Below are 72,089 nucleotides of genomic sequence, written 5' to 3' on the forward strand. Positions count from 1 at the left end.
AAAATAAGGCATGATTTGCGTTTGCATGGATTATCATGATCTTAATCATGCATGTCCTAAATACAACTATCCTACTCCCTTCATTAATCAAATCATTGATGAATGTGTCGAGATCAAGATATTTTCCTTTATGGACGGTTTTTCTGGTTATAACCAGATTAACATCACACCGGCCAATCAAGAAAAGATAGCCTTTATCTACCCATGGGGTACATTGGTGTACAAGAAGCTCCCTTTCAGCCTTAAAAATGTTGTAGCCACATTTCAATGGGAAATGTCCTATGCATTTCATGATATTTGCAACATTTTCCAACCTTACTTGGATGACCTTCCTGCCCATTATCATAAGTTCCAAGACCACCCAGACCATCTTCTGTAGATTTTTCTACATTGCAAACACTATAATATTCGGTTAAATCCACACAAATGTGTTTTCTACGTGGAATCAGGACAACTCCTCAGCTTCATCGTTTCCAAGGATGGTATTCGCCTTGATCCACTAAAAATCAAGGCCATTGTAAATTTACCCCCTCCATCTTCACTACACCAACTCCAGAGCCTGTAAGGAAAGGCCAACTTTCTCCATCATTTTATACCCAACTATGTTGGGCTAGCCATAGGATTTACCCAGTTACTCAAAAAAGGAATGCCCTTTGCATGGGATGAGGCGGCCCAAAATATTTTGATGATATTAAGGTAAATCTCATAAATTCTCCTCTGTTGCATCCACTGGACTATTATCGAGATTACTTCCTTTACCTAGCCACGGCCCTTAGCACCATTGATATGGTTTTGGTCCAAGACGAAGATGAAGGCAATGAACATGTAATCTACTACCTTAGTCGGAATCCTCGACACTGAAACGCGTTATGCACATGTCGAGAAGTTGGCTTTGGCTGCCATTTAGGTTGTTCAATGCTTTTGGAACTATATCCTTTTACATATGACTATAGTGATTGTTGAGTGCAACCCTATGACCTATATCCTGACTCGTTGGTTGCTAGGGGGCAAGTATTCTAAATGGATCATTATCCTGCAAGAATTCAATTTGGTCTTCACTACTATCAAATCTAAGAAGTCACTTGTTTTTGCTAAATTGATTTGTTCCCTTCCCTCAAAATCTCTCCCAGCTGGTGCAGATGAACAGCTTCCAGATGAGACCTTTTTCCTAATTAATACCTTTGATCCATGGTATGGTGATATCATCGTGTATCTCCAAACGTCCACGTTCCGGTCTGTGTTGACTAAGGATGATCATCGAAGGATTCGGCATCATTCCCAACCCTACCATATTATTGGCAATACTCTATACCATGTCGGCGTCAATTCAGTTCTTTGTTGATGCCTCACGATCGAGGAAGCTAAAAGAGCTCTCAATGATTGCCACTCTGAGGCATGTGGGGGTCATATGTTTGGTTACACTACAGCTCAAAAAATCCTGCACACTGGTTATTTCTAGCTGTCTATCTTCAAGGATTGCATTCTTGTTGTCCGTAAGTGCCACAAATGCCAAATTTACCAACGCAAGATGTGTGCCCCACCCGCTCACCTACACCCCATCATTACTATTAGTCCCTTTGCCAAATGGGGCATTGATTATATGACATGTAACCCTCATTTAGTCGGGGGGCATGGCTATATTATCGTCGATGTGGATTATTTCACCAAATGGGTCGAAACGATGCCTACATATTCTACAGATGGTAAGACAGTGGCTCAATTCCTTTTTAACCATGTTATTTCTAGGTTTGGAGTACCCCAAGCCATTGTCATAGACCATGGCTCCCATTTCAGAGATTACATGATGGGAGAGCTGACATCTGCATTGGGCTTGCACCAGAATGGCTCAACCCCATATTACCCTCAGGCCAACGGCCAAGTTGAAGCTGTGAATAAGGTTTTGGTCGCCATGCTTCAACATACTATTGGGATGCATAAGTCAAATTGGCATCTCATGCTCTTTTCAGCTCTGTGGGCCTACCGAACTTCAACCAAAGACACAACTAGTTTCACACTATTCCAACTGGTCTATGGTTTGGAAGAAACATTGCCGATCGAATGCGAGATTCCTTCACTCAATTTAGTTGTTGAACTCCTCCCCGAAACATCACCCAATAGGAATGCCTCTTATATTTAGAATGACTGGACGAGACTCGTCGTCTCGTTGCCTTGGTCATGAAGCACAAAAGAAATGGGTCAAATCCCATTTCAATCTATCGATCTCCCCTCGTGCATTATCTGAGGGTGATTTGGTCCTATTATACAACCAATCTAACGATAATATGGGGGCAAGAAAGTTTGAACCTATGTGGCATGGGCCCTATATCGTAAAATGCGTTTTGCAGAAAGGAGCCTATGAGCTTATTAGTTATGAAGGAAATCCTCTCAATAAGCCCCAAAATGGGCTTTACCTCAAAAAGTACTATTCTTAGGTCATCTTGCATGGTTACTTATGTACATTAGTGTGTGATTCATTTTTGTACAACGTGGTTTAGTGTGATAGTTTTCAAACATCTTTCCTGTTTACTATGCTTTTCTTGCTTTGCAAATGTCTGTGACTCCTCACGTTGGTTTCACTGATGGTGCTTGTTGTAGTAGTCGGAGCCTATTATCCGTGACATGGTCTATCTATGACCCTAACAGTGAGTTGATTGACCTTCAAGGTATCTACCTAGGTTATACAACCAACAACATTGTTGAATACAGTGCGGTCATTGAACTGTTGTCAGAAGCCATCGCTTTGGGCATCATAGAATTGGTTGTCAACCTGGATTCACTGCTTTTCATCCTTCAACTCAATGGGAAATATTCCATTAGGAACCCTCAAATATTATGAATGTATCTCCATATATGTCTATTGGAAAGGCGTTTTGATTATATTACATATCATCATATTCCTAGATGCATGAATACATTGAAAGATGCATTAGCTAATTACGTGTTGGATAGACATTTACGAAACATGTAAAAGATAAGAAAAACCATTTGTACCATAATAGACAGGAAAATACAACATATATATATATATATATATATATATATATATATATATATATATATATATAGATATATATATATATATATATATATATATATATATATATATTGAGAATGTTTGATACATCAGAACCCCAAAAAATAATATGTGTGTCTAAAATAACATCAGTGGCTCGCAGGCCTCATACATCCGTGGCACGTAGGCCTCAAAAATATGTAAATGTTGGACCTAGGAACTAATCAACATGGTGGTCATGGTAGCACAAGATAGCTCATGCAACATGACTCAGCAGTCGGTGGATCCAATCTGAGACTCCCACCATGTGCCTCTGGTACCGACGGCGCATGTCTCCTATCCGAGCATACTCCGGGATACCGTGAGTTAACCCCTCAAGGTTCCTTGCAATCTCCTCCTTGTTTTCACTCCCTTCCTAATAAGGGGAAATAGAATCAATAGGGCAAGGGACATGCCTAGATATCGAGGACATCCCAGCTGGCCGCTCCGGTCCAACATCTGCATAAACAAGAGAAATGTTATAAGCACATATATACCAAAAACAATTAAAAAATCTCAAAATTAAAAATTTGATTTTTTACCTTCATCATCGAAGTCCTCTCCATCTGGTAAGGGAATATCTAGATCTCCATGGAAATCAATGTCGATGTATGGCCAGTCCTCCACGATGATCTTCTATCGTCGTAACCATGAAAAGAATGCAGGTTGATATGACATATGCTGACCCCCAGTGATCCTAGACATCAAATGACTCCAGCGAGCCATCCATGGATCGCGTGGCACAGGAGGATCTACCTCAGTCAACTGATACTAGAAAATTGGCACTTGTTCCAGGAAGAAGGTCACAAGTACAGATCCGAAGCCAAATTGCTTCAGATTCCCTGCCTTGGCCTTGGACAATTGTCGCTTGATGTTCATCTTCATGGCCTCTACCTAGTTGAAGATCGTAGGAGTTGTGTAGTCAATAGCATAAAGGAACTTCAACTTGTTAGTCTCGTGTTCCACCTGGGACCCCACCACTCTATTGATGGTCAACATAAGCACCCTCAGTGTCAAATCCTGCACACTGGAAATCTCTATCTTCCCACTCTTGGATTTCAGGGCCTCAGGGCAATGTTCGGCAAGTAGGGAAGATATGCTTGCCCCAATCAGACGTGACCCATACAAGTTCATTGGCTCACCTCTGTGAGACATTCCAGTGATGAAGTAGATATCTTAAGTTGTCAACTCCAACTCCTGGTCGCCAATGACAAAAATCTGCTGATTAATCAGGTACCGAAGCAACTCGGGCTCGGCCCACATCCCTAGTGTAAGGAATAATTTGAGGAGCCCGCAAGCCCTCAAAGCCTCCAAGAAATTTGAGTCATTCATTGCCTGGGTGTCAACATCTTCATGTTCCCATTCCTTCCAATCCACCATTTTTTGGTGATTCTCTCTTGCAATAGTCATTAATATTAGCCAATAATCATCCTTAGCACATAAAATTCAAGATTAAACGGTCAATTTTTGAGAACATAGGATTTTTCCTTATCCACGACATCAACACGCCTATTTTAAAAATAGTTGTGTTGATTGGTGAATATGGATTTTATAATCACCCTTGGCCAACGTAATTCCATGCCCGAAAATCATGCCAACTGAGGGTGAAAAAGATTTTCAAAAACCTCCCTAAAAATCCAAAAAAATGACTAAAAGCATAAATAAATAGCATGAAAATGGAGCTCAGGATTTCAGCAGTTACTTGGAACTGGTGCCTCGTCGATTGACCTCTCAGATCTCTCGCAATCTGCTCCAGAACAATTAAGGCAAAAGTGGGTAAAAAGTCTTCACAACAAAGGTAAAATGGTAAATGGTAAAAATATATTTACTTTTCCCCTTTTTATTCATTTTTTCATGAAAATATCAGGTTTTGTAAATATTTTGACCTATTTTTCCTCAAGGACTCAATAATACACTTTACCTTACTTGTGCAGTGACAGGTGATATATGTTCGACAATGACGATGAGTCACGTTTCAGATCTTTTCTTGACTTGTTAAACTTATATGAAAAGATTGCCGAGTATTTTTCCCTTTTTGACTTGTTAAATAGAATAAAAACGGAGGGTCCGCTTTCAAATCTTTTTCGACCCTTTCAAAGCGAAAAGATGGTCAAGCCCTTGTCATTTTTAACTCATTAATGGATGTAAAATGTCATGCGCCTAGTATAATTTTACCCCTTTTTCGAGCTGGGATGCACTATTTACGAAAATGGTACTCCTTAACTGAAATGGTCAAGCGGTTCTCTCAAGTATTGTTTTCTACCTTTTAAGGCTTGAGAGACACAAATCTACAAAAAGGGAACATGTGGAGTTTTCTTTTATGTGTCTTTTTCAAACTCTCTAAACATGAAAAAGATAACGAGTTATACCTTTGTCGGACTCGTTAAACTATTAAACGACATTGGATTCGTCACCATGACAAACATGAGCTTCTCCTTCCTAGGGCTCGTTAAACTTACTAGGTTGGATTCGTCTGAAGGATGAACTTATAGTGCAAGAATATGCTATCCCCTTCAAGTTTACGATTAAAAAATAATTGGGGTACTTTCTAGAAATGGTGGGGGAAAATTTGGAAATTTGTCAGTCGTGTCAGCAGCTCACTCTTGAACATGACATTCTTTGCTTCGTGTCAGGTTGTGACATCCTCCTTTGTATCGTTGACCTTCTTAGTTTCGGGTTGTTCATTTTTGCCTTCCATCTTATCTCTGCTATTTCATCATGACCACCGATCCTATGGATCCAAAAGCTTCCAAACTTCCAGTTGTGCCACCGATATGTTCAAGAGTTGTCCTTCTACAATTATAGTTATCTATTATTCTCTATATCATCTAAAATCATTTTTCATTCTCTTGTCTCGCATTGTGATGTGGGATTCATTATGACCCTCCTTCAACATGGTCACATTCCATTGACTTCAACTCATTATCCAGGAAGTTGACTGAGAGACTCCCTTCCAGTACCTTAAATCTTGCATGCCCTAATGGCAAGTTCTTCGCACTCAACGACAAGTTCACATCATTAGCTTTCGATCGAGTGATTTCATGGGTGTTCGACTTCAGTTCCTGTATTCACATTACGTGAATTGTGCTGATAATACCTTGAGGACCGTTATCATTATTGGTGGTTTCTCTCGCGCTTGTTGACAATTTACATCATTGACTAGTAATCAAGCGAATTCCTAGCATGTTCGATGTCAACACATCTATTTGCATGCTAGGATATGCACTTTGATCAGGTCAAGTTGGAGTGCAAGACCCTGGACTCAGATCAAAAAAGTCCAATTTGAAAAGTGGTGTGACATGGTTATGATGATATGCATGTCTCTTTCAGATGGTTTCCTGTGACCAGACCATGAGTTATCATATGTGATCCTTCTCATTATTGGAAGGTTGCGAACATACCTTGGTTTCATTATGATCATCTTTGATGGATGGTTGCGCCCATACCTAGATCCACTTACATGATCATTCTCTGGATGGATGCATCCATGCCACAATTCATGTATCATTTGATAGAGATCTCAATTTATGTAAATGTATTTGTACTTGCTTTTAGGTTTTCCGACAGTAGACCGATTCCCCGCACTGATTTATAAAGCATTTCATCCCTCACTTCAGCTCGGCTTCATGCTTTAGGGGGCATCTATTACACAACATTTTGTCATTGTCCCTGTACTCCCCATTCCTTGATCCTGGAGTACCTATACAGTGAACTCCACTTGCTTTTCCTTCATGAATAAAATCCCATTGTGTCCTTCTTCATGAACAGATCGTTTCCATTTTGCACCATTTCCCCTTAAACTTCTGTTTTTCCCAGTTTACAAGATCGACGCTAATGGCCTTTGTCTCCCCTGCACCGATATGTAGATATTAGCACTACTTCTCACCGACTGGAGTGACTGATCTACTTTTCAGTCGTGTCAGTCCTATTACGGAAAGTTTTTTAAATTCGAGCCGAAACTTCCATCTCTAGAAGCTCTGTAACGTAAGTCTAGTAAATGGTTTGGCTGGATGGGGTCGAGGATGACAGTTTGGGCTCCTTTCCCCTATAATGATGGAACAACCTCAAGGGATACGTCCTTCTCCCATGAGAAGAGGATCCATCTCCCATCCATATTTCCTATATAAACCTCCCTTCTTCCCAAGCACAAGCTAGTTTTTGGCTGAGTGTGAGTGTTATAGTTGCAAAGTGTTGATGCTATTTCGGAGTAGACAAGCAAGCAATTACTAGTTGTAGTTATCTAGTTGTGTGAGAGAGAAGTTTTTTTTGGTTTCAAGTGAAGCCTAAAGGGAAGAGCATTAAAATTATTGTTGTTTGAGGCCATTGTGGAACGCTAGCAGAAGTGTGTGGGAACCTAGTCTTGTCAGAGGAAGACTGTGGCATCAAGATGAATGGTTGTAATCTCTCTTTGGTATTAATATATGCAACTATCAATTGATTTCCTACATGTTTTGTAATATTAAATATTCATGTCTTAATGTTTCTTGACTTGTTAAGTAGGTTGAATTACAATTTGTCTATTATTATGTTTGTATGTTGTTGTCATTTACTTGTTTCAGGAACTTGAAGAAGCGAGAGACTGTTGGAGAAAGCAAGCGAGGACATCATCAAGTAGGATAAGCAACCAAGAGGTAGGCCCTCTTGATTGATTCTAACCTAAGGAAATCTTCCATAGAATGTATCTGTTGTGGCTAGACCCATTATCGGGCTAGAGGAATTCGTTCGTGTCCGCACTTATAATTTTACTTCACCACAACCCTCTTAATTGATTCTAGCTTAAGGAGATTTTCCATAGATTGTTTGTTTGTGGCTAGACCTGCTCTCTCGGGCTAGAGGAATTGTTTATGTCCTCACTTAGAATTTACCTGCGCCACACACCCTTTCACTCCTTTTCTTAAGAGTGGGAAAATCCACCCTTCACTTGTTGATCATCCCCTTTGAAAAAGTCTTACACTTTGGTTTGTAATCCACTTTTTGAGTTAGTATTTCCAAGATAATTATCGTGTTGTTAATATGTTCGAGAGAATTTCAACCTAATTACATTTCCTAAGCCTTTTATTGCTACCTAATTTACTGAGTTTTTACAGTCCTTAAATCCTTCTATCATGTCGATCATCCCTAAGTCAGTCTTAAATCACCTTGTGTTATGTTATTCTTCAAATATGTGTACTTGTTTTGTGTCATTGATGGGTGATATAGCAATTTCCTCCTACAATTAATCACTTCCTATCCACTTCAGAACATTATCTTGGAAGTTGATTTAGAAACCATTCAGTACCTTTGAGATTGCATGCATGTTGGCTTGAGGGGGCCTGACCTAGGTTTAGCGTTAATTAGCCAAACAAATCCCTACACTACTGGCCCTTTCAGCATCAACCCATGGAGCGCAGACCGAAGACTCACCCGAAGCAATATGGGGGGATGTTGGAACCAAGTTTCCTCACCCTGAGATGGTTGTGAATTTGTTTGATTCCTTCTATCCCTACCTTCATGCAGGTCACTTCGCTCTAGGGCTGGTAAGACGAGCCATTTGTTATGTCCTTTAATACCTCCATGAAAGGGTATGATCGACCTTCACACAGCCCTAGCCGGTTGCTCAGGTACTTTCATGTTGCTATGGCAACATGCCGTGCAGAATCCGCAATTAGTCTAAGTGATTTTCTTATCTTATCAAATAATTAAGTTTAACACCACGTAAATAGATATCCTTGATCACGTTCAGTTATCCAATGTATTTGTATTCATTCGCGCATCATATAATCATAAATAAGGAAATTCATACATAACATATCAAGATGAAATAACAGAACAAAGACATAGAAATTGTAGAATATCTTCCAAGTGTTTATGAACTCTGTCCACCCTGTGCACACAACTGCAGGGGTCCGCGCACTCAGCTGTAGAGCCTCTACCTACACTACGACCCAAGACTTAGACTTCTTACTTCAGAGCTACAAATCTCTTACATTATTCATCATTCTATGTCTCTTAAACTACTTAGATCTTAGCTCTTTTTATACAATCCCATGGTCCGCAGACCATGGGTAGATCTCTTACAGCCGACTTTACGTTACAAAACTAAGGGCGGACTACCCTTTATGACACATAACACCTTCACACTCTATGACCACAAAATGCAAAGACTTTACCATTTTATTACAAAATTTAACTCAAACATGGGCTTTTAGCCCCAAAACTTCCATTGGGGGATCCCACTCCCAACAGGCCCCCAACACAAACATCGTGACTCATCCTTGAATCACTTGGTAGGCATGGACATCTTTGCACAAAGCCCATCCAGATCAACCCGTATGACCGCCACCTCAGCCTTGCACTGAGCTAACGCCTGCTTCTCATCTTCCACCTTCTTCTAGGTCACTACTCTTGCGTTGCCAGCCTAAATCTTTTGTTGCATTGCTTGTAGAGTCGCAAGATTTCCTTCAATATTTCCTGTGACTACATAAGCTTCCTCCAACTAGGGCTTTAGTCACACCTTCAATACTGATTCCTTGTGCAGCGCTACTTCCACCTATTCCTTCAGCTACTTGGCCTCCTACAGCTTGGCTAGCCTCTGTGTCATCGTGACGGTTCACGTTGTTCCCTTAACTTCATCATAGCACTATTGTAGCTCGTGCACTTCTGTCTCTAGCCTCTGTACATTTGGGTCCTCCTACAATCTTGTCAGGACCTCAAATGATTACTCGAACAACTGTGTGCAGTCTGCTACTACATTTTCCACCGCCATGACTGCCTTTGTGATAGTGGTCTCCTATTGTTCCTTTAATTCTGGAAGTGTGGAGGGCTGGGCCCTCAACTGTAACTTTGTAATTTGCAGGTTCAAATCCAGCTAAACCCATGCCATCTCATTCTGAGTGTTGCACACCCCTGTGGCCAACTTACGGATGGATACCTCGACTGGCTCTTCCTCTGGAATGGCCAACTTTGGGATCATTCTACATGCCTCCTCAACGACCTGCATGATATTCTTGCTCTTGTTGGTCACCTCGGTCTTAGCGGTGATGGTAGCATTTCTCTACAGGGCCATCTATTCGTTGTTGATCTATTGTTCGTTGATCACCTGGAGGGCGCAGTGCTCTTGGGCCCTCATTTCTATAATTACTCCATCCTGCAAGAGGTGGAGTTCTTCAAGTAGAAGCACTGCCAGGTTCAACCCAACTCCCTTCAAGACGCTAACAGTGGGCCTGTCAGCCTCATTATTTGTGGTCAGTGCTCCATCCGGCAACACTATATCACTGGAAGCCTTCGTGCGCAGCATATCGGCAACCTCTAAAGTGTTGATGGCCAAGCTGGTAGACACTGTACCAGCCTATGATGCGCGGGTCTGCAACTCCTGCAACCCAGTTTGGATAGCCCCTAGTATGATCTGCTACTGCTATTCAAATTGCTGCAGGGCCTCCGTGGTGACATCTCTGACTGTGTCACTGATATCATGTAAGTCGCCCTCCGTCAATGTGATAGGGTCCAGTGAGGTCTTGGTCGGTTGGATTTCTTTCTGGACCCTCCCTTCTCCAGCTCTCTTGGGCGCTTAATGCGGGTGGACGTCTCCTAAGGGTCTACGTCGTGTTGTTCTGTTTCTTCCTCTTATGTCTCAGGCGAAGTTGACAATGCGCCTTTGTCAGAGCCACGCTCACTTCCACCTATCTGCTTGATTACCTACATTTCTACCTCTTCCGCCTGGGCCTTCTCAGCAGCCTCATTTTTCCTCTTTTCGACCAGTTGTGCCATCTTCATCTTGGCCTCCTCCTTCTTATTCTGCACAGTGGACTTGCTTCCATCCACCGCCAAGTCCGTGGTAGTGTGCCACTCTGCCGGCCATTAATCAAGCACCGCATCAATGGCATCATCCGTGGCCAGATACAGCAAGTCGTACCACTGCTACACAGGGTCCTTCCGTGCCCTGATAGATACTTGATCGAAATCAGGTTTGAAATCAGCATAGCTCTGCAGGTTAGTGTGCACCGTGGACAACAATCACGGCTTATGATTGATGGCGATCTTGATATTCATCTCCATCAAGTTCCAGAAGATCTTGTTGTCCCAAACTCGTTGCGTGTCCTTGGTCGCCCACAGTGAAGCGTACTTCACTGCTTCAGGGAGGTCTGGTGCAACTGAAGGGAACTAGCTATCCTCTAGTAGCTCCCATGATACCAGCAGAATCAACAGCAAGAGCCACGCATAGTGTAATTTCTTTCTTTGATCTTGTGGTTCGTGCCAGTTCACCATAACTCTCCGTGAAGGTAGTTCGACCAGTTAAACTAGACTCCTTCGACGCACTGATGTGTGAGCGCAACGACAAGTGTCGGCACCTCATTGGTGCAAAACTTCTACATCACCTTCCTTGCAAGGATCTACGTTGCTACCTTCATAGCGGGGTCGCAGACACTAGATATAGCATACCCGCGCAGCTTCTTCACCAGTGTGAATTTTTCCTTCATTGACTCTGCAAAAGCCTGTTCACCACCCTTACCGCCAAAGATCATTGTTGGATTCTCACCTGTATATAGCAAGCATGTTATGCAGTGAATCAACCTATTTGTGATGGGTATCAGCTCCTCCAACCATAGACACCCATCATGCACCAAAGAAAGTAGCTACTTGATGACCAAAACTGTCACCGGGGTGTGGTTATAGTGCGACACCCAAAGTAGGTTGAGCAACCTTGCCTTCTCTACTCCATTGAGCCACCTCCATGGCTCCAACGTAGTCATTCCTGTATGTGTCTATGATTCGGCGCATCAACTACTCGGTCGCTAGGTGTGGGAACTTTTCGTGGTCCACCAAGTCCCAGTCTTCTAGCTTCAGTATCGGCACCTATGCTAAACGCGGACCGTCGAAAGCAATTTCATCCAATAGCAGAGGGGTTTGAAGGGGAGTCTTACTCTCATCAATGTCCTTTGGGACCTTGGATTTAGGCTTGCACGGAGGGACATACTCTGGCACAGGTGAAGTTGGAGGTGATGGTGGTGAGGTCAGAGGTCGTGTGGGTGGAGGTAGTATTCACGGGAATCCTTGTCTTATTAACTGAATAGCACTTCACAGAGAAACTTTCATTATTTCTTCTTCATCACATCACGAAGGTGAAATCAATGGACTATACTCTCGACCCTTTTTTCCTTTGTTCTTGTAATTTTTCCGCTTTGCGTAGTCCCAAACATCAAGGTAGCTAAATAACCCATTTTTTGCACAATAGCATTTTAATCCAAGTATTCAAAGATTTTATGTGCTTACCTCGTTGTCCTTTGAAGAAACATTGCTCCACCTCATTGTAGCTAACTAAGGTGTCGAATGCAAATTCAGTCACAAATCCTCCTATGATGCAATCGAGCCAATGATCGACAGCGCGGGCGATCTTATCCTCTGATTCTTCCAATTTTTGTATTAGCTTTGGGGTCCACACAATAGGACCGTCAAGCTTCCACCTTCCATTGCTATATGCTAGCTTTGTGATCCACTCGTATATCTCAATAGGGAAGGAGCAGAAAAAGATCTCATGGATCTATGTATACAGGTATATGTCCAACCATTGTTTCTTTGTCAATCGTGTGTTTCTATTCTCCTACGCCACAAATTCATGGATCTTCCTATCCAACCAGTCTCCAATCTCCTAATATGGATTCCAGTGATACGACATCACAAAAATATTATGCAGATTCTAGTCCCGGCAACGGAACCATTTTTTGGCTTGAGGGGGCCTGACCCAGGTTCAGTGTTAATTAGCCAAACAAATCCCTACACTACTGGACCTTTCGGCATTAGCCTGTGGAGCGCAGATCGAAGTCTCACCCGAAGCAGTATGGGGAGATGCTGGAACCAAGTTTCCGCGCCCTGAGATGGTTGTGATGCCATTTGATTCCTTCTATCCCTGCCTTCATGCAGGTCGCTTCGCTCTAGGGGTTGTAAAACAAGCCCTTTGTTCTGTCCTTTAATACCTCCATGAAAGGGTATGATCAACCTTCGCACAGCCCTAGCCGGCTGCATAGGTACTTTGTCGCTGCTATGGCAGCATGCATTGCAGATTCCCCAATTAGTCTAAGTGATTTTCTTATCTTATCAAATAATTAAGGTTAACACTACGTAAACAAATATCCTTGATCACATTCAGTTATCCAATGTATTTTTATTCCTTCGCGCATCATATAAGCATAAATAAGGAAATTCATACATAACATATCAAGTTGCAATAACAGAACAAAGACACAGAAATTGCAGAATATATTTCTTTATTAATATCTTCCAAGTGTTTATGAACTCTGTCCACCATGTGCACACAGCTGTAGGGTTCCGCGCACTCATCTATGGACTCCTACCCTAGGCCTCTGCGCACTGAACTGAAGAGTCTCTACCTACGCTACGACCGAAGACCTAGACTTGTTTCTTTAGAGCTACAACTCTCTTACATTATTCATCATTCTATGTCTCTTAAACTACTTAGATCTTAGCTCTTTTTATACAATCCCATGGTCCGCAGACCATAATTAGATCTCTTACATTTGAATTTACTTTACAAAACTAAGGGCAGACTACCCTTTATGACACATAACACCTTCACACTCCGTGACTGTAAAATGCGGAGACTTTACCATTTTATTACAAAATTTAACTCAAACATGGGATTTTATCCCCAACGATGCCCTTGTGGGATCTCGCTCCCAACAATGCCTCAATGGAAGGTGCCCTCGCCTTCGATGATAGGTTTACATCATTGAACTTCCATCGATTGATTCTATGAGTGTTTGTATAATAGACCCTAGTTGATTTTCCATGTAAATAAAATAATACCAAGGTCATGGGACAAGTATTCCAAGCTGAATGTTGGGTAAAACATTATAGTGGGAATCACTTATGATTAATTAATGGCTATGGAAATTTATAAAGAAACTAGAAAAGTAAAAGAGGTAATAATTAGCATTTTATTTATGAAAGTAAAGGAAAATAGGAGAAAATGAAGGTGAAGAGACACATATTTGCATGCCAAGGAAATTAGAGGAAAAATGAAGGAAAATGAACAAAATAAAGGAATTGATGATAAAAAGGCTTCAGAGAATCAGTTCACAACTTTTGGTCATTTTAGATTTTCTCTATCATACTCTTTTCACACTTAGAGAATTCTAGGAGCATGCTTGGAGAACTCTAGTATTCACTTGGATTTGGAGAAAGAAGGAAAAAGAGAGCAAGGGGGCACAAGGGAATAGTTCGATTAGTAGCTACAACATGAATACTTTGTAGGTAACTATTTTCATTTGTGAATTGCTTTTTGATTTTTGGATGCATGGTATATGCATGTGATTCTTGGTTTATTTGTTGTCATTGGCATGGATATTTCTTGGATTGACAATGGTTTTAGCCTTGCCTTGCCATTTCCTAGATAGTCATGGTGTTGTGGGTTTTCCACTTGATTTTCTTATTGGTGATCAAGTTCCCAATGGTTGTAGGATGGAACATGGAAGATCTAGAACATCTTGCATTGAGTTACCAGTTCTTGGAGTTTTTGGTTGGGACAAATGCTCATGAGCCCTTGGTGGGTTGAATTACTAGTTCCTAGAGTCATGTGTTGAAAAAAATGCAGCGATAAATTCTCAATTTGATTTTGCCTTGATTAAATTGAGAAAAAATGAATTTCCACATCATAAGGAAATTTGGATGTTGTTAACTTGTGTGAAATGGCTTGTTTCACTCAGTTAGCTCAATAAATTAGAGTTGTAGGAGTTGGAGTTCAGTTTTGCATGTGTGATTGCTAATTTGTAGCGGGCAAGGTGAGTTATCTAAGATTATTTTTAGTTAAACTAGTTCCAACTTTTGGAGGAACTAGTGGAAGGTTAGTTAAGCAGTGGGACTTCAGTCAAACTCAATTATCATCCAATTAATTTATCAATTAGCCCAAAATAGCTAGTGTGTGCAAAGGGTTCGAGTTCCCCAGCTGTGGTGGAGATTCCAAGGAAGTATAACATCAATTTTAGACTAGTCTTGAGTGTACAGGAGTTGCATGTTGTCAGAGGATCAGCCTAAAGGAATTACGCAATCAATTTTAGGAATTTCATAAATAATAAGGGCATAATTCCTCAAGGAACAGTGTAAGGAAATAAGAGCTCAAGAAGAGGAAAAAATTGACTAAGTTTGGGTCAGAGGCCTTCAGTGAGAAAAGATATAGGTTATGCACTTGCATGATGTGCTCAGTTGAGAAAATCAATTGTAATACATATATATCCTTCTAATTTAATGCAAGAAGGCATTGGGGTTTTTAGCATATTGCTTTCTCCAGGAAAAAACTTGTTGCATGTGTGTGATTTCTTATTGCATGTCTAAAATTTTTATTCTAGAATGTGAATTACTTTTTAAAGAGTAGTAGAGTAGGTTTGTGTCTTGCGATCTTGATTAAAATTTCATGAGTATTTGAAAATCTACATCGTAATTGGTACATCATGGTTGGAACAAACGCTCTAGAGCCCTAGAAGGTTGTGGGCCGAGTTACTAGTTATTGGCGACCTAGACATCTTGGGTAGAGAATGATCTGGTTGCTGTTAGCGATTTCTAGACCATAGAGGTGGAATAATTGTGGTTGAGGGTTGAGGTGGTTAGGCATTTGGAAGCCCTGGTTTGGTTTTTTTTAATTTATTCCATGAGATCCTACATTCATGCTTGGAATATGGCACGGGGGTGATTGACTGAAAGAGAGATTTGGTTCAACCCAATTTATGGTCGGGTGGTACATGGAAGTCCCTGACTTGGTTGGTTTTATGCATATGTTATTTTCCCATTGTGATTTATGAGCACTTGTACTGGTTATCATGTTGACATTATCGTTAATTTTCCATGGTTTCTATGTTGGTTAATTGTTGGTTATATGATGCATGTTATCTAAAGTTATTGAATGGTTGATGAATATATGGACTAACAAGTGTTGTTGCAGCTAGCTAGACAGGGTTTATAGCCTTCTTGGTGATTCTCAGATGAATACTAATAGTTTATGATCTGATATGCATTCATGAATTGTATCTTACATGTTTTTCATATGTTTGACGAAATGTCTGTTATGGATTAGGCATCTTTGGGTCAAGTTCTTTCTTTAGTTTTGATTGGGTGGTTTTTTCATTACCTTTTATTTCATTCTGGAAAGTTTCAGGCAATTTTGGGTAGTGGTCTAGAGGTTGGCCTCAAAAGTTGGCACATATCCCAGGACCACATGCTCAGAACTGGAGGATTTCGGCCATAACTGCATGGAAGGAGTCTTGTGCTTGCAGTTGGAGGCCTATAACTGCACTCTTGCCTTGTTATGTGTGTGGTTGGGATGCTAGGTCAGAGAAAAAGGGTTCCATCTCTGCGATTGATCACTTGGGATGGTTTTTCAGCTTTTGAGTGATTTGTAGTCCCTGTGGAATGTTAGTAAGTGTTCAGTTTGTAGGCCCCACTTCCTTAACTAGAAATTGGAGGTTAGGTCATGTCATAGTGACACTTGTCTCGTGTTTACCCTAATGAGCTTGTGAATTTGGGTAAATGTGGGATGGGGCATTAGAGTTTTACTTCAAATGATTTATTCACACTCCATAGATCCATTATCATTATTGGTGGTTTCTTTTACATCTGTTAATGGTTTTCATCATTAACTAGTAATCAGGTAGTTTCTAGCATGTTAGATCTCAACACATTGCTTTGCATGGTTATATTCCTGCTATGGCATAAAAGAGATAAAGAACCTAGATCATTTTTGTTATATTCAGGTTTCTCTAGAGTTTTTTTAGTATTTATGATTGTTGCATAGATCCACAATGTATGTCTGGTGGTTATGTTCATAATGAGTCATGCGAGCATGAATCCAAGATGTATGTTGGTGGCCATGACCCTCCTTATTTGACATGGATCTTTGTGTATCCATACCAATGCTTTGAGTAATTTTTATTATGAGTATGGGAATGCCTATATCAAATATGATCATTTCATATTATTGTATTGTAATTCCTTGATTGTTGTTGGTAGGTTTCTGACTAGTTGATCTCTTGTTTTGATTCCTTTACATGATAAAGTACTTCAATCATCACTCATTTTTTGACTCCATGCTTTACTTGGAATTATGTTGCACATTATTTTTTCATATTCATGGATATTGAAGACACACCCCTATCCTTCATAATTCGAAGCATGATTTCCATTAATCCCTGAAGAAGATGGAAGAAAATCCCTTCTTTGGAAGATAAGAATATTGTGAAAATACCTTAAAAATACCTAGTTTAAAAGGATGGCGCAGCTTAGACCATGATTAATTATGACACTGCTAGATTTTTGCATGTTGCATATGTCCTAAACTATGACATTGTCGCACTTTTCCGGCTCACAAGGTGCGAAATTGTTTTAACAAAGGTAAAAATAAAAGGTACGAGAAGCTTCTAGAATAGAAGCCTCGTGGATAACATCTCCTCATAGTCATATGGATCTGAATCACATCCTTACCTTGTTGGATCTCAACCTCCATCTATTATCCTCCTCCTATATCTTCCCAAGCCAATAAGTACAACCATCTCCCATTGAGATGGCTAGTCAACAAATCTCAAAAAATCTTTTGGCTTTAGTGAAACTTTGCTGAAATATCAAACCTTTGATTTCAAGACTTTTGAAGGCAAGGCATTGGAATAGAGAAAAATTGGAAAGGAGCCTAAAAATTATAGAAATTTTGAGGTCTAAAATGGGCCTCCTAAGGAATATTATAAAATAATAGTTGAAGTAATAAAATAATATTACATTACATCATCAAATTTTAAAGGGAAAAAAGAGAAAATTACTTTTTCAACTCGTATTTTCAACTTATCTCCCTACGGTTTTACTCAAATTTTGAATGGGAGTACTCATTGGATTCATAATTTAATTCCTCATCCAAGGAGTACCCATGTCCCATACTTTCGATGGACCCTACTACACAAAAAATGAGAAATATATGAAAAAACGTGATTGCACTCAAATTTTGAGAGGGAGCACTCGTTGGATCCATAATTTAATTCCTCATCCAAGAAGTACCCATGTTGCATACTTTTGATGGACCCTACTACATGAAAAATGAGAAATACATGAAAAAATTTGATTGCAATCATGTTTTTCATGTATTTCTAATTTTTTGTGTAGCAGGGTCCATCAAAAGTATGCAACATGGGTACTCCATGGATGAGGAATTAAATTATGCATCCAACAAGTGCTACCTCTCGAAATTTGAGTAAAACAATAGGGAGATAAATTGAAAATACGAGTGAAAAAATAGATTTTTTAATTTGCTATTTTTATAATCTTTTCCCCCATGGTTGACATCATCATCTTGAATCCTATTGATTATTACAAATTTGATTTTGGTTTTACATTTTTATTTTGAGGCCCATTTTTCACCTCAAAATTTCTCTAATGATCAAGGCAGGTTCAAGTTGTAACCTTTTCTTCATTATAATACAGTTACATGTCTCTTTCCCCTAAATCATTGTCTATTTGTTTGGAAAATTTTGGTATATAATTCCTTAATCGTTTATAGGCTTTGATAAAATCATTTATGGATTATATGTGATTTGATGGTTTGTTTGTTTGTGTTGCATGTCTTTTCTTCAAGCATTGAGGACGAGGCTAGAAGCTACACTTCAAAAAAACAGTGAATACAACCTTCGTAAAATGTCATCCCACTCTCATTTCTATTGATAATTTGATTGCAATTAAACCTAGGGAAAGTTTCTTGTTCCTGTTTGTTTTTTTGTAGATTTGGTTACCACATCTAGGGAGATTGCTCTAGTCCGCAAGAGGGATTTGTCCATTAACAAATTTCCTTGATGTAGATTACCTGATAGGAAACACTATCGATTTATGAAGAAATGGAAACACTATCTGATGGTAAAAGAGACAATAATACACACAGATCACTAGCCACAACAATACCTACAGGCCCAGTGTAAGCTATAATAGACCAAGCATTACAAATGCATGGGTTTTTTAAAGTAGTTTCATTTGACGGTCAATAATAAGAAGGGAAATACAAACAAGTTGGTCGACATGCTTTCAAGGCCACCCATCAAATATCACATCTTTAGGAACTCTCCTACACATGGATCCTTTCACCCATGATGCATAAAAAGAGGCATATACAAAGGATGAGGAGTTCAAGGAGGTGTTTCAATAGTTGCATAGTTAGTCATGTGCAAAATGGTGACAACACAGTTGACTTCCATCTCTAGAGAGGGTCACTCTATAGGTTAGATAATTTATGTGTTCCTAATGATGAGTGACTACAGTTGATGAGAGAGGCTCATACCTCCAACGTTGCATGGCATTTTAGTGTAGGCCAACTTGTTCAGGTATGTGTGCTAGCCCAAGATGTAAGAAAAGGTAGTTAGGTTCATAAGATGGTGCACGATTTGTTGTACCAGCAAGCCGAGTAATAGGAAACAAAGTCTATATCATCCATTTCTTATACCCACTCATCCTTGGGAAAGAATTTCCATGGAATTTTTGGAGGGTTTATGAACAACCAAGAAGGTAAATAACAACCATTTTGTCGTAGTTGATAGTTTCAGCAAGATGTTTGTTTTAATGCCCTATAAAAAGACCATCAATAAACAAAAGTAGTAAACTTTTTCTTTGGGTAGGTCTAGGTGCACTTTGGGATACCAAGGAGCATTGTTTAAGACAGCTACACAAGATTTCTTAGTGCATTTTGGACTACATTGTGGGAGAATATGGACACAAAGTTGAATAGATCTATAACATTCCATCCACACACAAATGGGAAAAAACAAGTATCCAATAGGATTTTGGTGCAGCGTTTGAGAGGTTACAATCAGAAGGATATAAAGACTTGGGATAAAAATGTGGCATATATACAACACTCTTATAATAGGGAAGTACACAATTTTATTGGTAAGCTCCCAACTGAACTTGTTTTGAAATTTTTCCACCTTCACCATTGGATATTGCATATGGACAACAAGGAGGAATGAGGGGTGATCTTATAGGGGATTCCTTAAGGGTAAAAAAATTGTTTTGGAAGATCAAGAAGATCCATATACAGGTATAAGAGATGCTGCAAAAGTCATAATAAAAATACAAGGTCATGCATGGTCAGCATAGGACAGAGAAATCATTCAACGTGGGACACAGAGTATGGTTATAGTTTAACGAGAGACTACAAGGTCCTAAAAAGATAATCAAGGCTCTACAATATGGTCCCTTTGAGACATTATAAATTATTGGAGATAATGGTTATAGACTCAATATACCCCCACACATGTGCATATGTTTAGTGGTGAATGTAGAGACTTTGAAACTTTATGACCCTTCCATGTTGGATAAAAAAGAAGAGCAGGTACTACCTTCTATGGAGGATTTGACACCAGATTCTCAAGTAGAGTTAATAAAAGATATAGTTTTACATAATGGGTCTAGAACTATAATATAGGTGTAGCATGACCTTTGGCAAATTTGGCTAAAAGATAGCTTCCAAGCAAGGCTAAATGGTACACATCAAAGAAGGTAGAGGAAAATTTCCCTCGCCTCATTCAATAGAATATTTTTGGGACCAAAAGCTTCCTAAAATGGGGAGGTATGATCCACATTATATTATTATATTAATTTCCATTCATCGTGATGCTTTCATAATGGAAAAAATGGAGGAATTAGCTCACAGTATCATTTTCACTAGTAGGTTCTAGTTTGGAAAATTAGGGTTTGAAACCTTCCAGATGTCGCTTGAGGCATCAAACAATGTTTTTTGGGGTAAAATTTTGTCAATTAAGCATACAGCCCCTAAGGTTATCCTACACACATACCTTTCGAACAGCGAGAGAATCGCCTCAATCAAAATCCATATGCAAAATTTATGTCACCCAAAAGTTAACTTTCATGTTTTGACCACCATGATTTGAGAGGATGACACGTCAACCCCCATTTTTCATTAAAAATGGAATAGCCACATGATCATGATGAAAAATATTAAAAGATTCAATATTGTAACTCTAGTTAAGAGTTGAAGGAGTCAAATTTTTCCACTAGTAGGTTATCGAGTTATGTTATAACCAGACCACTGAGAGGAACAAGGGTTCCATTCTATTCGAGTTCATTTTGTTCCATAGACAAGAAGAGTAACACGGAGTGGGTAGAGAGAGAGAGAGAGAGAGAGAGGGTTTGTGAACTGCCATAGATCTCACTTCTTTACTTACATACATTTTCATTCAGAGAAGAGAGAGCAAAGCAGCCTCACCTTACACTAGGTTTTCTCCTAAAAGGGTTTCCCAAGTCATATCTTAAGTTATTTTGGTTATGAGTGATTGTATTTATGTTTGTTCTCTATTTTCCATATTTCATATATTGTATGCTTAAGCATAACATCGTAATTAATGAATCCAAATATATAAAGATAAATTAGCCTTAATAGTGTAGATTTTGGAATTTTAAAATATAATTTAGTAGATATGTTGTGGCGAACTATCAAGTGGGATATTCAAAACAATTTATGGATCATAAGTTGTTATATCGTTGAACTTTCATGTCAATTAATTTGTTTATCTATTTGTTAACCTATTAATTCATCTATTTGTTAACCTAGTGCCAATTGGTTAGCCATAATTATTAGATTGACTACATTTTGGAGAACACATAGTGGTCAAGTCAAGGGTCAAATTCAAGTGTGACAATGAACATATTTTGGTTGCAAATTAAGGTTGTATAGCGAGCTCTAAAGCTTCTATGTGTTCTCGTTTTATTTTGCTAGATGCTAAAATGGACCTAAAATGAAGAAAAGTGCATTGAGGAAAATAATATATTAATAACATTCAATGTATATTGAATTGATCTTATATAATTCACATTGCTAAATTTCCTAGGCACATTGTTTCCATCATGGTCCACATACCAAATAGGGTATCTAAATAAAGTATTACGGTGTTTATTTTTTGTTTAAATCCGAAATCATTTTATTGGTCTATTAAAAATAAATAGAATATCGATAAATGCTAAATGGTGTAGTATGAGTCAGATTATCCACAATATTATATTCATCATGTCGACGTTTCGAACCCCAAAGGGGGTCCATCATCAGGACCAAAAAATGGTAGATTTGTTCTTTGAGAGAAGAATCCTCTAACCAGCATATATATAAACCTAATTAATCCTAAATAGTGAAAGTTGACTTAACCTACATATATTAGTTTAATTTTTATTCTTATTTTATTTATTTATTTCAGTTTTAATTTAATTTTGTTTTAATTATTTATTTTTAATTTAATTATTATAATTATTTTAAATTAATTAATTATTGATTAGTTTAGTTAATTAATTAATTAATTTAATTGATTAATTTATTTATTTATTTATTTTATAATTTTTTTGTTTCGATGATTTTATATTTCTTTTAATTTAATTAATTAATTAATTAATTTAATCAATTTATAATTTATTTTAATTTAATTATTATAATTATTTTAATTAAATTAATTATTAATTAGTTTAGTTAATAAATTAATTAATTAATTTAATTGATTTATTTGTTTGTTTGTTTATTTATTTATTTTAATTAATTTATAATTTGTTTTGATGATTTTATGTTTCTTTTTCTTTTTATGTTAATTTTGTTTTTAATTAATTACACCCTAAGTATCTAATTTATAAACAAGAGACCTATTTAATTAATTAATTAATTAATTAATTAATTTAATTGATTTATAATTTTTATAATTTCCAAATGTTAATTTATAAAACTAATTGTTACTATAATCTATGGTCATTAGAATAAATTTATTTTGTTATATTGGTTATTATTAATTAATTTTAATTAATTATTTATTTTATTTTATTTTTATTTTGGGGAGAAACCAATGATACTAAGCTACAAAAGATTTGGAGGGATTTATTTGTCTAATGAGGGGAAGCCAATTTCCACTAATCTCGCTCCCATTGTCCCTGTTGAGGTTTTGAAGAAATTTCATGATTTCGATGGCCTCTTTGATTTTTCTCTTTTGATAATGATCCTCTATTGCAATGATTTTGGCATCTTCTAAACATACACGATGTTTGGTTTTGGATGAGTGTTCTGCAAGGGCTGATGTATGGGATCTCTCATTCTTAATATCAGCGTCGTGCTCTTTAAGTCTTGTTTTAAGAGATCGTCATGTTTCCCCGATATAACTCTTGCCACATGAGCAATCAATCTTGTACACACCATTGAGTTGTTGATGATCTATGTTATCCTTGACTGATCTCATCATTTTCCTAATTGTTCTACATGTTGTAAACTAAGTGTTTATGTCCTTCTTATTTTAAAAAATTGCAATCATATATGTAATCCCCTAAATGAATGGGAAGTAAAATTTCCCACAATTTTCTTTTCTGTTTTCCCCAGGATCCCCATAGAGGACCTTATCCTGAGCTCTTTTTATAGCTTTCTTAATACTAAACTTCTTGTATCCTATGTTTTTGAAAACAGAGGTTAAGTATTTAATTTCTTCATTTAGGTGATTAGGGTCAGAAATTCTGAGAGCTCTAACAGCCAGAGTGTTTAAGATGCCAAATTTTTGTGATGGATGATGGTATGAGTCAGCATGTAGATAGCTATCTGTATGTGTTTTATTCCTATAGACCTGGTGTCCCAAAGTACCATCCTCTTTTCTACTGATCAAGACATCTAGAAAGGGGATTTTTCTGTTTTCTTCAAGTTCCATAGTAAACTTAATTTGGAAAGAAATAGAGTTAAGATGATTGAAAAAATTCTCCAGCTCAGCCTTGCCATGAGTCCATTTTAAGTTGGTGTCATCAACAAATATTTTCCACCAAGTTGGTTTCAAAGGGTAGGAGTCAAAGGCTTTTCTTTCAAGGTACCCCATGTATAAGTTGGCGACAATAGGTGAGAGCGGGGATCCCATGGCAACTCCTAATATTTGTTCATAATATTGGTCTTGAAGCTTAACAACCATAGAAGCTTAAAGTCTAACATTACTTCCCTTTATGGAGGGGATACATGGAATGAGATCTTTCTTCTCGAAATCTCAAGGATAAAGATTGAAAGAAGAACTGTCGACCTGCAATTTTTGAAACAGTGTAGAAACAATAAAATCATTCCCCCATTCACCCAGGTAAAACATAGACTCTTTAATCAATATAACAACAATTTGTTTTTAAAATTAAGTCTTTCCCTCATTCGCAGTGAAATCAAGAAAACCAGGGTTGCCTTAGATAGGCTCAGTCACTCTGCCCTTTCCACTCATTTAAAATTAACCAGGAAAATTAACTTTGATTTGTGGAGAATAATTCATGTGAAGGTTGCCTTGAAGGCTCAGACAGAGGGTAGGATTGCCCGGGAAAGACATTACAGGAATCTATCCAAATTTGGAAAAGGTGTTGCTTTAACAATTTATGCTTTAGTAATTAAGGCTTCTGATCCTGGAAGCTTTGATAATAGTAAACAGCGTGGAATGAAACATGAAAACGCATGTCAGCAACCAACGGTTGAGGCATGTCTAGCTTCGAAGAGAGGTAGCGCAACAGCAATTTCTTCTTCGAATGAAAGTAGTGCGGACAGCGTGGTAAACAGCGATAGCGTGGGCACAATTATCAATGCCTCCTGCATGGTTTCTAGCAGTCACGAAATAGAAACCAGTAACAAAAATGCTACTACGGATGACAGTGCTGCTAAATCATGGACAAGTGATGCAGTGGCAGATACAGTGAACATGGTAACATCAAGTTCTTGCGTTGAGTCCTACGCTGACCCCAGTAATGTAAATTTCATTAATTCCTCTCTCCGCGATATGATTAATGTTGAAACTGTGAACAACAACAGCGCTGATGCCATAACAAGCATAGATGGGGTAAATACTACAGCTCTAACAATAAGGGAAGGGACAACAAAAACAAAGAATATGAGAAACCCGTTTCAGAAATTAATCCCCTAGTTAATGATACCAGAAAGAATAATAATAATAACATTAAGATTGACAGCGTTGATAGGACATGTGTAGATAACCAATTTAGGGCAAAACCTAAAAACTGCGGTAATGATAGATCTGCTCTTAATGTTTCCAGTAATCTCAATGTCCCTAAATCAAAACTATTACCTGATAAAAGAGTCGTTAATCTCTCATCCTTAATGCTCACTCCTGAAGAAATTAATACGCTCAGCAAAGGCTTGGGATTCACAGTCTCCCCCAAGAACATTCCATTTGAAAGCATTATCTGTAACATTGAGAATGGGACTCAAGGCCTTTCATTGGATGATAAAGAGATATTAAGACAGGAGTGTTCCCTTGTTATGTTGAAATCCAAGCAGCCAAAGAGTAATTTAAATAAAGAAGAACAAGATGCTTTTAAATCACTTCATAATAATGAAAAGATAGTTGTTCTTAAGGCTGATAAAGGAGGGGCAACTATTGTGTTAGATAAGGAGGATTACATTCATAAGATGAATGAACATTTAAATTGTGGGAGTTATAGGAAAATCAACTCCAACCCCATTCCTAGGGTTATAAAACAGGTCAAGAATGCCATCATGGGAACGAACCTTGAGGATAAAATGAAAAATAAGCTAATTCCATCCTGTGAGGTTATACCTCAAATCTATGGATTACCAAAAATCCATAAGGAGGGGGTCCCTCTTAGACCAATAGTCAACACCATTGGTTCTCCTACCTATGAATTAGCTAAGTATGTGGCTAAGATTTTGAAACCTCTAGTTGGTAACACAAACTCTTTTATAAAAGACTCAAATGATTTTGTAAAACTTATTAAAATGAAAGGGTGGATAAGGATGATATTCTGGTTAGTTTTGACGTGGTTTCTTTGTTTACAAAGATCCCTCTAAATGAAGTTGTTCATGTTATAAAGATAGCCACAGATCCTGAAATAGCGAAACTTCCAAAAATTTGTTTACGGTCCACCCTTTTCAATTTTCAAGACCAATATTATGAACAAATATCAGGAGTCACCATGGGATCCCCGCTCTCACCTATTGTCACCAACTTATACATGGAGTACTTTGAAAGAAAATCCCTTGACTCCTACCCTTTGAAACCAACTTGGTGGAAAAGATTTGTTGATGACACCAACTTAAAATGGACTCATGGCAAGGCTGAGCTGGAGAAGTTTTTCAATCATCTTAACTCTATTTCTTCCGAAATCAAGTTTACTATGGAACTTGAATAAAACGAAAAAATCCCCTTTCTAGATGTCTTGATCAGTAGAAAAGAGGATGGTAGTTTGGGACACCAGGTCTATAAGAAGAAAACACATACGGATAGCTATCTACATGCTGACTCATACCATCATCCATCACAAAAATTTGGCGTCTTAAACACTCTGGCTGTTAGAGCTCTCAGAATTTCTGACCCTGATCACCTAAATGAAGAAATTAAACACTTAACCTCTGTTTTCGTAAACATAGGATACAAGGAGTTTAATATTAAGAAAGCTATAAAAAGAGCTTAGGATAAGGTCCTCTCTAGGGATCCTGGGGAAAACATAAAAGAAAATTGTGGGAAAGTTTACCTCCCATTCATTCAGGGGATTACAGATAAGATTGCAAAAGAATTTAAAAAGGACATAAACACTCAATTTACAACATGTAGAACAATTAGGCAAATGATGAGATCAGTCAAGGATAACATAGATCATCAACAACTCAAGGGTGTGTACAAGATTGATTGCTCATGTGGCAAGAGTTATATTGGGGAAACAGGACAATCTCTGAAAACAAGACTTAAAAGGCACGGAGCTAATATTAAGAATGGGAGATTCTGTACATCAGCCCTTGCGGAACACTCAACCAAAACCAAACACCATGTATGTTTAGAAGACGCCAAAATCATTGCAAGAGAGGATCATTATCAAAAGAGAAAAATTAGAGAGGGCATCGAAATCATGAAATTTCCTCAAAACCTCAACAAGGACAATGGGAGCGAGATTAGTGGAAATTGCTTCCCCTCATTAGACAAATAAATCCCTCCAAATCCTTTGTAGCTTAGTATTACTGGTTTCTCCCCAAAATGAAAATAAAAATAAAAATAATTAATTAATAGTAACCAATATAACAAAAAAAATTATTCTAATGACCATAGGTTAGAGTAACAATTAGTTTTATAAATTAAAATTTGGAAATTATAAAAATTATAAATCAATTTAATTAATTAATTAAATTTATTTATTTATTAATTAAATAATTAAATAGGTTTCTTGTTTATAAACTAGATACTTAGGGTTTAATTAATTAAAAATAAAATTAACATAAAAAGAAAAGGAAATATAAAATCATCAAAACAAATTATAAATTAATTGATTGATTGATTAACTAAACTAATTAATAATTAATTTAATTATAATAATTAAATTAAAATAAATTATAAGCTGATTAAATTAATTAATTAATTAACTAACTAAACTAATTAATAATTAATTTATTTAAAATAATTATAATAATTTAATTAAAAATAAATAATTAAAACAAAAAGTAAATTAAAACTGAAATAAATAAATCAAATAAGAATAAAAATTAAACTAATATATGTAGGTTAAGTCGGCTTTCACTATTTAGGATTAATTAGGTTTATATATACATTGGTCATAGGATTCTTCTCTCAAAGAACAAATCTACCATTTTTTGGTCCTGATGATGGACCCTCTTTGGGGTTCGAAACATCAACATGATGAATATAATACTGTGGATAATCCGAATCATACTACACCAAATAACAACCACAGAAGCTTAAAGTCTAACAAATACTAAATAGTTTATTTTTTGTTTATTAAAATCAGGTTAAAAATAATTTTTCTTATAATTATTATAAGATAAACAATTTAAAATAGGTAAAGTCCTAATTTATAGAAACAACTTTTAAATATGTTCAAGAATTTCCAACAATAGAATGTTAAGATAATTTTATGATTCTACATATTTTTATGGGTAGTTTTTTATTCCATGGAGAAATCATATTATAACAAACTTGTGCTAAAATATTTTTATGATTTTGAGGAACATTTCCAATGATGTGTAATAAAATAATATTAAAGTCTTCATAGAAAAGTATTATGGTAAATAGTTTTGATTCTTTTTCATAATGAAAACTATGTTGTTTTTTCTTTTCTTTTTTGTATATTTAAATTTGGGGAATTGATAAAATAAGAAAAATATCATGCATGAAGTTTAGCGTCAATCCTTCGAGCTTATATTATAACCTCTAATATTTCCATGCAAATATTGTTATCATATGCTAAGTTTAGAGAGGATTTGAACTAAGGTGGGGGATATTGACATTGTTAGTTCCAACCACTCAATCTACTTCTAACAAGCGAAAACTATTTTGACATGTATTATGATATAGAAATAGATTTTTTTGGATTCATATTGTGAGAAGATTCTATGTACCATAAAAATCATCTAATCCTTGAATTTTGTCTCATCCATACATATTTAAGGGGTTTTAAAGCCAACCCCTCATGTTAATACAATCACCTCACTCGTTTCTACAGCGCTAAGGACCAAGGGAGATTATTTTCTTCATAACTACAAGATGTGACCTATGTTAGGTTTCCTTCATTAAATAAAACTATGTGGTTGTTAGGTTGATTTATTTGTAATTCATTATACTTTAATAAGTATGATGTTGATCAGTTCTAAACGTTAATTTATATTTAACATGATATAATACCCACCTCAATAAGGAAAAGGGAGATTTTAACTTTATAGCTCTCCTCTACAAGGCTAAAGCTTTTACATTCCATGATGTAATCCCAAATGTATTAATTGATAATAATAAAGTTATGATGTTTTTATTGGAGCCCATAATTTTTTTGCTAAAGTTGTGTAAGCATAGGACTGCGTAGTAGGGATGAGGAACACAGGAGGTTGTGTGGAGCACAGCATTGCGCTGGCACAGTAGGCAGAGCACAACGCAGATGGATGTCACATAGGAGTAAAATAGTGCCGCTCGAGGATGGGAGGCCCGTCTAAAAGAATATTTCCAGTTAGGATTTCGTAGAGGGTGGAACCAACCAAGGATATCGTGGCAAGTAGGAGGATGGATATATTTTAAAGAAGGAGGAGAAAGGGTGGAATGGATTTGATTAGAAAGAAGGATATTTTGAATGGTTTCTAATATGCATAGGACATCTCAAGAAGAGATGAGGAAATATCCTAACCGATTGAAGGACAACTGGAGAACCCGGGCAAAGGAATGAGAGGGTTTGAGAAAGTTTTCAGATGAAGATAAGAAGGCAAGTTGAGGACAGAACATGGGTTGATGGCTGAATGTTACTCACTTGACAAGAAGGACTTAGAGTTATAGAATTTGTATTTAGTCGAGTAATTTTAATGTAATATCAGAATGCTTAGAGTTCATAGGCGGTTTTTTTAGAGTCAATCGTTGCAGAGCAACTTCATTGTATTGTCATGCTCATTTGAATGTCTTAATTTTATATCATGTTTCCTACTCCTGTCTGTAGATGGCCTGTCTTTGAAACATTGGTGAGTTCATGGTCCTGTTAAATGTAACTCATCACACAACGCCTTTTCCTTTTTAATGCTAATACAAAATCGTGGATGGATAGATTTCCTCTTTTGTTTTATATCGATGTCAAAACATGTTATTTATGTGTATTATCTTCCTGGATGATAAATGGTTTTTATGGTAGTTCAGAGTTCCTGTAATGGTGCTTAGGGTATCCTAGAGCTATTTATGTTTATTTGTTTGTTACTGTGTCGAACAATTCTTAATATGCTTAAGGGGGTCGAAAGGCTATGGCATAGTTAGGAATAATACATAGTGTCGTCAGCTTGTAATAAGGAATAGTCTTAGTTAAGTGTATGTATAACATCTAATGGTCGAAAGCATGAACCTTTGGGATTCTTAGCACACTATTAGTCCTGATTTTTGCATTGTCTAGTAGTTGAAGGGATTAACATTGCATATTTTGCGGTAATAGGTAGGTATGAAGTATGTGTCTGTTAGAAATTGTGCGTTGTGAGTCCTAAGACAATCCTCTAAAATTGTGGAAACCTAGTTTTGAAAATCACCTATTATCATCTCTAGTGAGACTTCACTCACTTCATGGGTGTTTCCGAAAGGGTCAATGTTAAGCGGGTATTTTTTGGCCACTGTGTATCAAATCCTAAGTTTATAATAATCACACATGCCAAAAAATGGTTTTTTTGTCAGGACAGGGATGGTTTTGTGACGGGATTTTCTCATAGGAATGTGGAGGTCATGGAACCCAATGAGGGAGGAGATTACATGATGGTTCAGGAAGAATATGAGCAAATTTGTTGTGAAATAATTAGAATACAAGAACCATAGCACGGAGAAATGGCTGCAAAAGTATGTGTTCACTAACTTTCATGAAGATTTCTTTGGAGAGTTTCCTAATATCTTGATGGAGTGGTTTCAATAGTTGAAGGACAATAACTCGACGTATCGGTACAACAAGCCAAGGAATTAGATGTTGGAGGAAGTGTTGAGAAATCTAGGGGCAGCAAGTGTAGGTGATTTCTCTTACTTGATAATTATTTGTGATGTATTTTTACTTCATTAGCTTCTTCTTTTACTTGATTTTTTACTAGATTTATTCTTCATCAAAAAACTACCAAAACATAAATAAAAATAAGACAAAGGAAACAAGATATTTGCAATCATCCGGGGCCAAAACCTCTCCAAACTCTAAGAGGAAAACCCACACGAATTCTTCTTCTTATAGAATATTCAATTGGCGAAGTCCAAGACCTAGACCCTTGACAATGAACTTCTCCAAGACCAAGTAAAACTTGCCTCAAGTCAAATATAACCTCTTCTTGATTCAACTGCAATCTCTTCTTCAACTTCAATATTTGAGCCTACAATACTTGTCTAAAACTCTCAACCTCCTTGACTGCAACTCTTAGCCTCCTTGACTGAAACTCTTGGCCTCCTATAATAGAATGTATTTTTCACACATGTGATAGATTGAGGATGTTAGATACTTGTTCTTTCCTTCACTTGGGCAAGCTTCCTTTCTTTGACTATTTGGCTTGTTATTTTAGACTTCTTTCACCCTTGATTCATCTATTTGGACTGACTATAATTTTTTCTTTTTGTGGCTAAGAAGGTGCCCTAGTTACAGTCCACACGTGTGAGGAAATTATCGCAAAATATATTTGAAAGACAACAATTTTATCTCTACTTTAATCCTCTTCTTCTTCACTTGATGTGAGACCCTTTATTTCCTTGATGAGTGAACTTATGCGATGTTCATTGATGATGCTAGAATGAAGAAAATTCATCCTATATATAGACTTCATCATCCATGATTTTAGGCCGACTTGAATTTGTCTCTAGGCCAACTTGATGTTTGAGAAGGCTGACTTGTACTTTGCCTTTATGACTTGGTCTTGAAGAGTTCTTTGACTAAATTTTGACTCAAATTAATTCTTCTTACAATATGTAACATGCCCAAATGGGTCTTTTATACATGACAATGACTCCCTAGACTTGTAGATTCAATGACAAGCCTTAGAATCTCACAATGGGAGCTTAATACATAAAAATAAATTCTATTGAGAATGAAATCCATGCCTCAAGATCAATAATAATAATTTATTTTTCTCATTACATAAAATATATGAAATCATGATTACATATGTCATTATGAATATCGAACCTAGTTACATATTTCAATAGCAAGTATGTCGGCTTCAAGCGGTATGCAATATGACATCTCATGTTGTTGATTTTTTGTTTTAAAGTCTTTTGGAGGGATATATTATTGAGTTTGCAGTAGAGGCAACGGTGTCCTATGCTACAGCAGAGTGGAATGTTTTCAAGGGACCAAGACAAAGATTCATAAGATCAATACCATTGTTGATAAAAATGATTTTGTATGACCACAATGTTTTTCCTCTATAGTCCAACACCATGAACAACTAAGCCACCTAAGCGAAGGGGAAGTGGGGTAGACTTGGTAGATGGTATGAGGAGAAGAAAAGGAGAAGAGGAAGAAGGACAGTGGTGGAGGCTGATAGTGGGCCCAGAACTGTGCATAAAAAGGAAAAGGGAAAGGATGGAGCAAGATAGTTATGAGGATGGAACTTTGAGGTGTGGGAGGATGCATTAACAGGGTGATGCAAGAGGAGGTCGGTTAGCATAGATGCCTAGAAAAAGGAGGATTGTTGGCTTATTTGGCCCTAACCCAGGTTTGGAAGAGTTTTAGCCAAACAAATCCCTTACTACTGGTCCTTTCAACAATAATCTGTAGAGCGCAGACTGAAGTCTCACCCAAGGTAGTATAGAAGGGTACTAGAACCAGGTTTCCGCACCCTAGGGATGTCTTGATGAGGTCTAGAGGATTCGCAACCCAATCTACGCACTTATGTTGTTTCGCCCAGTAGTCATGCCTTCACGAAGATCCACGATGGAGAGTTTCTTAGATCCTTTAGTCTTATATTTATTATAGATCTGATTTATTCTTTAAAGCCTTTAAGCAAACATTAACAATTAAACCCAGTGCGCGCAATCATAGATCTTAAATATACTTCATAAAATCATAACATAAGCGTAAACATTCAGATCTGTGATCAGATACACAATAATTCAGAAATACTTAACTTTATTAATCTCCCGTTCAATACAATCCAACTCCACCCTGCGCACATAGCTGTAGGGGTCCGCGCACACAGCTGCGGACTCTACCAGGCCTCTGCACACACAACTATAGAGCCTACTCTACCCTCGACTTCCCATGACTCAAACTTTATAGACTTAGATTACTCTTGCTTCCGCAAACCCATACATCCAAGCTATCATCCAAAAACTATCCTCTAAGCCTAGCACCTTACTCTATTTATACATTCCTATGGTCCGCGGACCATGGGCAAGCCAACACCTTCTAGATTAACCTATAACATTTTGGGGTGGACTACCCTTGGACTTAACCCATCACAATTCGCGCTTCGTGCACTTCGCGAAACATTTACCATACTTTTACCCAAAATCGCAGGCTTTGAGCCCCAAAACTATTACGGGAGGGGTCCGCTACCTAGTAGGCCCTCAACACAATCATCATGACTCGTCCAGAGTCACTCGGCTGGTATGGTGATCTTTGCGTGGAGGTTATTCAACAACTTCTGCGCTTCACTTACTTCTGCAATACATTCTTCTGCCATCTGCTGTACTTGTTGCACGCGAGCCTCTGACACATCATTAGAAGCTTCACTTGGTTCTCAAAGTTCATATACTTCCTGCATGTGAGCTAACTTTCCCTCAATGTTGGTGGTGACCATGAATGCCTCATCAAGCCACGGTTGGATGCATTCTTTAAGGACTGCTTCTTTCTGACGAGCAATGTCAACTTGTGCCTTGAGAGCCTGGGCCTCCCTCATCTTGGTCAATCGCTGAGTGAGGGAAACTGTCTGCACGGTCCCCCGGACACTATCATAGGCCTGTTGCAGCTCCCGTGCTTCGGTCTCTAACCGCTGTAATGTTGGATCTTCCTGTAGTGAAGTGACCATGCTAAATGACTGATCTAGCAAGCCAGTGCACTCCTGTATGGCACGTGCTATTACTTCCCGCCTGAATTGGATGGCACGTTGCCACTACTCTCTAACTTCTGGTGGTGTAGAAGGTTGCACCTTGAGTCTCAGTTTGGAAATCTGCAAGCTGAGGTCCAACTGTACTTTTGTTGCTTCTTCCTTTGCTTCATGGAACCCACTGGCCAACTTGTGGATCCATATGCCTATAGGTAATTCTGTCGCAATCTCGAGCTCAGGGGTGCGGCAACACGCTTCCTGCACAATTTGCTCCAACTGTTGATTCTCTATTATTGCTTCATCTTGTTGGAGGCACAACTGCTCGATGTTAATTCGTTTCTCACTAAGTAGATGTACCACACGTCCTTCCCTAGTGCGGAGCTCCATCGCTGCGCCATCCTGTAGCTGGTATAAGACTTCTCGCGGGAGGGTAGCCAAGTTTAAGCCAAGTCCTAAGAGTCGGCCTGCCATGACTCTGTCCTCCACGTTATCTGTTGTCAATGCTCCAACTAGAAGTGCGATGGTATTAGCCATTTTGGCCTGCAGCAGCTGCTCAGTTGCTACCATACCCGTAGCTCCATGGGCAGCTATCACGCCTAGCTATGGGGACCGTGCTTGAAGTGCCTGCAGCTGCATCCTGAGTGCGCCCAACATAGTCTACTACTCTGTCATGGCCTCATCAAGTGCCTCCCTGGTAGCTTCGCGCACTGTTTCCGTGATGTCACATAGGTCACCCTCAGTCAATGTAATAAGTTCCACGTCCAGCTTGGATGGCTTGGTCTTCTTCCTTGACCTTGACTGCTCTGTCGTGCGCTTTCATTTTAAGGGTGAACAGGCGGTGCTTGGCTCCGCACCTTCCATCATAGTATCCATTTCCGACTCTGTAGTTACATTCAAGCCTCTTTCGCCTTCTGTTGTAGAAACCCCTCCTATTGTTGCCTTGTCTGTGGCAGCCTGCGCTACCTCCCGGAATGCCCATACTTCCTCAGCAAGCTATTCATTTCACTTCTGTTGTGCTAGGGATTTGGTGGCAGCCTTCTGCTTTTGGATTGCAGCCTCATCGCGCCCTACCGCATCTGGTCCATGCCACTCTGGTGGCCAAGTATCAAGTACCACGAAAACAACATCATCAATGGCGATGAAAGGAAGTGTGGTCCATGTCTGCTCTAGATCCTTGCGTGCCCTGATATACACATGGTGCATATCCACCTTAAAGTCAGCAACGTTTTTCACACTGTCATATACTTCGGTAGTTAAGTAGGGTTGCTGGTTGATCCACTATCGTATGCTTGCATCCATTAGTATCCAGAAAATCTTGACTTCGTGGATTCTTGCGGCATCCTTTGTTGCCCATAGTGATGTATATCTAGCTGCTTCTAGCCAATACTGGTCTAGGGGAGGAAACTGACTATCCTCAGGCAATTCACTTGTAACCAATAGGATGGATAGGAGTAACCATGCATAGTGGAAGGTCTTACCCTCCTCCTAGGCTTCCCTACAGTTTGTTAGGAATTCGTCATGGAGGAACTGCGCCCAATTAAATTGTACCCCTTCTACGCATTTCTCAGCTAACGTGATGACCGTTGCTGGTACCTCACTGCCTCAGCATTTTCTCATTACCTTCCCTGCCAGCAATTGGGTAGCAATGCAGACCCCTTTGTCCTAAATTCTAATGATAACATACCTTCTCTGCTTTTTCTCCAAGTTATATTTCTTTTTCATGGTTTCCGCAATCGTTAAGTCACCACCTGTGCCCACTATTTCCATGGGGTCCCTTCCCTCGCAGGGAAGCCGAGAGATCCTATGAATGAGTTCCACCATGATAGGGATGGGTTTTCCTAGCCATAAGTACCCATCGTGCAGTAGGCAGAGCAGTTGCCTGATGACCAATATTGTGATTGGGGCCCGATGAAAATGTGGAATTGACAGGAGGTGGAGTAGCCCAGCCTCCTCCACCCTTTGTAGCCATTCCTTCAGCTGTAGTGTTGTAATGGCCCCCTCCGTGCTTTGTTCCATCAGTTCGCTAGTTTCCAAATGAGGAAACTTCTCAGTATCCACGAGGTCCCAGTCTTCAAATTTCATAGTAGGAATGCGGCCAAACTCCGTTCCTTTGAGCAGAACCCCTTTGGGGAGGGACGGGGTTATAAGCTTGCTCTGAACAACATCCAAATCTTTAGGTACCTTGACCCTCCCTTTCCATGGAGGGACATACTTGGGTCATTTTGCAGGAGCCCGCACTGGTTGGATATCCTCTTCTATCTCTTCCTTTGGTTCCATTTCTTCGACATATGTCGGCGGATCCTCTTCCTCATCATCGCTCTCAATAGTAACGGTTTTACCCTTTTCTTCCATCAACAGCTTACTGAATCACGGATTTCTTGGGGACATCCGTACTAGTCCTACTACCTGGGGGTCCTTCTTGGTCCATGGCATCCTGGGTGATTTAGGGATTTCATCTGTCCCTCCCACCTACGGTGTAGGGTTCTGCGTAACATCCTGGGTTGTGGATATCAACCTTAGTAAGGACTCTTGCAGTTCCTTCGGTAATTCTTGAAACCATGTGCTTTCTTTGACGATCGCCTCATTCATCATGCTTCTATCGTCTTGAACCCAGAACGACCTAATATGCAAAGGGCCAAACATTGTTTGGTGACAAGCCACCTGTGCTTTATATACCTTTTCAAATTCAAATTCGGTCATGCCCTTCGTTCGTGGCTCATTAATGCGATTTTGGCGGTAGATCCATTCAACCCTGTGTCTTAATTTCCCACCGCCCACTCCTCGGTGTCTTAAATGGGACATCTTGTCATGAACAGTGTCTACAACAGTCACCTTCCATCCTTCCCACATGGCAGCGTAGTCCCTCGTACGCGGACGCATTTTATACTTCATACTGATCCTGTGCACCATTTCTGAGCCACACAACCTCCCCACAAACTTATTTATAGTCCTGCACCCTCTTCCAATTGTGTGGAGTGCTGAGACTAGGCCTCCTACGGATAGTCAGGTGGTTGCACCCCCCGTGCGAGGCTTCCACTTCCCTGCTAGCCCGGGCTACAGGCACCCTTCACATACCTTTGAACCTAGTAGCATGTCGTGTTCTGTGCTCACCCATTCTGTAGGGTGCGGTTGCAACCATGATAGCAGGGTTGCAACTTGTTCTAATATCGTAGGACAGCTAGCCATGTCTGGTCCCCTTATTCTCAGAGTCATGCAGCCTATTTGTGTGGTTCCAATTTTTATTTTGTTGATTTCCTCATCCAACCTCGCACTTTTCCTTCTTAACCTTGCCCATTCTTCATCAAGTTTGCGAAGTCTCAAGCTGCCGCACCGAATGGCTTCCTTCAATTGTTGAATTCCTTTGCCTAGGTCCCAGTGTCTAGTTCGAACTGCAGGGGCGGTGGTCATGGAACTTCCCTCCACCTTCCTAGTTTCATCCTGTCTGAGCGCGGATAAGGCCATCTTCGCACACCCTGTTTTTTTTATGGTCCTATAGGTCCACCAAACCCTTGGTACGCACAAATTTAGTTTATACGGCTGCATCCCTCGTCATAGGTGGTTGTTCAATTCGCTTCATCCAGGTTGTCAAGGCCACTTTTGATGTTGAGAGCCTCTGGTTTGTATATGCAGCCGCCTTCTACGCTCACGCCTATGCCACCTAATCTCCCTAGGTGTACTCCACCCTTGTGTATTTGTTGCGCGCAACACCTCTTCATGTGCACCGGGCCACTTCTACTCCATAATTGTAGTTCCCTAGTGGTTTATGAATTCCTCCCCATTTGTTGCACTGTCACTTGCCGGTAGTGTCCTTACTTCAGTTGTCACACGCCGCAGTGATCTGATCATCATATTACAATTTAGCGTCATTACCTCATGCAATCTGTTCTACCAGTGCTCTACCTCTTCATCTGAATTCGACACGCAGGAACTGTCGCATTCCCATGAGATTCTTCCGTCTGTCGTTGGATTCACCCTATCCTGGTCTTGGGACATTAACTGATAAATACCATCTAGTTCTTCGTCACTGTCCTCCTTGTGCACAAGTTCAGTGTAACGCACCCCTTTGGCTGGATCCAGTGGAACTATTACACGAAGTGACTTTTTCTCGAATATCATCTTCTGTCTTTTTAAGTTAATAACCCCATTCATGGTTGTGGCCTAGTCTATTCTTAGCAACACGGGGTATGGATTACTGTCATCAACAAGTTCTATTACCTCAAAGTCTGTCTATGTACTTACGCCTTCAATGTCCACTGTCACCCCTTGCAACCTTCCCATTGGTAAGATCTTCTGCTAGTTGGCCATCCGCAGTTGAATGGAAGACCACTGTAGCACAAGCCTTCCCATGCGTTCCCACGTTTTCTTAGGCAACACATTCGCATCTGACCCCAAATCCAAGATGACCTGATCCATCTCATACTCACCTATTTGCACCGTCAATCGCATTTCTCATCCAATGCGCAAAGCATGCTTTCCAAGCTTTCGGATCATACGTGGCTCTCCTAATCCTGTGCATCTAGTGATCAGTTCTTGTAATCCTTTAATTGCCTTATTGTCGCGTAGTAGTTTCATACATGTTTCTAAAAAGGTAGTAAGCATAGAAGGATCCACTCCCGACTCAGGTTGATCCTTACTATCTGAATTGGAGTCTTTCATGATGCTCTTCTTGGCTTCCTTGAACATTTCCTTCACACGTGCAGACACAGGTTCCCTTGTAGGAGCCTCGCAAACCTTCGAATCTTCTTTAGGCAGTTTCCTCTTATCTTCCCCCATAGTTGTGCCACTTCTAAGTACCATATTTATGTTGGGGTCCTCTTCGAGTGGTTCAGACCTCATCATTTGGATGTTTTGAGTTGGGGTAGGTTATAGTACCCCTTTCTCATGCATTTGGGCGATCAGAGTTGGGCAATCTACCATTTCATGATCAAACTGTTCACAGTACGGACAAGATATTCTCGTTGGCTTGGTACAATCACGCGCGTAGTGCCCCAACCCTCCGCAATTATAATAGATCAGTTGTTCATGCCCTCATCCAAGTCCCATTCCTCCTCTCCCTCGTCCACGTCCTTGGAATCCTCACGTTTCAGTCTACATTTGGTTTGCTGGGGTTCTATCCATCATTAGTTCATAGCTCTGACACATTTGCTCGTCGTGGCCCACTGATCTACAAAAGTTACAGTACAATTGCTGCGGAGCCTAGGTATACTTCTGCAATAGGTGGAAATTGTCTGTGGCGTGCTTTCGTCCTACTTGACAAATCGCTCACCAAAGTGTAGGGGCTGCACTTGGCCCTACTTGTACCTCCAGCCTCACTGGCATTGGTCCCCCTCCTACCAAATAATTCACAAATATGGGACAGTGATCCTTATTGTGACCCTGGGCCTTACATTTTATACACCACACTTCTTCGCATGCCTCTAACTAAGGCACCCTATCCTTCTTCAAACTCTGCATCTCTAGGCATAGGTTTTGTAATTGTGCATGGATTTGTTGGACTCCCAACCCAGGATCTTGTATTGGCGTTTCATGCAACCTCATCACTATATCGAATGCTTCAGCCTGGGTCGAGATGTTTTGTTGTGACAACATTGTCCTTAGGTGCAGTGTCAAGGATGCCACAAACTAGGCACGGTGTTGCACATCCGAAAGCGTCTTATTGGCTTCACAGATAATACTTTTTAGGCACTGATTGAGATCCCACGGTGTCTCTCCTGGAAGCATCACAATTTCCTTAAATCTGATGATTGACTAAGTTTCTAATTTTGGTCGACTAAACTCTTTGTTCAATGTATCCTGGATCTCTGCTATTCCAGCATTCGGATGATCACTAGAGTTCTTAATATACCACGTCAACGCACGATCCTACAATGCACTCACTAAGGTAGCCTTTTTAATGTTATCGTCTGTAACGCCTTGGGCTTCCCATACTGCCTTTACCACAAACCAAAACTGATCTAGTTCCTCATTTCCTATGCCTCTAAACATAGGAAACTTGATCGCACTCGCCATTCCAACCCTTGGAGGTGGTGGAGGTGGGGTAGGTGGAGATGGGGTGGATGGAGGTGAAGAAGGCAATGGTGTGGATGGGGGCGGTAGCTATGGAATGCACTGCTTTATCAACCGGACTGCACTTCTTAGAGAAAACCCAGCAAGCTCCTCCTTGCTTTCCCGCGAAAGTGAAATCAGGGGATTGTTCTCTAATCCTTCGATCCCTTGGTAGCCTCTTCCGCTCTGCGTTACCCCAGACATCAATGGATTCGCATAACCTATTTTTCACATAACAGTATTTTAATCCAGGTATTCAACGATTTGATGTACTAACCTCGTAGTCCTTTGAGAAAATGCTTTTCGGCTTCGTTGTAGCTGATAGTTGTGTCTATCACGTATTCAGTGATAAACCCTCTTATTATCCAATCTAACCAATAATCTACGGCCCGAGCAATCTTATCTTCAGATGCCTCTAGCCTACGCACTAACGCCGAAGTCCACACTATCGGCTGATCAAGCTTACACCTTCCTGTGCTGTCTGCTAGCCTCGTGATCCACTCATACAGTTCTAACAAGAAGGACGCGAAGAAGATCTCGAGGATTTCTGTGTATATGTAGCGATCCAGCAACCTCTTCTCAAATATCTGCGAGGTTTTGTTCTCCTGTACCACGAACTTGTGAAGCTTCTGATCGAAACACTCTTCAATCTCTTTTTTTGTAGAGTTCTAGTGTTCCGACATCAGACATCCCTTTAGGTAGATCCCGGTCTTGGCAACGAAACCATTGGCTTATTGGGCCCTGACCCAGGTTCAAAAGAGTTTTAGCCAAACAAATCTCGTACTACTGGCCCTTTTGGAAACAATCCACGGAGCACAGAATAAAGTCTCACCCGTGATAGTATAGGAGGGTGTTGGAACCAGGTTTCTGCACCCTAGGGATGTCTTGATGAGGTCTGGAGGATTCGAAACCTGATCTACACACTTATGCTATTTCGCGCAGCAGTCATACCTTTGCAAAGATCCTTGAAGGGGAGTTTCTTAGATCATTTAGTCTTATATTTATTATAGATCTGATTTGTTCTTTAAGGCTTTTAAGCGAACATTTAACAGTTAAACCCAGTGCACGCAATCATTGATATTAAATATACTTCATAAAATTATAACATAAGCGTAAACATTCAGATCTATGATCAAATACATATTAATTCAAAAATACTTATCTTTAATAATCTTCCGTTCAATACAATCCAACTCCACCCTACGCACATAGTTGTAGAGCCTACTCTACCCTCGACTTCCCACGACTTGAACTTTACAGACTCATATTACTCTTGCTTTCACAAACCCATACATCCAATCTATCATCCAAAAACTGTCCTCTAAGCCTAGCGCCTTACTCTATTTATACATTCCCATGATCCGCAAACCATTGGCAAGCCGACACCTTTTATATTAACCTATGACATTTTGGGGTGGACTACCCGTAGACTTAACCCATTACAATTCACGCTCTGCACACTTCGCGGAACATTTACCATACTTTGACCCAAAATCGTGGGCTTTGAGCCCCAAAACCGTTACGCGGGGGGTCCGCTACCCAACAAGGATCCCAGAGGGAGGGGCTAGGAGAGGCAATAGTAGGACAAGTAGTGCTAGTGACTAGAGATATGAATGGACGTAGTTCGAAAAACAATAAATGGAGGAAGGAGAGAGATAACAAATGATTCCACGTAGTATGGAAGATTCGAAACCGGAATGGCAGAATTAGACCATGCCTAGTTTTGAGCCCACAACCTTGTGCACATCTATGAACCAGGAGGTAAGCACCCAGCACATTGATACAACTTGTGTGGAAGTAATTGTAGTCAAGGAGGAGGAAATACCAATAGTATTGAAATTGGTCAGGTTGTAGGAGGGTGATCCCAAGGTGCTCAAACTCAAAGTGGTGCATAGTCAGGCATGCAGTTTTATGTCAGTTTATCCAACGCGGGTGGGAGTACTTCATCAAGAATTATGTAATGTTCCAAACTTAAACAAACAGTGATATGAAAAAGAAAAGATGATTTATACACAGAAAAATTAAACAATCAGCAAATTCTCAATACACTCCAGAAATGAGAACCAACCAAGCCATTTTATTAATGGAATGGAGCAAGCACAATAGTAAAGAGAAATTCACCTGGGCTTACCTCAAATGAAAGCTTAACAGAACCCAGGTGACAAACAATAATTTCAAAGATGGAAAATAACTACTCCTCTAATGCTCTCTGTTGTCCCCTAAAAACTACAGTGTTGGATGAAAACTAACTACGAGAAACCTCGTCTCCGGTTCTCAAAAAATACTGGAACTTTATATCTGGGATCCTTGTAAAAAACCCAAAAATGGTTTGGCTATATTTTGACCTCCCAAATTCAGCCTCCAATAGACCCTACACCCTCCAAAATTCTCAAGGAATATAGTCTACAAGGAACACCACCGAAATCCTCCTCCAAGCTCCAAAAATGCAGAAATCACCTCTCCAAATATTTCCCTTAACCTCCACGTTAAATTTCAGCCTCAAAGATTGATACTCTACTCACCCACGTGAGCACCCAGTGTTGCCTCAGTGCTAGCAGAGGAAGTGCGAAGGTCACCCTGTAAGGTAGCACACTCCTCCAGCTCCAAAACTCTCCTAAATGCCAACAATCCTCCTATGCCTCCTCTCTGGAAAATATCTCACCCAAACTCCACTGCTAGAACCCATAAGCAAACTCGGCCTCCTCTTCACTACATCCCCCAATAATACGCACCAGATAGAGATGAATGTAATCGTCAGAAATCATAATGAGATCCTCCTAAAAAAATGAATAAAAACCTTCCTAGGGCGGCACTTGAAGTCCCCTGAAGAAAGAATGAGCACTTCACTTGAAGAACGTGTGTTGAATAGCGAATGAATCAGCTAAGAAACTCAAGCAACCAAAGATAAATCGATATGCCAAAAAGATGAATGAGATGAGGAGATTTCCCTTCCTTATATAGATTTTGTGGAGCACTTTCACATCCAATTCTTTCTCCATCGTGGGCCCTCACTTAACCATCTCCATGCAAAAATTAACCACAACCAAAATAGTTTTTCCTAAGTCTAATCTCCTAATAAAATCATATGGGACCGACTAACTCCAAAATTGGCCCCATAATATAAAAATTAATCTTATTCCAAAATAATTTAGGAAGGTACATGAAAATCCTCCCCTCCCATATATTTCTTGTCCCCAAGCAACTTCAATGTTGGATGCTCAAGTATGTGTTCCCCTTCCCAAGTGTTATCCTCATCTAGTAAACTCTTCCAACGTACCAAATACTCTCTGATGACCCTACTTCTGAGATTCCTCTCCTTGGTCTCCAAGATGGCTTATGGTTCTAAAACCATATTCCCCTCATCATCAAGTGGAGGAAAGTCCACAGCTACTATAACCTACTACCCCAACACCCTCTTGAGGCATGACACATGAAAAATGTTATGGATCTTTCTCATGGGTGGTAGCTCCAACTCGTAATCCACCTCTCCAACCCTCTTGATAACTCTGTAAGGCCCAAAGAATCTCGATTGCAACTTTTCAGCCCCCTTCTGCTTCAGTGTGGATTGACGGTAAGGCTGAAATCAAAGGTATACCAAGTCCCCCTCCTCGAAATACCTCTCTACTTGATGTTGGTTATCATACATCTTCTACTAGTTATGGGTTGTTTTTAAATTATCCTTAAGAGCCTTAAGGATATCTTGGCTCTCTAGGTTCCAATCCTTGGCCTTTGGTGCCCTATTGTCTCGAAAAAAAATGTCATCAAAAGAAAAAGCATCATAACCATATAAAGCACAGAAAGGTATCATACCAATGAACATGTGATGGGTCATGTTGTAACAATACTTTCCCAAATGAAACCATTGAATCCAAGCCCTCTGCTACCATGTCACATATTTCATGAGATAACCCTCTAACCACTAGTTCACCCTCTCGGTTTGGCCATCGGTCTGTGGATGATAACTAGTACTCAGGGTGAGATTGGTGTCGACTATCCTAAAGATATCATACCAAAATCCTCCCATGAATCGGTTATCTCTATCATTGACTATATTCTTAGGGAATCTATGCAAACAAAAGACCTCCCTAAAGAAATATTCCACCTGTGATGTTGAATATCGGGTCGGTATGACAAAGAAGTGTGAAAACTTTGTTAGAAGGTTGACCACCACAAAAATACAATCCTTCCCTTACATTGAGGTAAGTCCAATGATTAAATCCATAGATATTCTCTCCCATTTCCCCTCAGGGATGGGAAGAGGCTACAAAAATAATGTTGGATGGGTCAACTCTCCTTTGTTCCTCTGGCACACTTCACACTTCTGAAAATGCCTCAACATGTCTCCTTTGAGGCCCTTCCAAGTGAAGCACTCTCTCACTGCCATATAAGTCTTCCTAAACCCCTGGCGCACAGACAAAGGAGAATCATGAGTTGCTCGAAGGATGCGCTTTCTCAACCAGGATCAAGGAACCAAAAATATGTTCCCCTTATAATAAATAACCTCATCCATCACCTTGTAGTGGTCATTTGCATAGCTTCCCACCAAGATCTTGCACACTCAATGATCCTTGGAGTATTCTACCAATATTTGAGCCTTCCAATCATAACAAATTCTCATGAGTGAAAGTTGGGTTGGTCTCCTAGATAGTGCATCCACCACCAAATTGTGCTTCCCTTGCACATACTCATTATCAAAATCGTAGGCCTGCACCTTGATCACCCACCTCTATTGTCTGTCATTGAGGCCCTGCTGCCCCATGAAATGGCAAAGACTGTTGTGATCTGTCTTAACCCAACATCTGCTCCCCTCCAAGTATTATCTAAACTTGGCCAAGACATGCATTATGGCCAACATATCCTTGTCATAAATGGAATACGACATCTCATGAGGTAGAAGCTTCCGGCACTTGAATGCAATGGGGTGCCCTCCTTAGGAAAAGATTGCCCCGATCCCCACACCTAATGCATCGCACTTCAAAGTGAAAGGCTAAGAAAAATCTAGAAGTGCCAACACCACGAAATAGATGACGCTTGCTGCCATGTCCCGGAGTTGTCCATCACAGCAGATATACCGGTAGAAGTACGAATCCAGAATTTGGAAACTACAGTCCGCGAGGCCAGGAAAGAGACGATAAAGGTTCAGCTGGAGCTGACTCTTCAGATCGCCAAGATGTGGTTGAAGGCGCAGGCTTCCGCTCCCCCAGAAATCCGAGAACAATGCGCTAGCGCTATCACAACAGGGTTGAAAGAAATTGGAGGTGCAGTGCGCGACTGTACCGACATATTGGAATAGGCACTTGAGGTCCTCACGACTTTGTAGGAGGACCCCAACATTCAGTAGCTAGAGACATAGGCACGCAAACTCTAGCAGCAGTATGATAGCATCAGAGGAACTGTGCAGACAGTAGTCCTCACTCAGCGGCTTGCGAGGACGTAGCAAGCCAAGGAATTAAAGGAGCAGGTGGATGCAGCGCACCATAAGGAAGCAGTTCTCAAAGCACGTGTTCAACAATGGATTGACGAGGCCTTCACGATCACAGTGAATATTGAAGGGAAGCTCACACACATTCAGGGGATGCATGCATAGATGTAGGGCAGCACGCCGGCCACAGAGGTCTCAAAAGAATGGATGCAGCAGGTTCAGCAAGCAGCGGCTCAGTGCACTGTGGACATCAGTACCATTCGAGACCAGTTGGAGGGACTCTACACCAAGATCTTCATGCCGACAGAGTGACTCGAGGGTGAGTCACTATGTTTGTGTTGGGGGCCTGTTGGGCATGGAATCCCCCGCAGCATCTTTTGGGTCTCAAAGCCTAACTTTTGAGTGATATTATTGTAAAGCTCCATGAATTACGGGTACGAAGTGTATGTTGGAGTCATAGGGTTATCCGCCCTAAGTTTTGAATGTAATGTCGGCCCACGGACCATGGGATTGTATAAATAGAGCAAAGCTCTAAGTGTAAAAGATAGATAAAAAGGAAGGAAGAGCAAAGTATGAGATAGAAGCTCAGAGAAAGTGTCTAAGTGTGTCTTGGTTCGTAGTAGTAGGAAAAGGCTCTGCAGCTGAGTGCGTAGAGGCCTAGTATAGTCCGCAGCTGAGTGCGTGGATCCCTGCAGTTGAGTGCGTAGGGTAGAGTAGAGTCTGTAACCAGAAAAGAGATTAATAAATAAAGGTTTTGTTACCAATTTTGTGCATCTATTCTGAGTTATTACATGTTTGATCACAATTTCCATTATATTGTTTATTTACTGCGCGCACTTGTATGAATGGTGAATATTGTTAAGTATAACTGAAAGCATACAAATAAGCTAAGTTAATCAACTAATATCGGGCTACTAATAAGGACTAGGGTAATAACATTGTTCAGCCCCTGAGTAGGGTTGCGTGAAGGCAGCATCACAGGCTGCAAGGAACGGGTAAGTGCGTGTAGAGACGTGCACACAGGGTCGAACTGCAAACCACTTGAAAACATTAGACATCTCCAGGGTGTGGAAACCTGGTTCTAGCACCCTCCCATACTACTTCGGGTGAGACCTCAGTCTGCGCTCTGCGGACTGTTGCCGAAAGGGCCAGTAGTACCAAGATTTGTTTGGCTAAATCACCTCTAAACCAGGGTCAGGCCCCAACAAGCCAATAGATGGTTTCGTTGCCAGGATCGGGATCTGCATAAGGGATGTCTGATGTTGTTTCACCAGAATCCAACAAAGAAATAAATTGAAGGGTGGTTGGATAGAAAGATTCACGAGTTCGCAGTGTAGGAAAACAGGAATCCACGAGTATCAAATGAAAAGTGTTTGGAGCGCTACTTATATAAGAAAATCCACAAAATTTTATTTGCATCCTTCCCCTCTGAGTTGTACGAGAGGATCGCGAAGCTCGCAGACAGTCAGGGAAGGTGTAGGCTCGACAAACCGATTGTGTGGACTCCAGAATTAGTGCATAGACTAGAAGCGTCGGAAGATAAGATCTTGTGCGTTGTAGACCATTGGCTCGATCAAATTATAGGAGGGTTTATCACCGAGTTCGTAGTAGACACGACATTCAGCTACAGTGAGGTGAAATGATGCTTCCTCAAAGGACCGTGAGGTAAGTACATTAAATCATTGAACACTTGGATTAAAATGCTATTGTGTGAAAAGTGGGTTATGCGAATAAATTGATGTTTATGGCTACGTGAAGTGGGAGGATCTATAGAAACGAAGGTAGCACAGAGATAGAAAATAGCCCCTTTATTTCGCCTCGGTGGGAAAGCGAGGAAGAGCTCGCGAAATTTTCTCCGAGAAGTGTGGTCAGCCTAATAAGGCAGCGAATTCTACGCCTATCACCTCCACCTACACTGCCACCAGTTACACCATCACCACCTCCATCTCCGCCCACACCACCTCTACCACCACCACAGTTCAATATAACGAGCGTGATAAAATTTCCAGTATTCAGAGGAGTAGGGAACGAAGATATGAACCAATTTTGGTTTGTAGTAAAAGTTGTATGTGAAGCACAAGGAGTCGTGGATGAAAATATAAATAAGGAAATGCTAGTAAACACATTAAAGATCGCACACTAACATGGTACATTAAGCATTCTAATGACCATCCAAACGTGGGGATCACAGATATCTAGGCTGTGTTGAACAGGGAATTTAGCAGGCCAAAGTCGAAGACACAATCGATTATCGGGTTTAAAGAAATCGCGATGCTTTCAAGCGAGACCCCGTGGGATCTGGATCAGAGACTAAAGAGTATGATTCATGAAGCCAACATGACCTTGACAGATGGACAGCACCATGCATGATTTGTAGCATCACTAATGCCGCATTTAAGGATGGCGTTATCATAGCAGAAGTTATCCACCCAAGCAGAAGCTTTGGAGATTGCAATGAGACTGCACGAGACCCCAATACAAGATCCTGTCTTGGGAGTCCAACAAATCCATGCGCAACTGCAAAATTTGTGTTTGGAAATGCATAGTTTAAAACATGATAGCACAACCCACCCAAAAGTGCGCGAGGATGTATGGTGCATAAAATGCAAATGCCAGGGGCATGACAAGGACCATTGTCCAGTCTTCATGAACTACTTGGCAGGAGGAGGGCCGATGCGATTAAGACCAGAGGCATAAGTAGGACCGAGCACGGCACCTGCATTATGGTGTGCAATTTTTCAGATAGGAGGAAAACATGCTACAGATAACTGTCATATATTACAGAAGTATACGCAGACATCCCAACAATTGTTCTACAATTTCTATAGGTCGGTAGGCCATGATGAGCGCACCTGCAAAAGTTACGAGTGGATGATGGATTGGACTCCTGCCTACAGAGTGCAGACTGAAATGCAAGCCCTCAATCCAAGTACAAGGATGGTGCGCACTGGATTTCAGGGGGTGGACGAGGTCGAGGTGGAATGGGACCAGGAATGGGTCGCAAACAACTGATTATTAAAATTGTGGAGGGCCAGGGCATTATGCTCGTAATTGTATAAATCCGATGAGAGCATCATGTTTATATTGTACTCAGTTTGATCATGAGACGGAGGACTGCCCTACACTGATAGTGAGGCTTCGTGATAAAGGGATACTCTAGCGTCCCCCGACTCAAAATTTTCAAATGATGAGGTCTGAATCACGCAAAGAGGACCTGAATGTAAACATAGTGCTTCGAAGCGATATCATGACAGGAGATGAAAAAGGTAAGCAGCCTGAAGAAAGTGTGTGGGTTCGCAAGGCTCCTACAAAGGAACCTGAATTTGATTTGGGGCGCATGAAGGAGACATTCATGGAAGCTAAGAAGAGCTTCATGGAGGCCTCCACTTCAGGTAGTAAGGATCAACTAGAACCGGAGATGGATCCTTCAATGATCACTACCTTTCTAGAGACATGTATGAAGCTACTACACAACAACAAAGCAGTGAAGGCACTATAGGAACTTATCACTAGGTGTGCTGGGTCAAGAGAACCGTGCGTAGTCCGAAAGCTTAGAAAGCACACATCGAAAACAGGAAGGGAAATAAGATTAATTGCGCAAATCGGGGAGTATGAAATGGATCAAGTAATTCTAGATCTAGGATTGGACACGAATGTACTGCCAAAGAAGACATGGGAGCGTATGGGTAGGCCCGCATTGCAATGGTCACCTATTCAATTACAAATGGCGAACCAACAGAAGATCCTACCGATGGGAAGATTGCAGGGAATAATGGTAGACATAGAAGGTGTGAGCGCGCTTTAAAATTTTGAGGTGATAGAGATTGTCGATGAAAACAATCCCTATCCCACGCTACTGAGAATAGATTGGACCACTGATATGAATGGAGTGATAAATCTAAAGAAGTGCAAAATGATTTTTGAGAAAAAATCACTGCGTGTAGTGGTAACTTTAGACCATGTGAAAGGATTGCGCTACACAGAGCCAATGCGCGACGATGATAGTGATGACGATATCGACTGTATCTACAAAATAACCGCTTGAGAGTAGGATTGGGTGAATCCAACAGCAAATGGCAGAATTTCATGGGAGCACGAAAGCTCCTGCACTTTAGATTCGGACAAAGAAATAGAACGATGGCAGAACCGATTACATGAGGTAACCACGCTCAATTGTAACATGATGGTAAGATCACTATGCTACATGAAAAACAAGGTTATAAATCTGCTTATGTATGATGAGTTAACAGTGGTGGATGAATTCCTTGACAAATTTGAAAGAACTGCCAAAACAGCAACCTTTTGACACTCTGAAATGGGCACTACGCGCTACCCCCGCAAGGTAGTGGGGTACGCATCAGAGAAGCTTTGAGGATTGGCGCAGATGCAGAAGGATGATGCGCTTATGATTTGGGAAGCCTCAGATGAGGATGGAAGCAAGGCATGATGAATAAAACAGCCTGCGTGGCCACCTTTTCAGATGGATATAGGTGTATGGTACGCAATCCGCATGAACACACAGCGCTCTCACAATCAAAAATAGGAACAACAAGCAAAAGTAGGAAAGACAAAGCACGCCAAAGATTATCCGTGGGGAAGCCTTTGACAAGGTGCGTGAAGTACTAAATAGGGTCCACCATGTGAAACACACTGACTGGGACCTGCATGTACCAGCAGTTCGATGGGCCTATAGGACCATGTGCAAAATTTTGACCCTGCAAGCGTTTCCGAAGCTAAAGTATGAAGCAGAGGATGTAGTCCCTATGGCGCATGTGAAGCTAAATCTGTGCGTAACAGCACCCATAGATATGATGGTCTGCCATACTGGAATGAATAAATCACACATCTTTGGCAAATAGAACATATAAGGCTTGAGGAAGAAATCCGACGGGGAAACTTTAGACTTCACAAACTTGAAAAAGATTGGGTATGGCTAAGGGAGAAAAGCACTTTAATGGACGTAGAGGTCAAGAAGCTCGAAAACGAAATAAAGCAAGAATTTATCATCGAAACTGAGGATGGCAAGGCAAGGTGCGTATGATCGTACTAACGAGTTGGAGGACTATCATTGTGGACTAGTTAGTCTACTACTATGGCTGGGACCACATATCACCAAACAGGGTAGCACATTACAAATAGGAGAGTGCGTGATTTCGATCATCACAATGGAAGATGGGGATTCTCCACCAACCATGCTGGAGGATGGGATGGAGCCCCGCATGAGTGGTGTGACCACCTGACTAGTTATAGGAAGAATAGTCTTAGCACTCCAGGCAGTTAAAAGAGTGTGGGACTATAAAATATCCTACCTGGGAGCTGCGCAATATTAGAGATGCACATAGAATTAGAACATCACAGGATTCATGACTGCGAATGGAGGGCTGCACTACTAAACGGGTTGTTTGGGAAGTGACCGTTGGTGTCACTATTAATGATGGGATGTTCGATTTGAGGCCAAATGGAGTGGGTGGCGGGAATTTAAGACATAAGTTATGGGCAAGATTTGGGAGAATCTACCACCAAGAAAGCATTAATGGCCCAAAATTGGGGGGAATGATCGAATTTGAATTCGAAATGTGCTATAAAACACAAAGGGTTGGCCAGTGAACAACACTTGGTCATTTGAGAATTGAATGCTTGAGCAGAGCACAGAGTGTTGAGATTCGAGAGATAATTGAGCCCCTAAGTTTGCGAGAGACAGAATACAGCCCAAATAGGATGATGGCCACTAAGGATGGGTTAGGAATTGAGGAGGTAACCATCGGCAAGGCTGCACAAACCCAAATGGTGGAGGATGTTCCAGAAGGCATCGGGGTGGTGATAGAAATCCCCAAATCACCACGCACACCAAAGCCCAAGAAGGATAAACAGGCAATGGATCTAGTACACATGTCCCCAAGGAATCTGTGGCATAGCAAACTATCCATGGAAGAGAAGGGGAAGGCAGTCACAATAGAAACAGACGAGGAAGAAGAAGACTTGCAGGTCTTGATTTCTATAGCAGAGGAAGAAGAAGACATGGAGGAGGATATCCAACAGTTGCGCTCTATAACAAAATTGCCAGCGTATGTCCCTCTGCAGAAAGGGAAAACCAAAGTACTGAAGGACCTGGACGAAACGAAAAGCTCACTCCAGACCCCACTCCTCCCCTATGGCATTGTATTTGAGGGCGCGCACCTAGGCTGTGTGCCAACCATGAAATTTGAAGACTAGGACCTCACTGATAGCGAGAAGTTCCACACCTAGAGAGTAGGAACTTAATGAAGTAGAACACCGAGGGGGTGGTGATAATGTTAGAGCTGTAGAAATGGCTGCGCGGTGTGGAAAAGGCCAGGTTGCTACACTTATTATGGATACCACATTTCCACCCCGCGCCCATCACCATTTTCGTCATCAGGAAACTTCTCTTCCTGGTGCATGATGGGTATCTATGGCTAGAGGAGCCTATTCCCATCACAGCAGACCTCATTCACCAGTTTTCTCAGCTCCCCTGTAAGGGAAAGGACCCCGCGACTATAGCCAGAAAAGGTAGCGATTTGGATCTCATAGAAGCCATGAAGGCAAAGTATAAGTTGGAGAAAAAGAAGAGGGGCTATGCCATCTCTAGCATCAAGGACAAGGGGGTGCACGTAGAAACTCAACTCTTGGCTGGTAAAGTAATGAGGAAGTGCCATGCTGATGAGGTACTGGCACCGGTGGTCACGCTGGCCAAGCAATGTGTGGAGGGGGTCCATCTCAACTGGGCTGAATTCCTCTACGAGGAATTTTTGATAAACTGTCGTGAAGCCCAGGAGTAGGGTAAGACCTTCCACTACGCGTGGTCACTATTATCCATACTGCTAGTAGCAGGAGAACTGCCGAAGGACAGTCAATTCCCCAACATTGACAGAGAGTTACCAGAGGTTGTGAAGTAACCTTTGCTTTGGGCGACAAAGGATGCGAAATGGATTCGCGACATCAAAATTTTTTGGGTGCTTATGGAGGTAAGCATCCAGATGTGGATCAATAGGAGGCTGTGCCTGTCACCTATGGTGCAAAATAGTTTGCAGACTTTTGCAAACTTTAAAGCTAATATGCACAACATCTATATCAGGGCACGAAAGGATCTAGTGAAGCAATAGATGAAGCTATCATTTGTAGCCACTAATGACGTGATTTTTATTATCTTGGAGACATGGCCTCCCGAATGTCGCGCTCCAGACCTGGCAGAACTGGAGAAGGTGGCAGCCCAGAAGAAAAAGGATGATGCTAAGCTACGCGTCACTCAATTAGCAAAGAAAAGGTGGAACAAAAAAGCAACAGCTGAGGAAAGGGCAGTGCGCGAAGCAGCATAGAAAGTCGCAAAGTAGAAGAAGGCCACAGAAGAGGCAGCAACAGCACAGGTAGACGAGGGCCAAGCAACGTCCTCAAGGCTGGAGATAGAGGAAATAGAAATAGCAAAAGGGAGCATAGACCCAGGGGCCGCTTTCACCCAGTTAAAGTGCTCGTGCACCGTAGAAAGATTAGGCCCAAGGAAGAAGGTCAAGGCCTCGAGGTTAGCCATTGAACCGATCACATTAATCGAAGGTGATCTCCATGACATTGGTGAGATGGTCCGCAATGTCACAGGTGAAGCACTTCAGGAGTTCATGCAAGAGCATTATACTGTGTTGGGGGCCCTCACGGCATAGCTGCAAGAGTTACAGGTACAGCCCCCTCAGGAAGGTACCCTGTCAACACACGTCCCAGCAGGAACTTCAATAGCAGAGTAGATGTTGGGCACGAGGATGGCAAACACAATAGTGTTGCCAGAGGGAACTGTAGTGTCATCCAATGTGATGGATCGGTTGTCACTTAGCATGATGAAAGACCTTGGCCTTAACTTGGCTACCCTTCCCTGGGAAACACTGTATCAGTTACAGGATGGGATAATAGCAAAGCTGCGGGCCAAGGAGAGCCATGCAATCTAGGTTCTTAACGAGCAAAAAAATAAACATAGGACATCTCAACTTGCAGCGTGATGAGTTAGTGTCGCAGAATCAACATTTGGTGCACACGGTATATGACGCTTGCCATCGCGTCCTGGATCTGGCCATCGCAGCAGATCTACCGGTAGAAGTGCGAATCCACAGTTTGGCAACTACAGTCTGCGAGGCTAGGGAAGAGACAAAAAAGATTCAGCTGGAGCTAAATCTTTAGATCGTCGAGCTACGATTGAAGGCACAACCTTCCACTCCCCTGGAAGTCCGAGAATAGCATGCTAGTGCTATCACAGTAGGGTTGGAAGAAATTGGAGGTGCAGTGCGCGACTGCAGCAACATGTTGGAACAGGCACTTTAGGTCCTCATGACTTTGCAGGAGGACCCCAACATCTAGTGGCTAGAGACAGAGGCACGCGAAATCCAGCAGCAATACGACAGCATCAGAGGAACTGCACAAATAGTATTCCTCACTCAGCGACTTGCAAGGATGCAGCAAGCCAAGGCATTAAAGGAGCAGGTGGACGTGGCACGCCATAAGGAAGCAGTTCTCAAAGCACGCGTTCAACCATGGATTGACGAGGCCTTCACAATCACGGTGAATATTGAAGGGAAGCTCATGCACATTCAGGGGATGCATGCGCAGATGTAGGGCAGCACGTCAGCCATAGAGGTCTCAAAAGAACGGATGTAGAAGGTTCAGCAAGCAGCAGCTCAGTGTGTTGCGGACATTAGTACCATTCAAGACCAGTTGGAGGGACTCTGCACTAAAATCGCCACGCCGAAAGAGTGACTCGAGGGTGAGTCACGATGTTTGTGTTGGGGGCCTATTGGGCATGGAATCCCCCCGCAGCATGTTTTGGGGCTCAAAGCCCAAGTTTTGAGTGATATTATTGTAAAGCTCTGCGAATTGTGGGTGCGAAGTGTATGTTAGAGTCATAGGTTTTTCCACCCTAAGTGTTGAATGTAATGTTGGCCTACCCATGGTCCGTGGACCATGGGATTGTATAAATAAATTGAATCTCTAAGTGTAAAAGATAGAGAAAAAGGAAGGAAGAGCAAAGTATGAGATAGAAGCTCAAAGCAAGTGTCTAAGTGTGTCTTGGGTCGTAGTAGTAGGAAGAGGCTCTGCAACTGAGTGTGCAAAGGCCTAGTAGAGTCTGCAGCTGAGTGTGTAGACCCCTGCAGCTGAGTGCGCAAGGTAGAGTAGAGTCTGTAACCGAAAAAGAGATTAATAAAGAAAGGTTTTGTTACCAATTTTGTGCATCTGTTCTGAGTTATTACATGTTTGATCGCAATTGCAATTATATTGTTTATTTATTGTGCACACTTGTATGAGTGGTGAATATTGTTAAGTATAACTGAAAGCGTACAAATAAGCTAAGTTAATCAACTAGTATCGGGCTACTAATAAGGACTAGGGTAATAACACTGTTCGGCCCCCGAGTACGGCTGTGCGAAGGCAGAATCACAGGCTGCAAGGAATGGGTAAGTGCACATAGCGACGTGCACGCAGGGTTGAAATGTGGACCACTTGAAAACATTATACATCTCCAGGGTGCGGAAACCTAGTTCTAGCACCCTCCCATACTGCTTCGAGTGAGACCTCATTTCGTGCTCCGTGGACTGTTGTCGAAGGGGCTATTAGTACTGGGATTTGTTTTTCTAAATCACCTCCGAACTTGGGTCAAGCCCCAACAAGACAACAATGACATCTCATGAGGTAGAAGCTTTCGGCTCTCGAACGTAATGGGGTGCCATCCTTAGGACAATACTACCCCGATCCCCACACCTGATGCATCGCACTCCAAAGTGAAAGGCTAAGAAAAATCTAGAAGTGCCAACACCAGGAAATAGCTCATCACCTCCTTGAGGTGATCAAATTATTCTTGAGCTCCCTTTATCCATACAAAATCCCCCTTCTTAGTCAAATCAGTAAGGGGTGCCACCAACTGTGAGAAGCCCTTCACGAACTTCTGATAATAGGTACAGATGCCCAAAACTCCTCTCAACACTATCAAATCTCGAGGCTCTAGCCAATCCTGAATGGCCCGAATCTTATCCTCATGCACCTTAACCCCATATCTACCTATGATATGTACCAATTAAAGCATCTTTGTCAACCCAAACTTGCACTTGGACATATTGGCGTAGAACTATTGCTCCTCCAATATATGCAAGAATGTCTCTAAGTGTTGCAGGTGCTCCTCCCATGTCTTACTGTAGATTAAGATGTCATCGAAGAATACTAGTACAAACCTCCTCAACTGGCTTCTAAACACATGGTTCATGCATGACTGAAAATTAGTCAGTGCATTGGTCAACCTAAAAGGCATGACCAGGAACTCCAAATGCCCATAATGACATCTGAAAGTTGTCTTCGGGATGTCCTACTCTCTCACCCGAATTTGATGATACCCTAACCGCAAATATATCTTAGAGAAGTACTTGGCTTCTCTAAGATCATCCATAAAATCATCAATGCGCAGAAAGGGTTACATGTTCTTCAGTGTCTTCTTATTGAGGGCCATGTAGTCAATACACATACCGAGAGTCTTTTCATTCTTCTTCACCAGCAAAACTGAAGAATAAAATGGACTGGAACTCGGTCTGATGTGACCCAACGCCAATAAATCCTTGATGGCCCTCTCAAGATTTTCCTTATAGGCCTTGGGATGCCTATAGGGTGTAGTAATGACTGCTTGCACACCGAGCTCCAGCTCTATAGTGTGCTCGAACCCCCTATTAGGTGGTTGTCTCAACAGTATATCTCCAAAGACTATCGGATACCTATCCAGTACTGCCTATATGTTTGGATGTGGTGGCATGGTCTCCTCCCCCTGCCTCTGAAATCCTCGTCTCTACTACTCCAAAAAAATCCATCACAAGTTGCTTCTAATCAGTGGTAACTTGGCCAAGGGAATACAACCATTGGACACCTATCACCACATTAGTGTTGCATACATCCACCACAAAAAAGTGGTATGTCATTGAAAAGTTTCACATATTCACTGTCAGAGTGGGAACATATCTAGTGCACTGCATAGTCCTGTCTCTTGGTAATAGGACTGAAAACTCCTCAAACTCTGCAGTGGTGATGCCCTTCCTTGATCCGAATTGGATCCATAGAAAGACTTTCAAGAACCATGACTGAATCAGGGTGAAAAAGTCTCTTAGGAAATCCAAAACCATATCAAAAACACCCTAAACCAGTGGCAATGGCAGCTGATGTGGAACAACGAGGACCTCAGTCAAAGCGCACTGACCGAGGCCCATGGAGACCGTGCAAGAGTCCAAAGTAGCCCCTGGGAGCCCCGAAATGGGAAAAGGACGAGGTTTTTGATGCGCAATTAGTGCTTAGCGCTAATCGCGCATTGCTAGGCGAACAGGGCCCTAAAGGGGGAATCCCAAGCACTTGGTCACATCGAGAGCCAGGAAACCGCGGGTGGAAAAAGCAAAAGTGCTAACGTACGAAGGTGAGACCCACGCACTGGAAAACTGGCAGTACTGATCGGGGCGCCCTTGAACGGTAAGAGATTTTGGATAGAAGCAGAGCGATTCCATACACTGATCGACACGTGGCAGGTGGAGGTGAGAGAAAACCATCGTTGATCGCGCGCTATCGGTCGAGCAAGTCAACCACATGAAACGTGCATATGGCGTTGGATCTGGAGGGCCCAGATCAGATGGCTGAGATTGCACCTGATGGAAAGAAGAAAAATCGATAAGGAATTAAGCCACGTTCTAAAGAGATTTGGAATCTGTTTGACCGCCACGGTGGAGGAAGAATGCATCCACAGCATAACTGAAGAAACAAATCGACGAAGCATGATGGCGCCATTTAGAGGAGGAAAAGTGGCCACTCCCTGAGCGTTCATGATGACACCGAACACAGGGAACTCCAAGCACAACTGCAGAAGGTGAATCAGCACAGGCAGAAGGGGAACCGAACAAGCATAGGGATCGAATGGCTAAAGCCACGAACAGAGATAGTCGAATCAGTTAGAGTTGATTGGAATCAAAATTGAGAAGATTCCAAGCGACCAAGAGAGATAGTGAACAGTGAACCCTGAGCAGAGGACTGAACACAGAGAATAGTAAAGCCAAGCAGAAGAGACAGAGGGCCGAGCTGACCACAGGCAGCCTCGAGCACCAGAGAGCTTGAAATTCAAGCCTTCCCATAGAGGAATCTGTCTAGACTGAGCATCACATTTGGCTCTTTCCACTGTAGACCAAGAGGTCAGAGAGCTGGTAGGAAGAAGAAGAGTCTGTGTACTCCAAGTGGCTTGGGGAATCCAAGAACCACCCTGCCAAGCAAAATCTGCTTCAGGAGAACTCACATTGAGTCCCTGTATTGTAAACTCTCTGCTGAAAGCCACAATAAAACAAGGTCACCACTGAAGCTGGACCGGACACGTAGCCCTGGAGAATAGGGTGAACTCCTTATTAAAATTGTTTGTGTCTTTGTGTTGCTTACTGTATTTCTCTGTTTTCTTTCCATTTTATTGGCTTTATATTGGCAATCTGATTGATCCATTGTTTCAATAGCACAGAACACACACCAGCACATAAGTCTGTAATACCTTTAGTTTAATAAATCTTTAACTGATGTCACTCATAGGGTGAAGATCAGATCAAGTGGTATCAGAGCTCAAGGTTGTAAGGTTAGACAAGCTTGTGTTTGTATAGCTGTGAATGCTCACAAGATCAAAGCTCAAATTAGGAGAAAGAGAGTTGGTGGAAACTAATCCTGAAATTGGAAGAGTCTATCCTCGAAAGGCCATGTCCGAAGAAGGTTCTATGGGGTCAGACCTTCAATTCATAGAGAGTTTCCTGGCTATAAAGTCTATGGTTGAAGAAATGTACAGAGACTTTAGAAAGAAAAAGGTGGAAGATGCATCAGGCTCTAAGCAAGAGAAAGAAGAAGATGGGTCTCGCTTCCATGACAACTCCAAAGGAAAAGGGAAAGAGGAACACTTTCTCACACCTCCTAATAGCCCTGTACATAATAAGAAAGCATCTTTGATTAAGTTAGATGTGAAATTTTATTTTCCTATATATGATGGAGAGCTAAATGCTGAAAAATTGGACAATTGGATTAGACAAATTTATGTATATTGCAAAATACAAAACATAAATTCAGACAAGAGTAAGATTCAGCTGGTAAGCCTACGCCTAGGAGGCACTACCTTGGTTTGGTGGGAAGGTAGAACCCAAGCTGACATGAAAAGATATGGCAAGACCATCTCTGTCTGGAGTGAATTTGTTGTTGCAATCAAAAAGTAGTTCTATCCATTGGCCTACATGCAGCAGGCCATGATGAGTTGGAAAACTCTTCGACAGTTGAAGGGGCAAAGTGTACAAGGGTATACTCAAGAGTTCAGAAAGAGATCATTGATGTTGGGTATCTCATTAGACTCACCAGAGACTCTTTTGAAGTACATTAGTGGTCTACATAGCTACATGAGGCATACCATCCTCATGTTTAATCCTACTAGTATAGATGAGGTATCTGTACAAGCTACTCATCTAGAGGCTAGAGGAAAGAATGGCAATCCAGAAGTTGGGGGACCATCCCAACCCACTGTAAGCAAGAGCAAGGAGAAAAGAAAACAGAAGTGGAAAGCAAGGAAGGCTAACACTGCACAGAAAGCCAAAGCTTCATGCACTCAATGTAAAAAGGAGGGGCATGATGATGAGCATTGTTGGATTCTGCATCCAGAGCTGAGACCTAAGAAGTCCGAGGGAAAGAAGAAGAAGACAGCAGCAGCTATTCAGAGAGATTTGGGGTCAAACTCGGGAGATGAAACAACCATATCAGCCACAGGTATAAAAGGTAAGAATTCTGAAGCATCTACTAGTAATTTTTCTCAATCTATTATTGATGAATAAAATGAGAGAAAAAGACATGAGCTTTTCCATATTCGAGTTATTTCCAAAAATCAAAAGATTGATACTTTGTTTGATAGTGGCTCTCAAGTAAATTTGATTTCTGAAGCAATTGTAAAGAAATTGGGATTAGCAACTACACCTCACAAGAAACCATACCCATTAGGATGGTTGAATGACAAAGCACAACTACAAGTGACTAGACAGTGCAAACTCAAGTTTTCTTTTGGGTCAGCATTTGTAGATGAGGTTGAGTTAGACATAATTCCTTTGGATATATGTGGAATTGTTTTAGGAAGTCCCTACTTGTATGATAGAAAGGCTATTTTCTATAGAGCTGAGAACAAGTATCTACTGGTTAAAGATGGAATTGAATACTTTGTAAGAGCTCATAAGCTCAAGAATAATTATACTCTCATAAACTCGGGAAAAATGAAAAGAATGATTAATTCATGCAAACAATTCTTACTGATGGTTGTAAAGGAAAAGAAACCTGATAAAACCAATGTATTTGAGGGCTGTAATGTTGAACAACAAGCTGATATAGAAAAGGTTGTTTCAAAGTATGATGTCTTATTTCAAGAACCTAAAGGTCTGCCACCCAAAAAGGGAATAGTACATGATATTATTTTGCAGCAAGATGTTCCCTTGCCTAACATTGGGATGTACAGGTTGTCTGCTTTAGAGAATGCTGAAATCAAGAAGCAGGTGTAGGAGTTGCTCGAGAAGGGCTTCATCAGGCCTAGCACATCACCATGTGGGTCACCAATCGTTTTGGTGAGGAAGAAAGATGGCTCTTGGAGGATGTGCATTGACTACCAAGCACTGAATAAGATAACAATCAAGAATCGTTATCCCCTTCCTCGCATAGATGATCTTTTAGATCAATTAAAAGAAGTTGTTTATTTCACCAAGCTGGATTTGCACAGTGGATACCATCATGTCAGAGTTGCAGAGCAAGATGCATGGAAGACTACTTTCAAAACAAAGCAGGGATGGTTGGTTATGCCTTTTGGCTTAACTAATGCTCCTGCTACTTTCATGAGATTAATGAATGATGTACTCAGGCCTTTTCTTGATGATTTTGTTATTGTGTACCTGGATGACATTCTGATTTTTAGTAAAACGTGGGAAGAACATTTAAATTATGTTAAGAAGACATTAGATGTTTTGAAAAGAGAAAAACTTTATGTTAAACTCTCAAAATGTGAATTTGGCAAAACATCTCTAAACTACTTGGGTCATATAGTAGGGGGAGGTGAATTGAAAATAGATCCCTCTAAAGTGGTAGTCATTGTGAACTGGCCTAAACCCAGGTCTACTACAAAAGTGAGAAGCTTCTTAGGAGCAGCACAATATTGGAGGAAGTTCATCCCTAACTTCTCCTCGATTGCAGCTCCCTTACATGCTTTAACAGGATTGAATAAGGTGTTTCAGTGGGGAGGCAAACATTAGAAAGCCTTCAACACTTTGAAAGAGAAAATTAATACAGCACCTGTACTAGCACTTCCAGATTTACAAAGACCATTTGAGATCCAAACTGATGCCTGTGACTATGCCATGGGAGCAGTGTTGACACAGGACGGCAAACCCATATGTTATCATTCTGAGACTTTTAATCCTGCAGTAGTTAACTATCCTACATATGATAAAGAATTGTATGCATTAGTTCAAAGTGTGAAGAAGTAGAAACATTACTTAATGGGCAAAGAGACAGTAATACGTACTAATCATCAGCCACTTCAATATCTACACTCCCAAACTAAGTTGCAACAATCAAGACATTACAGATGGATGGGTTTTCTACAATAGTTTCACTTAGTCATCAGATATAAAAAGGGCATACATAACAAGGTTGCATACATGTTATCTAGACCTATTATAAATGCATCTACCATACTTAAGCATAATTATGTACTACATGAAAGCTACATAGAACAATATGCTCAGGATATGGATTTTAAAGACGTAAATGCAACTTTGAGTCAAGGCAAAAGAGTAGAAGAATTGGACTATCATATAAAGGACTGACTCTTATACCATTGTGGGAAACTCTGCATTCCACAACCTGAGAGGATAAAGATAATTAGGGAAGCACATACTTCTCTGATATCGGGTCATTTTGAAGTAAAATAGTTGCATAGCTGCAAAGATTCTGCTATTGGCCGAAAATGAATGAGACGGTTTCTAGATATGTAAGAGGGTGTGCCATATGCGCTAAAAGCAAGCCCAGCAATAGAAAACTAGGCTTGTACACTCCATTGCCAGTTCCTTCTCACCCTTGGGAAAGTGTTTCCATGGATTTTGTTGGAGGAATGCCTAAATCTAGGAAAAGTCATGATTATCTATATGTTGTTGTGGACAGGTTCAGCAAAATGTGTATTTTGATACCTTGTAGTAAACAGATCACAACTAAACAGACTACAAAATTGTTCTTTGAACATGTATGGGTTAATTTTGGATTACCCACTTCCATTGTATATGATCGAGACACCCGATTTGTGGGGAAGTTTTGGTCTAGTCTGTGGGAACTGATGGACACCAAATTAAAGAAAAGCACAGCTCTTCATCCACAAACAGATGGCCAGACAGAAGTAGTAAACAAGACTGTGATCCAGTTACTGAGAGGTTATTGCAGTAAACATCCTAAGCTTTGGGATGAACACTTGTGATATGTGCAGCATGCTTACAATAGAGCCAAACACTCTTCTACACAAAGATCTCCTTTTGAGACCTACTTTGGTTTCACACCAAGGTCTCCTTTGGATTTTGTCTTTGGTAAAGATACCATGGTTGATGGACACAGTGACATGGACAAGGCAACTAGGTTCATTGAACAGATCCAGGATATCCACCAGGTAGTACAAGAACAGCTAGAAATGAGCCAGGCCAAGTACAAGGCTAGGCATGATAAGCATCGGATGGAGCATAGTTTTCAAGTTGGAGACCAAGTCTGGCTATATATCCACAAGGACAGGATGCAAGGTGAAGGTAAAAAGCTAAAGCCTATCAAGTATGGACCTTTTAGGATACTTGAGAAAATCGGTGAAAATGCTTTTCACCTTGATCTACCAGCTTACATGCACATCTACTCAATCATAAATGCAGACTGTTTGAGATTGTTTGAACCTTCAATGATTGAGGACCCTGAAGAGCAAATTCAGTTGCCTTCTATTGATGACCTGCTACCTGAATACCTCAATGAGTTGCAGGAAGACACAGTGCTGGACAGCAAGGTGAAGACAATGTGCAGGGGAGAAGTTGAATACCTCAGGATTGGGCTCAAAGGTTCAAAGCCGAGCAGCACAAAGTGGATTGAGATTGGACAAGTGAACAAACAGTATCCTCACTTAGTCGATGCTTGAAAACCAACTTTTGGTGGTCCAAAATATTTTCAGTAGGGAGGTCGTGATCCAAATTGGATCCATAGAAAGCCTATCAAGAACCATGACTGAATCAAGTCGAACAAGTCTCTAAGGAAATCCAAAACCGTATCAAAAACACCCTGAAGCAGTGGCAATGGCAGCCGACGTGGAATGATGAGGACCTCGGTCAAAGCGTACTAACCAAGGCCCATGGAGACCGCGCAGGAGGCCAAAGTAGCCCCTGGGAGCCGCGGAATGGGAAAAGGACGAGGTTTTTGATGAACAAGGCCCTGAAGGGGGAAGCCCAAGCACTCGGTCACATCGGGACCCAGGAAACCGTGGGCGGAAAAAGCGAAAGTGCTAACGTATGGAGGCGGGACCCGCGCAGTGGAAAACCGGTTGTATTGATAGGGGCGCCCTTGAATGGTAAGAGGTTTTGGATAGAAGCGGAGCGATTCCATACACCAATCGACACGTGGCAAGCGGAGGTGAGAGAAAATTGTTGTTGATCGTGCGCTATCAGTCGAGCAAGTCAACCGCACGAAACGTGTGTATGGTGTCAGATCTAGAGGGCCCAAATCGGACGGCTGAGATTGCACCCGATGGAAAGAAGTGGAATCGACAGGGAATTAAGCTGCATTCTAAAGATATTTGGAATCTATTTGACCGCCACAATGGAGGAAGAACGCATCCATAGTGTAACTGAAGAAACAAACCGACGAAGCATGCTGGCGCCATTTAGAGGAGGACAAGTGGCCACTCCCTGAGCGTTCATGATGACGCCGAACACAGGGAACTCCAAGTGCAGCTGCAAAAGGTGAATCAGCACAGGTGGAAGGGAAACTGAACAGGCATAGGGATTGAATGGCTAAAGCCACTAACAGAGACAGTCGAATCAGTTAGAGTTGATTGGAATCAGAATTGAGAAGAGTCCAAGTGACCAAGAGAGACAGTGAATAGTGAACCCCGAGAGGAGGACTGAACACAGAGAACAGTAAAGCCAACCAGAAGAGACAGAGGGCTGAGCTGACCACAGGCAGCGTTGAACACTAGAGAGCTTGAACATTCAAGCCTTCCCATAGAGGAATCTGTCCGGACTGAGCATCACATTTGGCTCTTTCCACTGTAGACCAAGAGGTCACAGAGCTGGTAGGAAGAAGAAGAGTCTGTGTACTCCAAGTGGCTTGGGGAATGCAAGAACCACCCTGCCAAGCAAAATCTACTTCAGGAGAACTCACATTGAATCCCTGTATTGTAAACTCTTTGCTGAAAGACACAATAAAACAAGGCTTCCACTGAAGCTAGACCGGAGACGTAGCCCTGGAGAATAGGGTGAACTCCTTATTAAAATTGTTTGTGTCTTTGTGTTTCTTATTGTATTTCTTTACCCTCTTTCCATTTTATTGGTTGTGTATTGGCAATCTGATCGATCCATTGTTTCAATAGCACAGAACACACACCAGTACATAAGTCTGTAATACCTTTAGTTTAATAAATCTTTAACTGATGTCACTCATAGGGTGAAGATCAAATCATTCCTCTGGACCAACTGAACATCAATAAAATTTTGGGTGGCCCCACTGTCTACTAAAACTGAGACATGTTTCCCATGCACCACACATTTGATCCTCATGGTCAAAAATTTGTGAATCCCGCACAAAGAAGTTAAGAGTCCCCCGGCTAGTGTGAAAGATTCTCCTCCCTATAGTGGTGGTGGTGGTAGTGGTCCCCTCCCTATTGGATCCTCATTGTGTCTTCCACAAAAATCCAACTCCCCATCATCCTCCTAGTCACTGTCTGAGAAGTAATCAATGTAATGGGCCTTCACTGTTCTGCATCGATGACCTGGTGCCCAAGGCTCTCAGCATGTAAAACAAAACTTCCTCCTCCTGAGGTATCTCCTGGTCTCATCATCCAACTAACCCTGCCCTTGGCTTGCAATCTGCATTGTGGGCACTCTAGTTTCACTTCCCTTCTGAGGGTAGAGAGTGCGTGAAGGAAATTTAGCTCGGGTCTTGGGAATAGCCCCCTGCAAATCTTGAGTGCAAGATATTGCCTCTAGAAGATTAGATGGTTTACGTGACTTCACAAGTCCCCAAATGGCTCTGTCAACCCCTCGACAAATGTGTATACTCTCCTCACATATGAAAAATTAGGTACCATGATTGAGACCCTAAAAAATTCTGAGATATAGTGCTCTGGATGCGATGTTTGTCTGAGCTGGGTCAACTCCCTGAAGTGAGCCTCTGGATCCCTCCGCTTAAAGTGCTCTGCTACTCTCTACGTGAAGTATTTGTTGGGTTGTGTTATATTCTTTACACGACTATCCCACATGTGGGGGGGGTGGTAGCACCCTTGGTATGTTGCGTGGGGCGTTGCCGGGGGTCACAGGGGGGGCGGTATGTAGGGGGGTGGTAAACCCCCTGCACAGGGTCCAAGGACCCTATATTAGGTGGGTAGACCTACCTATGGTTTTTGGCGTGAGGGTTTTCTATCCATGGTATTTTGTAGATCCAGTCAAGGGAACTATGGTTATGTTCTAATCTAGGGTTAATGGATTTGGGTTTACAGATGCTTCGACATGTATATATATGTATTGTAACATTGAAAGGAATATAATGAAAAATCAATCTGGTAGTCCTAGTTTTGGGATCCAAGGGAAAATATTTGTGTATATATGTTTTATGTTTTATGCTCTCACCATTGTTTATTTTCTGTTTTTAGAATTTGTATGCAGGTAATTTATGTACAGGGTTAAAACTTGCAATTTTCATAATAGGTCACACTGGCATGCCACATAATGGACAAACCATGAAACCACCAATCGTGTACCTCCCCCTCCAGGTGCAACGTGGCCATCTTTATGGCCTTTACCTCTGTCATCTGGTTCAACTGGAAGTATGTGTCCATCTTCTCTACCCACGCACGTGTTGTTCACTTGGTAGTGCCATCATAGGTAGGAAAATACATTTTCCCAATAGAACAATGTAGCTCACAGTTATGTGTTCAATAGACCTTACCCTTTTCATTATGTTTGAGCTTGCAAAAGTCTCCAAATGTTAGAGCCTCTCTGAAGTCTACCTGCATGGACTGCCACTCTCGGAAATGCTCCCCCATCAATGATGGATCCACTCCTCCACCAGTTTCACCTTGCCCCAAAGCTATAAAAGAGGGTAAAGGAGCTCAAGTTGGCTCACTCGAGCATGATCACTACGCAGTAGGTGAAAGGTAATCAAACTGCTAGGAGGCCCCTGAAGTCTCTCCAAATATAAACTCTCGATGAGTGCTCCACTCCCAATTTTGCATCTTGATCTCGTCTAGAATCTCCTTTTTCCCTTTTTCAAAATCACTCAAGGCCTTCAAGAGACTATCAAAGGCCATTTCTTCCCTACTCTTGGGCTCTCCCACATATTTTTACACCACAGTCTTCCCACGATCCTCTGTGTCTGGAGTGATCTCCAACTCCCTTTCCCTGCTTTGGTACCTCTGTCCCCTACAAGTAATATTATGTCAGTCCTCTTCACTCATATAAAATTTCTCCTATGATTGAGCTAGAATATAAGCTCTAATACCACTATAATGTTCCAAACTTAAACAAATAGTGATATGAAAAAGTAAAAATGATTTATACACTAAAGAAATTTAACAATCAGCAAATGCTCAATACACTCCAAAAATGAGAACCAATCAAGACATTTTATTAATGGAATGGAGCAAGTACAATAGTATGGAGAAATGCACATGGGCTTTCCTCAAGGACAAGCATGACAGAACCCAAGTGATAAACAATAATCTCAAAGCTGGAAAATAGTTTCTCCGTTAATGCTCTGCGTTGTCCACTACAAACTTCACTATTGGCTTAAAAGGAACTGCGAGAAACATCATCTCCAGTGCTCAAAAAATGGTGAACATTTATATGTTGGATCCTTGGAAAAAAACCCAGCAAAACCCAAAAATGGTTCAGTCGGATTTTGACCTCCAAAATTCAGCCTCCTATAGGACCTACGACCTCCAAAATTCTCAAGGAATATGGCCTACAAAGAACACCAACGAAATCATCCTCCAAGCTCCAAAAATGCAACAATCAACTCTCCAAATATTTCCCTTAACCTCCATGGTAAAGTTCATCCTCAAAGACTGATACACTACCCTCCCACGTGAGCACCCAGTGTTTCCTCTCCACTGGCCCAGGAAGTTTGAAAGTCACCCTTCAAGGTAGCACACTCCTCCAGCTCCAAAACTCTCCCAAATTCCAAAAATCCTCCTATGCCTCCTCTCTGAAAAATCTCTCACCCAAACTCCACTACAAGACACCACAATCAAACTCACCTCCTCTTCACTGCATCCCACAGTAATACGCACCATCTAGAGATGAATGCAATCCCTAGAAATCATGATGAGACCCTCCTCCTAAAGAAATGAAAAAAAAACTTCCTAGGGCGGCACTCAAAGTCCCCCGAAGAAAGGGTGAGCTCTTCGCTTGAAGGACTCGTATTGAACAACAAGTGACTCAGATAAGCAGCTCGAGCAACCAAAGAGAAATCAATATGCCAAAAATATGAATGAGATGAGGAGAGTTGTCTTCCTTATATAGATTTTGTGGAGCACTTTTCGCTCCAATTCTTCCTCAATCTTGGGCCCTCACTTAACCATCTCTATGCAAAACTTAATTACAGCCAAAATAAATTTTCCTAAGTCTAATCTCCTAATAAAATTAGATGGGACCCACTAACTCCAAAATTTGCCCCATAATATAAAAATTAATCTTGTTCCAAAATAATTTAGGAAGGGACATGACAAGCCTCCCCTCCCTTATGTTGTTTTTCCCCAAGCAACTTCAATGATGGATGCTCAAGTATGTGTTCCCCTTCCCAAGTGGCATCCTCATCTAGTAAATTCTTCCAACGCACCAAATACTCTCTGATGACCTTGCTTCTGAGCTTCCTCTCCCTGATCTCCAAGATGGATTTTGGTTCTAAAATTAGATACCCCTCATCATCAAGTGGAGGAAACTCTACATATATTGTAACCTACTGCCCCAATGCCCTCTTGAGGCATGACACATAAAAAATGTTATGGATGCTTCTCCCTAGTTGTAGCCCCAACTCGTAAGCCACCTATCCAACCCTCCTGATCACTTTGTAAGGCCCAAAGAATCTAGGCTGGAGCTTTTTGGCCTCCTTCTGCTTCAGCGTGGACTGATGGTAATGCTACAATTGAAGGTAGACCAAGTCCCCCTCCTCGAAATGCCTCTCTACTCGATGTCGGTCAGCATACATCTTCTGTTGGTTTTGGGATATCTATAACTTATCATTAAGAGCCTTGAGGATATCTTGGCTCTCTAGGATCCAATCCTTGGCCTTTGAGGCCCTAATCTATCTAAAAACAATGTCAGTAAAAGACAAAGCATCATAACCATATAAATCATGGAAAGGAGTCATACCAATGGACATGTGATGGGTGGTGTTGTAACAGGACTCTCGCAAATTCAACCATCGAATCCAAGCCCTCTACTGCCCTGTTGATCGAGGTGGATGTTGGTGGCCACCCACCTATCCCATTTGGACCCCCACAACTGTCTCTTTCAGTCTTTTCATTTTCCTTAATTGTAGTACAACTTACTATTTTTAGCAGTTTTTCGAGTCCTGAACTTCCGGAGCCGTTTTGAGGCCCTAAACGATGTTTTTTGGGAAATCTGGGGCAACATGGGTCCACCCATGTTTCCTCCCAAAGTGGTAGTGCTCGAATAGATCTTTCTAACGAGCTATTGTATGCGTCAAACGGAGATCGTATGCCAAAGTTACGACCCTGGGAAGTTGATGTACCAATTTACCCAAACGGGGCCCACAATTTAGTGTTTCATCTTCCAGGGTTAGGTTTTGGGATGTGAAAGGTTTTCCATTGTTTCTCAACAATAAATAGGCCTTCGAGCCTCATTATAACACAGTTCATAGGCATGTAGCCACCACATCTCTTCTCAAAGATAAGCTACCATCGCCCTAGCTGGTTTATTTCCATTGCTGTTTGTAAGCATATTTCAATATTTTCCATTAATGAAATGAAGTATTATTTGCGCTGCATATCTGTGTTTATGGTTATCTCTGTAATTTGTTGCGTTCCTATCTAAATCTGAATCAGTGGTATCAGAGCGGTCTGCTTTTTCTCTGTTTTTCTTTGCATGTCCCCAACAAGGTTGGGATATAAGGAGTTAGGGCTTGAGCTGGTTGAACCTTTGCAATACCAGCCTCACAAATCTCGACGGCCTCCCATAGCGGATGAGAAGAAAGACGAGGGGGCAGGAGATCCTATCAAAATATTGCTCGAAGAATCCCTCGAGCGACAATGGAACGCGATGATGGACAGCTTTGCCCAGATCCTTCAGCAGCTACCCAAAAGTGATGCATCGGCTTCCAGCAGCTACTCTGGAAATGCCACACCCTTTAAGGTACAAGTTAATTTTGAAATCCCCATATTCGAGGGTTAGATAGACACAGATGCTGTAGATAAATGGTTAAATCTGCTAGAGGGTTATTTTCCGTTCATTAATTTTTGAGTCGGGAAAAGATCGTTTTCGCTCTTCTCAAAGCAACCCCCCATGTCAAGGACTAGTGGGAAACATACTACGAGCAGAAGGATGAAATTACAGGCTCACTGCTTTCAGCCGCACCCACTTGGAATGACTTCCAGGATGCCATCAAGGAGCAGTACTACCCTGTCAAAAGCTATGAGGACAAATACATCAAATGGACCACACTGCGGTAGGGACGAGACCAAGATGTGCCGAAGTTCACAATCATTTTTCATGCCCTTCGCACACAGTTGGGTATCAAAGAATCTGAGCTACATCTGGTACTCAAATACTGCAGTTGCCTACACAGATACATCCAGGAAGAGATGGAGTTCTTCAACATCTCCTCACTCGGCACAGCATACCGATACGCTGTCAAAATCGAGCAAAAGTTAAAACAAAAGAAGCGAGACTTTGGATCTGCAAATCCGAAGCCCAAAGGACAAAGCCAAGGCGGGGTGACCCAAGACAATCCATCGAAGCCGCAAGAAAAGAACAACACCACAAAGCCGAAGAAAGACACAGGAAAGTGATGTGAGTTCCACAAGAGTCCCACTCATAACACAAGTGAGTGTCGGACCAAGCAGTCGTTGGTGGCTGATTTGAAGGCTTCTGAATCAGATGCATGTTCCAACCCTGAGCCAGAACCCGACAAGGGGAATGGAAAAGGGAAGAAAATCATTGATGCAGATCCCAGCGCCACTGTTGCCACTGCTAAGATCCAGAAAAATGAGCCCGAAAATCCAGAGGAAGGGGAGCGTCTTTTCCACTCACAGATGTGGGTGAAGGGTTCGCCGCTGCAATTCATTGTCGACAGTGGCAGCCAAAAGAACCTTATTTCAGCAAAGGTCGTGAATTGGTTGGGCCTACCGAATATGTTATCTCCCAGGTTGTTCCCTTTGACTCCCAAGGGAATACGGCCGGGGTAACCACTAACCAAGCTTTGGATTACAAGTCCTAGCCTATCTGTAATCAGAGAGGGCTCTCTCTTTAAGTTTTAGCTTTGTTTTGTAAAGATTTTGGGCTAGTTATGGGTTTAGTTTTTTGTTTAAAGTTTTGGTTGTGAACTGTTGTTGTGAGAAGGGCATGAAATGTTTGGGAGATGTCAGTCCATTGGGCATATGGAGTCAGAGATTTGGGACAGTCCTGGTGCCTGTAATGGAGAAAGTTTTACTGCAAGGCTAGATGACTATTCTTGATATAAATTCTGATTAGTGAGTGAAACAGTGGGAGATGGAATTACAGACAGTGTGATAACAATTTGAACAGCAATTTCTACTTAGTAGCATACATGAATTACTAAATAGAAACTGTGAAAGATTCAGGGTTTATTGGAGCAGTTAAGAATTCCAATTAAAACAGCTGAGCTTGTAGAGAACATTTATAGCGAAGAGAGATTGAAATCAGGGTGTCTCCATGGACAAATCTTGAGCTATTCTTTTTCTTTCTTCCTAAGTTTAGATTTAACATATGAAAGATATGAGTTAAACTGATAATAAACATGAAAAGAGATAGAGAAAACTTATTATATCAAGACACAGCACTAGAATCCTGTAGCATTCAGTAGTTCCAAGACAGCAAGCATCAGTAAGACCAATTTCTGCAAACCCCAAAGCCTTTCTGTATTATTTCTCCAGAGATTACAGCCGAGTTCTCTTTCTTCAACAACAGAAGTAAACAACAACCCCCAAATGAACTGCGTGGGGGAGATTTTATACAAAAATATCAAGTAAAATATCTAGAATGATAGTTATTGAGCAATAACTATCTCTACCAACTTTGTACAGTGAAGTTATTACAAAATTTAAAGCATGTAGTAAAGGTACATAATAGTTGTTTGTTGTTAGTCGGTTGAGGATGACATTTGGGCCCAAGGGCCGGCTGTGTTAATTCTTGGACGGCTTCTGCTAACAACGGCTGCTGTAGATGACCTGTTGAGGCTCTGATACCTTTGGGATGCTGACCTGTAATCTTTGACCTGTGGTTGCTGATCTGTGACTTCTTTATTGATTCTCTGCTTACGGTAAAACGCATTTGATTAGATTATTTTATCAAATCACAGCAAAGTCCTTATCATATTTGTCCACCACTGATCAGTGGGCATCTAATGCCTTCGCATCTTGAGGAGTGTCTCATCTGCATCTGTATATTTGTAGTAATTAGGGGGGACTTCAAACAGATGATTGATTTCATGTTCTATATAAAACAGATTTTCTAGTTTATCATACAGCTCTTGTCTTGTGAGCGGCCCAGTTCCTTCCGAAGTGCTAGATGAGGTAGTCAAATGATCAGTGATGTAGTTGTTGACTCTTTTTGCATATTGCTCATGAGAAGATAGCCTTCCTGCGTTGTTTAGTAAACTGGGGAGTCCCCTGTCATATAATGTTGTGATCTTGGCACCAAAAGCATTTACCTCTGCTTGAATATCCTGACATTTTCTTTCTAGTGCCTGTACATAGTTTCTGAGGGTGAGTACCCTTTTGATCAGCAAAATTGTATCAGTTCTATCTCTGATACCCAGGTTTGCTAACTGTATGCCAGTTTTGTTGTTCAACACATTGATCATTCTGGTAGCTACATCTGGCATACTTCCTAGAGAAGCTCTGGCTTTTTGACTTTCTGCATAAGCCTTGCCCAGCAAATCCATTTGCTCATGGATGGTCTCTATATATTGCCATTGGTCTGTGATTGATTGACCAATCTTTAACCATATGATTTTCTTGAGCTCTGTTATTGCTTTGCCCATGTTCATCTCTTTCTCTAGCTCTTTGATTTTTCTTTCCAAAGTCCTTACTTCTCTTGTCTTTTCTGCCACCTGTTGCTTGGATTTATCATGTTTCTCATTAAGGGTGACCAATTTCTCCTTGGCTTCATTCAGCTCTACCATCTGGGATTCTAGGACTTGAATCTCATTCATCAACTTCTGCATGTCCAGGCTTGGAGCCTGCTCTGATGTTGGTGCTGTAGGAGGAATGACAATTTGAGGGGGTTCCTCAAGGTCGATTACTTGCTGAGGGGGCTGAGATGTTTGGCCTCCTTCTTTCTGTTGTAGGGCTTCCTGCAGTGCAGCCTCTGTTTCTATCAATTTTCCCTCTGTCTGGGAAAATTGTGTATGGAGTGATACCAGCATGGCTGCTACATCTTGGTCCTGCCTTTGCTGGGCAACCTCTTCTGTTTGAGGGTGAAGGGTTGTTGGGATCTTCATCGTCTTTCTTAAGGATACAATGTCTGAATCCCTTATCTTTAGCGGCTCCTTTATAGCTTTAGGGTCCTTTGGATCAT

This window comes from Pinus tabuliformis, chromosome 8, assembly GCF_031772625.1.
Source record: "Pinus tabuliformis cultivar Carrire ecotype Pingquan chromosome 8, CPIR1, whole genome shotgun sequence".
NCBI lineage: Eukaryota > Viridiplantae > Streptophyta > Pinopsida > Pinales > Pinaceae > Pinus > Pinus tabuliformis.